The sequence below is a fragment of the Paramormyrops kingsleyae genome, chromosome 13, assembly GCF_048594095.1.
Source record: "Paramormyrops kingsleyae isolate MSU_618 chromosome 13, PKINGS_0.4, whole genome shotgun sequence".
NCBI lineage: Eukaryota > Metazoa > Chordata > Actinopteri > Osteoglossiformes > Mormyridae > Paramormyrops > Paramormyrops kingsleyae.
Window position 1 is genome coordinate 3,507,948 of NC_132809.1, and position 72,089 is coordinate 3,580,036.

Below are 72,089 nucleotides of genomic sequence, written 5' to 3' on the forward strand. Positions count from 1 at the left end.
ATTGGTTAACATATTGATTGGTGTATTAATATAGCCGGAAAGTAATAAAACCCATTGCAATCAAGTATACAGTGCCTTATAAAAGTATTCAGTTATCATAATTTTACTCAATTACAAAGGATAGTTAAACGTTTTCCAAATGAGCATTTTATTGCATTTCCAAAGGCACTGTAACTTATTTCTGTGCCAACATTAAAATTAAATAAACTTATGATTTAATGTCGATATGAGATGACAAATTATTCACAAATGATACAGAGGTGCCACTCATTTCCACATACAGTAACTCATCACAATTGGGTGCCACTGTGCTTTTTAATGAAAAGCTGATAAAACTTAAAATGTGGTTCGGTCATGTGTGTAGTCTGTGTGTAGACAAGGAAACAGAGGCATAGTAGCTGTTATTTTTTTATTCCAAAGTCATCCAATTTGCTATTTTCCTTACATACCCACCCATTCACTCACTCACTCACTGACCCACCCACCCATTCACACACCCAAGTCTTCCGTAAGGTGTTTGCAGAACTCGCTGCAGAACCCAGGCTGTGTGAAGTTCCCCTCGTCTTCCACGCCCAATGTAGCCTATGGGACAATAAATAATAAGCAAGCATACTTAGTATCAAAACAGAGCAACAATGTTTTTCATTGCATACTTTCAAGAAAATATTCAGGACCTGACACACAATAAATTGTTCTGGTGACTTTCTTTTTGCAACCACTGACTTCAGCAACAATTGTCAACATTCTTACACAGTATGCATACCTGGTAAGCTGTTCTTATAAGTCTCTAGACAGTGCTGGCAGCATTCCAGGCGATACAATCGTCGGAATTGTGCTTGATAGGCCGCACTGTACAGTTTCCATGGGACTACACCTGTAGGTTTCAAATTTAAGAATGATTCATTAGAGTAAAATCCCTTGTTAATGGGAATACAAACATCCTAACTCAAAGGGTATTCAAATATCATAATATGTTTTATACCTACTGTCAAGCCACTGAAAATGCGCTCGGGCACGGAATGTTTCCCTTCCGACTAAGTCCCAAAAAAAGGTGACAAACAAGTGACAGCTTTAAAAAAGCTTTGTCACCCTCGAACAGGACTACTTCTAAAAGGATATCCTCCAGGACGTCGAGGGGGATCTGTGAAAGAAATCATACAAGCACGCAAATATTATTTTACAATAGTTCTGTAATATAACAAAAACAGACAAAAATAGCATGACTTCTACATTCCAACTCCAACTGCTTAAAATGAAGCTCATTGTTTTCACATTTTTGTAGGGTACAGCACAGTAAGCACAGAGAAAAAAAGAGAAAAACAGCAGGTTCAGCTGTAAGATCAGCTACATAAATACCTGTTCAATGGAGATGGAACCCATTCCTCCTCCTCTACCATCTGTGCTTTCAACACATTGAATTTTCCTAAAAGAAATTATATTGTCACAACTATTGTAAAACTATGACATATTGTAATGGTATCACATAGAGTTGACTCCACCTGAGGGCACAGGTGTAAAACAATTTGATCACGTTGGGCACCAGACCTGGAAAAAGGCAGTCATGATACTACCAGCTTGTCAGACTGAAAGGCTTATATGCATATGGGTCAGAACAATGCATCAGAGTGATAAATATTACAGCATCAACTTTGTAAGGTGTATCAATCCCCACTAGGGTTGTAACGGTATACCGGTATGGCGGTTTATTGTGATATTGACATGTACGATTATCATATCATGCACATTTGCCTATCCGCGGTTTGGAAAAAAAAAAAAGAAACCAGATCTCACCTGCGCTGCTGTGTATATGCAACTTCTTTCCGCTTTACTGCTTAGACTCCACCCATAAATGCACAGCGGCGAAAATGTCCGATAGTGGCTGCAAATTCTAATCTCTATTTCCCGCCGAAAAAAAAATTAAAATCTGCAGTATGGGAATATTTTGGGTATCCGAAAAATGATCGTGGGGTGGATATCCAGTTTGCAAGAAATGTGGACGAACAGTGGCCGCAAAAGGAGGAAATACGTCGAACATGTTCTCCCATATTCGCGAACACCATCCCTCCGTGAAGATAAAGGTAAGTTCCATTTATAACTTAAAGCCGTATTATTTCTGTGATGCAGAGGGAATCCCGGAATCCAGTCATGTAATTGGAGTCAATTACAGTATAATTCAGATGCCACGTAAAATGTCCGATTTGATAGATAGATGGATGAATAAATCAAAATATAGCTGTGCAGCAAATTAAATCGCGATGTGCGTCTGTGAATATACAGCGCAAAAAGGCTGCCGCTTGCTCATTAACCAACTACCCCCCCCCCCCCCCACACACACACACACACACACACACACACACACACACACACACAGCGGCACAGATGATTATTTTGTCCTCCAGGTTCGTGTGCCGCCCCCCATAGAATCCCTCCCGGCGCCCTCCCAACTTCATCCCTTATCGTCTCCGCTCGCCCATCCTCTAGAAAAACGCTTTATTTAGATTATTTTTGTTTTCCTCCAAGTTCGTGTGCCGCCCCCCACGTGACATGAAAAAGTGCCGCCCCGGGCGGCTGCCCCGTTCGCCCATGCCTAAAACCGCCACTGCATGATGGTCATGGTTTTTAAAGCGTCTGCTGTCTCATTCACTATGTGAAGACGTGAACACATGAACATATCCAGAGCTACTCTCAAGAGAACACTTAATGATCATTTTATAATTTTATTTAAAAGAATAATCATCAAATACACTAACTGAAAACTCATAGGTGTTTAGTACAAGTGGACACATTCTCTCACCTCAGCGGTCAAGATTGAGCCCTGAAAATCTCAACATGCTTACATTTCTTCATCATAATCTGACCTGAAAAAAAGCAAAGAAATGCATGCTGCTATGATAATCTCAGGAAAATATTAACAAACATGACCCTGCACATATTGCTCTCCCATATATGCTGTTAAAGAGGAAGGACAGTTTGATTTATTCTTGTCTAATATAAAGAGAAATAACTTATTCCTTATTTTGTTCAAATGGGAGATGCGCAGCTTTATTTTATTTATTTTTCCCCCAAAAGTTAGACTCATACTTCCATAAGTTTTTTTTATTTTCATTAAAAAAAAGTTTGTTACAATAAACCATGTTCATCCAAAAACCATATCTCTTTTTATTCATTTAAGGGTCATTGTAGCTGATGATTATACTAATAATAATGATAGTTTAATACCGTATACCACGAAACCGTGATATTTTCTGAGACGATTATCATACCGTGAAAATCTCATACCGTTACAACCCTAATCCCCACCTTCAGATCAGATCACTAAGACCAATTAATCTGACTCCATTAAATTATGCTGCTGTTTGTAATAGGGTCAGTGGTGGCCTAATGGATAGGGAAGTGCACTTGTAATCGAAAGGTGCCACTGAAGTACCCTGAGCAAGGTACCACCCCCAAGCACTGCTCTCCTCTGCAATGTCATGGTGTCATATAGGTTAAATGCAGAGTACACATTTTGTTGTTGTGCACTGTGTGCTGTGGTGTGTCAATGACAACTAATCACTTCACTTATATGCCATGCACTACGAGGCATCACAGAAAATATTTAAAAAGTATGACACAAAAGGAATTGTATTACTGATTAATGAATAGTTTGTTTCCAAGTTATAAATAATATAATAACCGATACATTAGATGTTAAAAGTTATAACACCCATAAACAATGACAACTGTATTACATGAAATGGTTGCCAATTGTTAAATGGTTTCCAAATTTGCGACTAAGAGAGCCCATGCGGCAATCAATCAAATGAGTCAATCAATATATAAACAAACAAACAAATACGGAGGAACAAAACATAAAACATGCACCTCTGAGTCTCTGATTTCCGATCGGGCACTTGTGTGCTCCAGATGTGGTAGTCCCCAGCAGTCATCACTGCACACTGGTAGATCTCCTGTCATACATATCAGACCATGCATGAAAATATTAACCAAATAAGTGTTTCACCACATTTCTGTGATACTGAGCCATCTTATGAAGCATATAACACTTTCTTAGGGTGGCTGAAGGTTGGTATACATTTAGCTGCAGATCAAGTACCCACTGCAAACATACATAAGTATACATATTCTAAAAAACATGGATGTGTTAAGGTTTTTATTAAGTTGTACAACCAGGCCCTCAAAAAATATATATTGTCTTCATACCAGGGGATGCTGCAGTTGTCATACCATGAGCTGGTGCTGCTGTTGTTGTTTGTGCTTGTTCGGCTGGTGCTTCAGCTGGTGCTGCAAAAAAGCACATTTTAAACCAAATGATTTAGAATGAGTTAAATCGGTTGTACTGCATGCATTTCTCATCAACGCTATGCTGTCTAGCATTTCTGACAGATTTGTAAGTTATAGCTTTATGATCTTTCAAATTGCAAAATAAACATGAGGAATCACCTACAATTAAAAGACAAATATAACTTCACGGCACCGGACAGCAAAATTACATAAACATGACATAAACATGACATTACCACTAATAATTTAGAATGAGGGTGGAATACATACCCAAAACTGTCTGACCATTGGACTTTAACTGTATGTCCACTCCTTTGCCCAATCTCTTCTTCATGCTTTCTATGGTTCTTGAATTTCTAGCATTGTTGTAGTGACACAAAATATTTCGCATCAAAAAGACATGCGATGAGGGAGTCATCATGTTGAGAAAATGATTGTTTTTCCTCATTCCAGCAAAGAGCTGTTCAGCACACGGGCTGTTGATCCAACCACGTAACTCTGGGACCAGTTCCACCTTTCGCAAGACATCCCTGGCATCTTTTGAGTTTGCCTCATGAAATCTATCATAAAGAGCATAATGCTCAGACGATCCAGTTATAGGGTGGCCATTTTCATCAGGAACTGGCTTCTTGGTGACTAGCCATGGCAAGCTCACTTTTATCTGTCCAGTAGTGGCACATCTGATGTTATCTTCAGTAGGCTCAAGTAACCTACCCCCATGAGGTTTGAAGGGTAATGATTCTGGATCTCTTAGGTTGGTATGTGTTGCCAACCCTCTCGCAAAATCATATAATACAATGTTTGGAAAATGTTTCATCGACAATAAAAGGTCAGCAAAGTCCCGGGGGCTCTCAGCCCTTATGTTGAACTTAACACCATACACCACAGCACAAGGACAGGTGACCACAGCCCATCCACCTGTTTAAGGAAACTGTAAATCAGAGTGCAACCATTCCAAGTAATGAAACTAAGAACTGTCTGTAAAAACGGTCTCTCAGTAATAGAACACAACTTACCAGAAGCTCCCCAGATCTGTGAAAACACCTTATCATAACTCGCTCTGTTCTTCATTTCTTGTTGAAGTCTCGTTACCAGGTCCATCCGTGAGCCTTTGGGGTCTATGCCACACTGTCGGCACAGAGCACGCACAGCTTCCATCTATAATGAACATTAGTATAGTTGGTCTGGCGTGGTTCAAAAACACGCATCTTTGACAAAACTGACAAAAATTGACTTAAGTTCAGTACCTTGAGCTTAAGAAGTTCATCAGTCAGTCGGTCCTCTGTGAGGTTAAACTCAGATTCCTCCTTTGCACTACAAGCAGAATACACTTCTTTGTATTCAGTGTTGAGTACAACATCCCTATCTCTTGTGTGAGGACCAATCCACGGAGCCCAACTATGGTAACTGGGATGGACGACAAATGGGTTTGACTTGTTGCCTTTAAATGATGTTAGAAAATATTATTAACATAACAGTACATTATTCCACGATAAACAAAGTAAATGCTAGAATACTGTCATCCCACCTAGAACATTGTGCGGACTGTACTTACTTGGGACCAACCCACGGCTGATCATTTCAAGGGAAACCATCTCCCAGAAATTTTCAACACTTACCTTTCCATCAAAAGTCTGAGATGGTTCCTCAATGCTGCTCACTAAGGAAAGCAAGACTTAAGTAAGCATGTTCCAAACAGTCATAGCTGGATATGTGGTGCTTGAAACAATGTAAGACTAAGAAAATGAATAAATGTGTTCACTTACCAGGCATGCTAAAAACGCCCTTCTCATGAAGGTCCATCACAACAGATACTGGATGATAACCACACGATACACAAGCATATGTGTAACCGAGGTCTGACAGTGCTTCAAAGCTTAAATAAGCCTGCAGGACCCTTTCCCTGGATGGATAGGTTTTACCAGAGGTCTTCTCCAACACATCCATGGCACTCCCTACTGCCTGATGAGTCTGTGAAATTGATGTATGACATTTAAAGGCTTTACAATATATTATTTTGATAAAGTATTCGTAATTGTTTTAAATGATTAAAACAACAGAACATGGTTCCTACCTGAAGTGTATTGCGTAGAAAATGGCACATGTATATGGACAGAAGTGTGTGGTCATCGAAATTGTGGACACCATCAGTCCACTCCTGGTATCGATATGCCATACCACACCTGTAGCACCATTTTCTGTACACTGAAATTCCTAATGGACACAAGCACCAGTAAATGTTACACATTTATCTTTCACCATTTTACACTGTGACATGTCTCTATACTTTGCACAGTACTAAAAGCCAGTGTATGAAATTATCTCAGTAAGCATACAAGTGTGAATTGCTGGGAAGGAGGCTAAGCTGCTGATAGTGGAAGTCATGGCTACACTGACATTTACAGTACATGTAGTGAGTAATGAAATGTTAAAATATCGATAATAAATATTTAAATAAAGAGAGAACATACCTTCTATGACATCAGTGATTGTTAGGATTTTAGCCTTAGATGTAATCAGCACAGGTTCGCTTAGAGGAGTGGGCTCTAAACATTCTGAGCAAAAGGTTTCTGATGGTATGAAGTGCACAGGGAAATGAATGGTCTTGACCACGTCTGAGGGGAAAATCGCAGGCAGTTTCTTCTTATGAAAAATGTATTGAACCATCCGCGACAGATTTTTGCCTTCAGGTGAGTATGGAGCTCCTTCTTCTAGGTCAAAACTTTCCATGTCAATTGGAAAATGTTCTGTGATGTTCTCCTCCACACTTCTGGTTTTTCTGAAGAGTGCCTGGTCTGTTTCAAATAAATGCCACTTGGCAACATATTTAGGTATGCATGACTGCCTTGGGTTCGCGCAAGGACAATGCCATGAAATGATTTTAGAATTGTACCTTACCACCACTCTGCCAAGCCGGCTGTAATAGGAGATAGTTGACTCGTATACAGAAATGTGCTTTTTGTAGGGGGGTCCACACACAGTCACCAGACAGGACAACGGGACTCCTGCATCATTTGCTTCTCTCTGACGTACCAAACACCTTTCCTTTTTGTCTTCCCCAAACCACTTGTCATGTACCATCACCTGCAAAACATCCTCTGTAAGTGATGGAGTGTCCATTCTGGCTGGAGGGCAGTACACGAGGGACTGAATGTGGTGGCACTCAAATGGACGAAGGTTTGACCTCTCTGCAAACTCTGCATTAATTCTGCAGATATCCAGCTCACACATTGTTTTTTGTTCAGGACCCCATGTCCTTTTAATGACACGTACTGGTGTGCTGGGTGCTATAAAAGACTTTGCTACTGCAAACACTCCATTTGTGTAATCAACACACTGAGCACTGAGGTGGTTCTGTGCCGTAATGTCCATTTTGATGGGAGTGTGACGTCTTCGAAGATGTATCCGTAGGTTCCGTCTATTAAGGATTAGGCCACAGCTAGTACACTTCACTGTTTTCTGCTTTCTTTGGGTGAGAGGGTGGTAGTGCTGGTGCTGCTGAGGAGCCAGGATCAGAGGAACATGAAGAAAGTGAGGGGTGGAGGATGGGGACTGGGGGAGGGGGACATGCAGCTTCAGAAGCAGTAAAGGAGGGAGCAGGAGAGGCGGGAGGTGACTGATGCGCTTCCGTTGTGGTTGGCTTGGTTTCACTGATGCATTGGGATACATGATGTTTAAACTGGTCTTTGCGTATTATTGTTTGGCTGCAATAAAGACAATGAAAGTGTCCTGTGGGTCTGCAATAATTGTTGCATTTGCTGATGAAGAAACCTGCAAGACGGCAACATGAAGACCAAAGCTATCAACAGAAAAGAAAGGTATACACAGAACGGGACTGGGGGAGTGAGGTCAGGAGTAGCTGATCAGAAAGTTACAGTGTCAAACAAAACACAAACATAGGTAAATTAGCTTACCAATATTCACATGACTTCAGGGACTCCCACTAAGGAACTCCACATCATTTTGTCTATCTTGATTGTAAGAAGTGCATTCTACATTTAAGCATGTGTATGTTTTAAAACCACCAAAATCAATAGACCAATAAACATCATTAGGAATTACCTCTATGCTGTACTGCATGTCTCACGTGGCTCTGAATGTGTGTTGTAAATTTGAATTGTTGGTCAGTTGCATAAGTGCAGCATGGGCATCTGAACACACCGTCTAGGCAAAACCTTGTTGCATCAGGACTGGCCTGTAAATGCGTTGGATGCTTTAAAACATAAACAATAAAACATTGTGTAAACTTACTGTTACTCTGAGGTGCACGCTCATTCTAACAACATAACATGCATGCAGAAGTAATGCAGCTTGTAAGGTTATCAGGCTGTGATATCGATAAAATATCTTATAGAGCATTCATATCATCAGCATTAACTTGAGTATCCTGAGCATCATAATATAGCCTAAACATCTGCATAATTAACAATCATAATATACTATTTTTACATAAATACCATTGAGGTTGTTGGTGTAATTTAATAATATATCGGTCACATACTCCATAACTCTTAATAAAACAATTCGGTCATCATAATCAGAAAAACTCAAAAGCACCTGTCGTAGTCTGTTTTCTACATATGCATTTGTGATAAATATTTTGCAATATTGTCATATAATTTTTAGGACATAAGGCCCAGACCTGCGGTCCCTGAAACAAAAGAGAAACAACCTAGCAGCAAAACGTACCGTCTGCGTTTTCTAGTGTTACGCCCTAAAACAAAACATATATACATGATTTATTTATTCAAATTTCATTTTAGTCTATTCAATGTGTTACCCTTCTCATGTTCTGAATCTAAGGGCATTTCAAGTCCGGAAATTTTAACTAGAGACACAATATTTAAGTAGAGGCATACCCAAGCGAAACAAGAGAAAGTGTGAAACAAGCACAACTACTTTAGCCCAAGTTTTTAAAAATGAGAAAAAGCCGTAATCAGTTTAACAGTTTTATTTCAATGTCAAAGAGAAAAAAAAACACTTCACCAAAGGCGAAGATCCATCCATAGCGGCTCTGGGTCCCGTCAGTGTAGCACAAAGCTAGCGTGATCTAGGCTGCCATTATCCAAGGAGCAGGGCCAGGCGCGTGCCACCCGTTTGAACAATGCGGGCGAAATAACTGCCTTATGGGATGCGAAGCTTGCGCATGCGCAGTGACGCAGACGCGCCTTTCAAAATGGCGGCGGCAGCAACACACGCGAAAGATCGATCTCCTGTATTTTCTTAGTTTTATTCTAAACAAGATGCCCCGATTTCATTTAAATACATTTAATAGCTGTAGGAACTAGTGAGCGGTATTTAGCAACATGCTATGTTAGAATAATGCCATCAAACGTGTCTGTTAAGCATATCACAGCGGACATACACGGAGGAAACATGGGGTAGAATCAAACAGGCCACAGGCTTTGAGATAGGCTGGCTCCCCAAGCTATTGCCCCCATTTAGCCCGAATGTCATAGACCTGCCCCGCCCCACATCCTGACAAAGATGTATTTAGTTGTATTTTGTTATCAGGGTGATCGTCCGTTCGCAGGCCACTTTGGCCATGTGGTGTAGTCATAAACCGTCGCGGATGTTTACCCGAAACCGGGGCATCAAACAAAGAATAAGGATTCCTTAGACAACCCATTTCAAAATATGGCAGCAACAAACGGAGTGCCCAGTTATTTCAAATAAACCATGACCTTTTTTTAAAGTATTGAAGCACTTTTCTACCAATGTGAATAATAAACATTTTAGACAAAAAAAATCAACGAATAACGCTGGCAATTCGTTGTCAAAATGAGCGTACGGCATTAGCCCAGAAGAGGGGTGGCAATTTGCATATGTGAAAGCCTATGTGAATGAGACACAGGTCCCAAACTTTTAACTAGAGACACAATATTTAAGTAGAGGCATACCCAAGCGAAACAAGAGAAAGTGTGAAACAAGCACAACTATTTTAGCGGTGAGGGTAAAATGCGGACCGTTTACAAACAGCGGATTCCGTGTTTAATAGTGTTGAGGCAATGTTTTCTAGCCATTTAAGAAAGGCAGCAAAGGTTTTTTTTTATACCTTTAAACATTAACAAAAACCGCTAATGTCTTTTCTTTAAAATTTTCAAGTCTATTTCTGTCTGGTTTTTCGCGATAAGTTGCGTGAACGCCTGAGTTAGTGTGTTTTTGGGGCTTGGATACACATCGAGGTCCTGACAGAAATAATTATGTCTGCTTTCACAAACCTAAAGTTAAACTTTAAAGCCCATCGGCGTGTGTGTGTGTGTGTGTGTGTGTGTGCTTGTGCACATGAGCACAAGCACATGGTTCAATGTAACTGTAGCAGCTTATTCCATTCATTCATTGTGCACATACACACATACACTCACCTAAAGGATTATTAGGAACACCATACTAATATGGTGTTTGACCCCCTTTCGCCTTCAGAACTGCCTTAATTCTACGTGGCATTGATTCAACAAGGTGCTGAAAGCATTCTTTAGAAATGTTGGCCCATATTGATAGGATAGCATCTTGCAGTTGATGGAGATTTGTGGGATGCACATCCAGGGCACGAAGCTCCCGTTCCAACACATCCCGAAGATGCTCTATTGGGTTGAGATCTGGTGACTGTTGGGGCCATTGTAGTACAGTGAACTCACTGTCATGTTCAAGAAATCAATTTGAAATGATTCGAGCTTTGTGACATGGTGCATTATCCTGCTGGAAGTAGCCATCAGAGGATGGGTACATGGTGGTCATAAAGGGATGGACATGGTCAGAAACAATGCTCAGGTAGGCCGTGGCATTTAAACGATGCCCAATTGGCACTAAGGGGCCTAAAGTGTGCCAAGAAAACATCCCCCACACCATTACACCACCACCAGCAGCCTGCACAGTGGTAACAAGGCATGATGGATCCATGTTCTCATTCTGTTTACGCCAAATTCTGACTCTACCATTTGAATGTCTCAACAGAAATCGAGACTCATCAGACCAGGCAACATTTTTCCAGTCTTCAACTGTCCAATTTTGGTGAGCTCGTGCAAATTGTAGCCTCTTTTTCCTATTTGTAGTGGAGATGAGTGGTACCCGGTGGGGTCTTCTGCTGTTGTAGCCCATCCGCCTCAAGGTTGTGCGTGTTGTGGCTTCACAAATGCTTTGCTGCATACCTCGGTTGTAACGAGTGGTTATTTCAGCCAAAGTTGCTCTTCTATCAGCTTGAATCAGTCGGACCATTCTCCTCTGACCTCTAGCATCAACAAGGCATTTTCGCCCAACGGGACTGCCGCATACTGGATGTTTTTCCCTTTGCACACCATTCTTTGTAAACCCTAGAAATGGTTGTGCGTGAAAATCCCAGTAACTGAGCAGATTGTGAAATACTCAGACCGGCCCGTCTGGCACCAACAACTATGCCACGCTCAAAATTGCTTAAATCACCTTTCTTTCCCATTCTGACATTCAGTTTGGAGTTCAGGAGATTGTCTTGACCAGGACCACACCCCTAAATGCATTGAAGCAACTGCCATGTGATTGGTTGATTAGATAATTGCATTAATGAGAAATTGAACAGGTGTTCCTAATAATCCTTTAGGTGAGCATATATGCTATGTCTAGATCTCCTGGGGAAATCAAGAGTGTTGCCCACAAACATTGTTCAGCTTTTGGCCTAACATGGTCCTTGCGTGTTTTAAAGTTGCGTGAAGTGGAGTGAGGAGCATTCTGAACATCAAACTATTTTAAGATAAATTGTCTGTAACAGGAAATTTAGTTTCTCAATTTATTTCTTATATATTATTTTGTTAATTATTGAGTTCAAAGTTTTGTAGTAAATGGTGATATTGTCATCAATTTGGTGATAATGCGAGCCAAACATTTCTCGAAAATGACATTTGCATACAGTAAGTAAAACATTCTGAAATCATATTTCTATTTTATTCTGCTGCTGCTTACATGTTTACATCTCTGTCTCTCTCGCTCTCTCTCTCCAGGACAGTGAAAGTAGGACTATTTACCCTTGTTTATGTAGCTGTAGGATGGCCATAATATAGTTTCAATCCGATATCGATGTAATGCTTGTCTGTGATGATTGGTTAACATATTGATTGGTGTATTAATATAGCCGGAAAGTAATAAAACCCATTGCAATCAAGTATACAGTGCCTTATAAAAGTATTCAGTTATCATAATTTTACTCAATTACAAAGGATAGTTAAACGTTTTCCAAATGAGCATTTTATTGCATTTCCAAAGGCACTGTAACTTATTTCTGTGCCAACATTAAAATTAAATAAACTTATGATTTAATGTCGATATGAGATGACAAATTATTCACAAATGATACAGAGGTGCCACTCATTTCCACATACAGTAACTCATCACAATTGGGTGCCACTGTGCTTTTTAATGAAAAGCTGATAAAACTTAAAATGTGGTTCGGTCATGTGTGTAGTCTGTGTGTAGACAAGGAAACAGAGGCATAGTAGCTGTTATTTTTTTATTCCAAAGTCATCCAATTTGCTATTTTCCTTACATACCCACCCATTCACTCACTCACTCACTGACCCACCCACCCATTCACACACCCAAGTCTTCCGTAAGGTGTTTGCAGAACTCGCTGCAGAACCCAGGCTGTGTGAAGTTCCCCTCGTCTTCCACGCCCAATGTAGCCTATGGGACAATAAATAATAAGCAAGCATACTTAGTATCAAAACAGAGCAACAATGTTTTTCATTGCATACTTTCAAGAAAATATTCAGGACCTGACACACAATAAATTGTTCTGGTGACTTTCTTTTTGCAACCACTGACTTCAGCAACAATTGTCAACATTCTTACACAGTATGCATACCTGGTAAGCTGTTCTTATAAGTCTCTAGACAGTGCTGGCAGCATTCCAGGCGATACAATCGTCGGAATTGTGCTTGATAGGCCGCACTGTACAGTTTCCATGGGACTACACCTGTAGGTTTCAAATTTAAGAATGATTCATTAGAGTAAAATCCCTTGTTAATGGGAATACAAACATCCTAACTCAAAGGGTATTCAAATATCATAATATGTTTTATACCTACTGTCAAGCCACTGAAAATGCGCTCGGGCACGGAATGTTTCCCTTCCGACTAAGTCCCAAAAAAAGGTGACAAACAAGTGACAGCTTTAAAAAAGCTTTGTCACCCTCGAACAGGACTACTTCTAAAAGGATATCCTCCAGGACGTCGAGGGGGATCTGTGAAAGAAATCATACAAGCACGCAAATATTATTTTACAATAGTTCTGTAATATAACAAAAACAGACAAAAATAGCATGACTTCTACATTCCAACTCCAACTGCTTAAAATGAAGCTCATTGTTTTCACATTTTTGTAGGGTACAGCACAGTAAGCACAGAGAAAAAAAGAGAAAAACAGCAGGTTCAGCTGTAAGATCAGCTACATAAATACCTGTTCAATGGAGATGGAACCCATTCCTCCTCCTCTACCATCTGTGCTTTCAACACATTGAATTTTCCTAAAAGAAATTATATTGTCACAACTATTGTAAAACTATGACATATTGTAATGGTATCACATAGAGTTGACTCCACCTGAGGGCACAGGTGTAAAACAATTTGATCACGTTGGGCACCAGACCTGGAAAAAGGCAGTCATGATACTACCAGCTTGTCAGACTGAAAGGCTTATATGCATATGGGTCAGAACAATGCATCAGAGTGATAAATATTACAGCATCAACTTTGTAAGGTGTATCAATCCCCACTAGGGTTGTAACGGTATACCGGTATGGCGGTTTATTGTGATATTGACATGTACGATTATCATATCATGCACATTTGCCTATCCGCGGTTTGGAAAAAAAAAAAAGAAACCAGATCTCACCTGCGCTGCTGTGTATATGCAACTTCTTTCCGCTTTACTGCTTAGACTCCACCCATAAATGCACAGCGGCGAAAATGTCCGATAGTGGCTGCAAATTCTAATCTCTATTTCCCGCCGAAAAAAAAATTAAAATCTGCAGTATGGGAATATTTTGGGTATCCGAAAAATGATCGTGGGGTGGATATCCAGTTTGCAAGAAATGTGGACGAACAGTGGCCGCAAAAGGAGGAAATACGTCGAACATGTTCTCCCATATTCGCGAACACCATCCCTCCGTGAAGATAAAGGTAAGTTCCATTTATAACTTAAAGCCGTATTATTTCTGTGATGCAGAGGGAATCCCGGAATCCAGTCATGTAATTGGAGTCAATTACAGTATAATTCAGATGCCACGTAAAATGTCCGATTTGATAGATAGATGGATGAATAAATCAAAATATAGCTGTGCAGCAAATTAAATCGCGATGTGCGTCTGTGAATATACAGCGCAAAAAGGCTGCCGCTTGCTCATTAACCAACTACCCCCCCCCCCCCCCCCACACACACACACACAGCGGCACAGATGATTATTTTGTCCTCCAGGTTCGTGTGCCGCCCCCCATAGAATCCCTCCCGGCGCCCTCCCAACTTCATCCCTTATCGTCTCCGCTCGCCCATCCTCTAGAAAAACGCTTTATTTAGATTATTTTTGTTTTCCTCCAAGTTCGTGTGCCGCCCCCCACGTGACATGAAAAAGTGCCGCCCCGGGCGGCTGCCCCGTTCGCCCATGCCTAAAACCGCCACTGCATGATGGTCATGGTTTTTAAAGCGTCTGCTGTCTCATTCACTATGTGAAGACGTGAACACATGAACATATCCAGAGCTACTCTCAAGAGAACACTTAATGATCATTTTATAATTTTATTTAAAAGAATAATCATCAAATACACTAACTGAAAACTCATAGGTGTTTAGTACAAGTGGACACATTCTCTCACCTCAGCGGTCAAGATTGAGCCCTGAAAATCTCAACATGCTTACATTTCTTCATCATAATCTGACCTGAAAAAAAGCAAAGAAATGCATGCTGCTATGATAATCTCAGGAAAATATTAACAAACATGACCCTGCACATATTGCTCTCCCATATATGCTGTTAAAGAGGAAGGACAGTTTGATTTATTCTTGTCTAATATAAAGAGAAATAACTTATTCCTTATTTTGTTCAAATGGGAGATGCGCAGCTTTATTTTATTTATTTTTCCCCCAAAAGTTAGACTCATACTTCCATAAGTTTTTTTTATTTTCATTAAAAAAAAGTTTGTTACAATAAACCATGTTCATCCAAAAACCATATCTCTTTTTATTCATTTAAGGGTCATTGTAGCTGATGATTATACTAATAATAATGATAGTTTAATACCGTATACCACGAAACCGTGATATTTTCTGAGACGATTATCATACCGTGAAAATCTCATACCGTTACAACCCTAATCCCCACCTTCAGATCAGATCACTAAGACCAATTAATCTGACTCCATTAAATTATGCTGCTGTTTGTAATAGGGTCAGTGGTGGCCTAATGGATAGGGAAGTGCACTTGTAATCGAAAGGTGCCACTGAAGTACCCTGAGCAAGGTACCACCCCCAAGCACTGCTCTCCTCTGCAATGTCATGGTGTCATATAGGTTAAATGCAGAGTACACATTTTGTTGTTGTGCACTGTGTGCTGTGGTGTGTCAATGACAACTAATCACTTCACTTATATGCCATGCACTACGAGGCATCACAGAAAATATTTAAAAAGTATGACACAAAAGGAATTGTATTACTGATTAATGAATAGTTTGTTTCCAAGTTATAAATAATATAATAACCGATACATTAGATGTTAAAAGTTATAACACCCATAAACAATGACAACTGTATTACATGAAATGGTTGCCAATTGTTAAATGGTTTCCAAATTTGCGACTAAGAGAGCCCATGCGGCAATCAATCAAATGAGTCAATCAATATATAAACAAACAAACAAATACGGAGGAACAAAACATAAAACATGCACCTCTGAGTCTCTGATTTCCGATCGGGCACTTGTGTGCTCCAGATGTGGTAGTCCCCAGCAGTCATCACTGCACACTGGTAGATCTCCTGTCATACATATCAGACCATGCATGAAAATATTAACCAAATAAGTGTTTCACCACATTTCTGTGATACTGAGCCATCTTATGAAGCATATAACACTTTCTTAGGGTGGCTGAAGGTTGGTATACATTTAGCTGCAGATCAAGTACCCACTGCAAACATACATAAGTATACATATTCTAAAAAACATGGATGTGTTAAGGTTTTTATTAAGTTGTACAACCAGGCCCTCAAAAAATATATATTGTCTTCATACCAGGGGATGCTGCAGTTGTCATACCATGAGCTGGTGCTGCTGTTGTTGTTTGTGCTTGTTCGGCTGGTGCTTCAGCTGGTGCTGCAAAAAAGCACATTTTAAACCAAATGATTTAGAATGAGTTAAATCGGTTGTACTGCATGCATTTCTCATCAACGCTATGCTGTCTAGCATTTCTGACAGATTTGTAAGTTATAGCTTTATGATCTTTCAAATTGCAAAATAAACATGAGGAATCACCTACAATTAAAAGACAAATATAACTTCACGGCACCGGACAGCAAAATTACATAAACATGACATAAACATGACATTACCACTAATAATTTAGAATGAGGGTGGAATACATACCCAAAACTGTCTGACCATTGGAATTTAACTGTATGTCCACTCCTTTGCCCAATCTCTTCTTCATGCTTTCTATGGTTCTTGAATTTCTAGCATTGTTGTAGTGACACAAAATATTTCGCATCAAAAAGACATGCGATGAGGGAGTCATCATGTTGAGAAAATGATTGTTTTTCCTCATTCCAGCAAAGAGCTGTTCAGCACACGGGCTGTTGATCCAACCACGTAACTCTGGGACCAGTTCCACCTTTCGCAAGACATCCCTGGCATCTTTTGAGTTTGCCTCATGAAATCTATCATAAAGAGCATAATGCTCAGACGATCCAGTTATAGGGTGGCCATTTTCATCAGGAACTGGCTTCTTGGTGACTAGCCATGGCAAGCTCACTTTTATCTGTCCAGTAGTGGCACATCTGATGTTATCTTCAGTAGGCTCAAGTAACCTACCCCCATGAGGTTTGAAGGGTAATGATTCTGGATCTCTTAGGTTGGTATGTGTTGCCAACCCTCTCGCAAAATCATATAATACAATGTTTGGAAAATGTTTCATCGACAATAAAAGGTCAGCAAAGTCCCGGGGGCTCTCAGCCCTTATGTTGAACTTAACACCATACACCACAGCACAAGGACAGGTGACCACAGCCCATCCACCTGTTTAAGGAAACTGTAAATCAGAGTGCAACCATTCCAAGTAATGAAACTAAGAACTGTCTGTAAAAACGGTCTCTCAGTAATAGAACACAACTTACCAGAAGCTCCCCAGATCTGTGAAAACACCTTATCATAACTCGCTCTGTTCTTCATTTCTTGTTGAAGTCTCGTTACCAGGTCCATCCGTGAGCCTTTGGGGTCTATGCCACACTGTCGGCACAGAGCACGCACAGCTTCCATCTATAATGAACATTAGTATAGTTGGTCTGGCGTGGTTCAAAAACACACATCTTTGACAAAACTGACAAAAATTGACTTAAGTTCAGTACCTTGAGCTTAAGAAGTTCATCAGTCAGTCGGTCCTCTGTGAGGTTAAACTCAGATTCCTCCTTTGCACTACAAGCAGAATACACTTCTTTGTATTCAGTGTTGAGTACAACATCCCTATCTCTTGTGTGAGGACCAATCCACGGAGCCCAACTATGGTAACTGGGATGGACGACAAATGGGTTTGACTTGTTGCCTTTAAATGATGTTAGAAAATATTATTAACATAACAGTACATTATTCCACGATAAACAAAGTAAATGCTAGAATACTGTCATCCCACCTAGAACATTGTGCGGACTGTACTTACTTGGGACCAACCCACGGCTGATCATTTCAAGGGAAACCATCTCCCAGAAATTTTCAACACTTACCTTTCCATCAAAAGTCTGAGATGGTTCCTCAATGCTGCTCACTAAGGAAAGCAAGACTTAAGTAAGCATGTTCCAAACAGTCATAGCTGGATATGTGGTGCTTGAAACAATGTAAGACTAAGAAAATGAATAAATGTGTTCACTTACCAGGCATGCTAAAAACGCCCTTCTCATGAAGGTCCATCACAACAGATACTGGATGATAACCACACGATACACAAGCATATGTGTAACCGAGGTCTGACAGTGCTTCAAAGCTTAAATAAGCCTGCAGGACCCTTTCCCTGGATGGATAGGTTTTACCAGAGGTCTTCTCCAACACATCCATGGCACTCCCTACTGCCTGATGAGTCTGTGAAATTGATGTATGACATTTAAAGGCTTTACAATATATTATTTTGATAAAGTATTCGTAATTGTTTTAAATGATTAAAACAACAGAACATGGTTCCTACCTGAAGTGTATTGCGTAGAAAATGGCACATGTATATGGACAGAAGTGTGTGGTCATCGAAATTGTGGACACCATCAGTCCACTCCTGGTATCGATATGCCATACCACACCTGTAGCACCATTTTCTGTACACTGAAATTCCTAATGGACACAAGCACCAGTAAATGTTACACATTTATCTTTCACCATTTTACACTGTGACATGTCTCTATACTTTGCACAGTACTAAAAGCCAGTGTATGAAATTATCTCAGTAAGCATACAAGTGTGAATTGCTGGGAAGGAGGCTAAGCTGCTGATAGTGGAAGTCATGGCTACACTGACATTTACAGTACATGTAGTGAGTAATGAAATGTTAAAATATCGATAATAAATATTTAAATAAAGAGAGAACATACCTTCTATGACATCAGTGATTGTTAGGATTTTAGCCTTAGATGTAATCAGCACAGGTTCGCTTAGAGGAGTGGGCTCTAAACATTCTGAGCAAAAGGTTTCTGATGGTATGAAGTGCACAGGGAAATGAATGGTCTTGACCACGTCTGAGGGGAAAATCGCAGGCAGTTTCTTCTTATGAAAAATGTATTGAACCATCGCGACAGATTTTTGCCTTCAGGTGAGTATGGAGCTCCTTCTTCTAGGTCAAAACTTTCCATGTCAATTGGAAAATGTTCTGTGATGTTCTCCTCCACACTTCTGGTTTTTCTGAAGAGTGCCTGGTCTGTTTCAAATAAATGCCACTTGGCAACATATTTAGGTATGCATGACTGCCTTGGGTTCGCGCAAGGACAATGCCATGAAATGATTTTAGAATTGTACCTTACCACCACTCTGCCAAGCCGGCTGTAATAGGAGATAGTTGACTCGTATACAGAAATGTGCTTTTTGTAGGGGGGTCCACACACAGTCACCAGACAGGACAACGGGACTCCTGCATCATTTGCTTCTCTCTGACGTACCAAACACCTTTCCTTTTTGTCTTCCCCAAACCACTTGTCATGTACCATCACCTGCAAAACATCCTCTGTAAGTGATGGAGTGTCCATTCTGGCTGGAGGGCAGTACACGAGGGACTGAATGTGGTGGCACTCAAATGGACGAAGGTTTGACCTCTCTGCAAACTCTGCATTAATTCTGCAGATATCCAGCTCACACATTGTTTTTTGTTCAGGACCCCATGTCCTTTTAATGACACGTACTGGTGTGCTGGGTGCTATAAAAGACTTTGCTACTGCAAACACTCCATTTGTGTAATCAACACACTGAGCACTGAGGTGGTTCTGTGCCGTAATGTCCATTTTGATGGGAGTGTGACGTCTTCGAAGATGTATCCGTAGGTTCCGTCTATTAAGGATTAGGCCACAGCTAGTACACTTCACTGTTTTCTGCTTTCTTTGGGTGAGAGGGTGGTAGTGCTGGTGCTGCTGAGGAGCCAGGATCAGAGGAACATGAAGAAAGTGAGGGGTGGAGGATGGGGACTGGGGGAGGGGGACATGCAGCTTCAGAAGCAGTAAAGGAGGGAGCAGGAGAGGCGGGAGGTGACTGATGCGCTTCCGTTGTGGTTGGCTTGGTTTCACTGATGCATTGGGATACATGATGTTTAAACTGGTCTTTGCGTATTATTGTTTGGCTGCAATAAAGACAATGAAAGTGTCCTGTGGGTCTGCAATAATTGTTGCATTTGCTGATGAAGAAACCTGCAAGACGGCAACATGAAGACCAAAGCTATCAACAGAAAAGAAAGGTATACACAGAACGGGACTGGGGGAGTGAGGTCAGGAGTAGCTGATCAGAAAGTTACAGTGTCAAACAAAACACAAACATAGGTAAATTAGCTTACCAATATTCACATGACTTCAGGGACTCCCACTAAGGAACTCCACATCATTTTGTCTATCTTGATTGTAAGAAGTGCATTCTACATTTAAGCATGTGTATGTTTTAAAACCACCAAAATCAATAGACCAATAAACATCATTAGGAATTACCTCTATGCTGTACTGCATGTCTCACGTGGCTCTGAATGTGTGTTGTAAATTTGAATTGTTGGTCAGTTGCATAAGTGCAGCATGGGCATCTGAACACACCGTCTAGGCAAAACCTTGTTGCATCAGGACTGGCCTGTAAATGCGTTGGATGCTTTAAAACATAAACAATAAAACATTGTGTAAACTTACTGTTACTCTGAGGTGCACGCTCATTCTAACAACATAACATGCATGCAGAAGTAATGCAGCTTGTAAGGTTATCAGGCTGTGATATCGATAAAATATCTTATAGAGCATTCATATCATCAGCATTAACTTGAGTATCCTGAGCATCATAATATAGCCTAAACATCTGCATAATTAACAATCATAATATACTATTTTTACATAAATACCATTGAGGTTGTTGGTGTAATTTAATAATATATCGGTCACATACTCCATAACTCTTAATAAAACAATTCGGTCATCATAATCAGAAAAACTCAAAAGCACCTGTCGTAGTCTGTTTTCTACATATGCATTTGTGATAAATATTTTGCAATATTGTCATATAATTTTTAGGACATAAGGCCCAGACCTGCGGTCCCTGAAACAAAAGAGAAACAACCTAGCAGCAAAACGTACCGTCTGCGTTTTCTAGTGTTACGCCCTAAAACAAAACATATATACATGATTTATTTATTCAAATTTCATTTTAGTCTATTCAATGTGTTACCCTTCTCATGTTCTGAATCTAAGGGCATTTCAAGTCCGGAAATTTTAACTAGAGACACAATATTTAAGTAGAGGCATACCCAATTTCATTTTAGTCTATTCAATGTGTTACCCTTCTCATGTTCTGAATCTAAGGGCATTTCAAGTCCGGAAATTTTAACTAGAGACACAATATTTAAGTAGAGGCATACCCAAGCGAAACAAGAGAAAGTGTGAAACAAGCACAACTACTTTAGCCCAAGTTTTTAAAAATGAGAAAAAGCCGTAATCAGTTTAACAGTTTTATTTCAATGTCAAAGAGAAAAAAAAACACTTCACCAAAGGCGAAGATCCATCCATAGCGGCTCTGGGTCCCGTCAGCGTAGCACAAAGCTAGCGTGATCTAGGCTGCCATTATCCAAGGAGCAGGGCCAGGCGCGTGCCACCCGTTTGAACAATGCGGGCGAAATAACTGCCTTATGGGATGCGAAGCTTGCGCATGCGCAGTGACGCAGACGCGCCTTTCAAAATGGCGGCGGCAGCAACACACGCGAAAGATCGATCTCCTGTATTTTCTTAGTTTTATTCTAAACAAGATGCCCCGATTTCATTTAAATACATTTAATAGCTGTAGGAACTAGTGAGCGGTATTTAGCAACATGCTATGTTAGAATAATGCCATCAAACGTGTCTGTTAAGCATATCACAGCGGACATACACGGAGGAAACATGGGGTAGAATCAAACAGGCCACAGGCTTTGAGATAGGCTGGCTCCCCAAGCTATTGCCCCCATTTAGCCCGAATGTCATAGACCTCTCCCCCCCCCCACATCCTGACAAAGATGTATTTAGTTGTATTTTGTTATCAGGGTGATCGTCCGTTCGCAGGCCACTTTGGCCATGTGGTGTAGTCATAAACCGTCGCGGATGTTTACCCGAAACCGGGGCATCAAACAAAGAATAAGGATTCCTTAGACAACCCATTTCAAAATATGGCAGCAACAAACGGAGTGCCCAGTTATTTCAAATAAACCATGACCTTTTTTTTAAAGTATTGAAGCACTTTTCTACCAATGTGAATAATAAACATTTTAGACAAAAAAAAATCAACGAATAACGCTGGTAATTCGTTGTCAAAATGAGCGTACGGCATTAGCCCAGAAGAGGGGTGGCAATTTGCATATGTGAAAGCCTATGTGAATGAGACACAGGTCCAAAACTTTTAACTAGAGACACAATATTTAAGTAGAGGCATACCCAAGCGAAACAAGAGAAAGTGTGAAACAAGCACAACTACTTTAGCCCAAGTTTTTAAAAATGAGAAAAAGCCGTAATCAGTTTAACAGTTTTATTTCAATGTCAAAGAGAAAAAAAAACACTTCACCAAAGGCGAAGATCCATCCATAGCGGCTCTGGGTCCCGTCAGCGTAGCACAAAGCTAGCGTGATCTAGGCTGCCATTATCCAAGGAGCAGGGCCAGGCGCGTGCCACCCGTTTGAACAATGCGGGCGAAATAACTGCCTTATGGGATGCGAAGCTTGCGCATGCGCAGTGACGCAGACGCGCCTTTCAAAATGGCGGCGGCAGCAACACACGCGAAAGATCGATCTCCTGTATTTTCTTAGTTTTATTCTAAACAAGATGCCCCGATTTCATTTAAATACATTTAATAGCTGTAGGAACTAGTGAGCGGTATTTAGCAACATGCTATGTTAGAATAATGCCATCAAACGTGTCTGTTAAGCATATCACAGCGGACATACACGGAGGAAACATGGGGTAGAATCAAACAGGCCACAGGCTTTGAGATAGGCTGGCTCCCCAAGCTATTGCCCCCATTTAGCCCGAATGTCATAGACCTCCCCCCCCCCCCACATCCTGACAAAGATGTATTTAGTTGTATTTTGTTATCAGGGTGATCGTCCGTTCGCAGGCCACTTTGGCCATGTGGTGTAGTCATAAACCGTCGCGGATGTTTACCCGAAACCGGGGCATCAAACAAAGAATAAGGATTCGTTAGACAACCCATTTCAAAATATGGCAGCAACAAACGGAGTGCCCAGTTATTTCAAATAAACCATGACCTTTTTTTAAAGTATTGAAGCACTTTTCTACCAATGTGAATAATAAACATTTTAGACAAAAAAAATCAACGAATAACGCTGGTAATTCGTTGTCAAAATGAGCGTACGGCATTAGCCCAGAAGAGGGGTGGCAATTTGCATATGTGAAAGCCTATGTGAATGAGACACAGGTCCAAAACTTTTAACTAGAGACACAATATTTAAGTAGAGGCATACCCAAGCGAAACAAGAGAAAGTGTGAAACAAGCACAACTACTTTAGCCCAAGTTTTTAAAAATGAGAAAAAGCCGTAATCAGTTTAACAGTTTTATTTCAATGTCAAAGAGAAAAAAAAACACTTCACCAAAGGCGAAGATCCATCCAAAGCGGCTCTGGGTCCCGTCAGCGTAGCACAAAGCTAGCGTGATCTAGGCTGCCATTATCCAAGGAGCAGGCCCAGGCGCGTGCCACCCGTTTGAACAATGCGGGCGAAATAACTGCCTTATGGGATGCGAAGCTTGCGCATGCGCAGTGACGCAGACGCGCCTTTCAAAATGGCGGCGGCAGCAACACACGCGAAAGATCGATCTCCTGTATTTTCTTAGTTTTATTCTAAACAAGATGCCCCGATTTCATTTAAATACATTTAATAGCTGTAGGAACTAGTGAGCGGTATTTAGCAACATGCTATGTTAGAATAATGCCATCAAACGTGTCTGTTAAGCATATCACAGCGGACATACACGGAGGAAACATGGGGTAGAATCAAACAGGCCACAGGCTTTGAGATAGGCTGGCTCCCCAAGCTATTGCCCCCATTTAGCCCGAATGTCATAGACCTCCCCCCCCCCCCACATCCTGACAAAGATGTATTTAGTTGTATTTTGTTATCAGGGTGATCGTCCGTTCGCAGGCCACTTTGGCCATGTGGTGTAGTCATAAACCGTCGCGGATGTTTACCCGAAACCGGGGCATCAAACAAAGAATAAGGATTCCTTAGACAACCCATTTCAAAATATGGCAGCAACAAACGGAGTGCCCAGTTATTTCAAATAAACCATGACCTTTTTTTAAAGTATTGAAGCACTTTTCTACCAATGTGAATAATAAACATTTTAGACAAAAAAAATCAACGAATAACGCTGGTAATTCGTTGTCAAAATGAGCGTACGGCATTAGCCCAGAAGAGGGGTGGCAATTTGCATATGTGAAAGCCTATGTGAATGAGACACAGGTCCAAAACTTTTAACTAGAGACACAATATTTAAGTAGAGGCATACCCAAGCGAAACAAGAGAAAGTGTGAAACAAGCACAACTACTTTAGCCCAAGTTTTTAAAAATGAGAAAAAGCCGTAATCAGTTTAACAGTTTTATTTCAATGTCAAAGAGAAAAAAAAACACTTCACCAAAGGCGAAGATCCATCCATAGCGGCTCTGGGTCCCGTCAGTGTAGCACAAAGCTAGCGTGATCTAGGCTGCCATTATCCAAGGAGCAGGGCCAGGCGCGTGCCACCCGTTTGAACAATGCGGGCGAAATAACTGCCTTATGGGATGCGAAGCTTGCGCATGCGCAGTGACGCAGACGCGCCTTTCAAAATGGCGGCGGCAGCAACACACGCGAAAGATCGATCTCCTGTATTTTCTTAGTTTTATTCTAAACAAGATGCCCCGATTTCATTTAAATACATTTAATAGCTGTAGGAACTAGTGAGCGGTATTTAGCAACATGCTATGTTAGAATAATGCCATCAAACGTGTCTGTTAAGCATATCACAGCGGACATACACGGAGGAAACATGGGGTAGAATCAAACAGGCCACAGGCTTTGAGATAGGCTGGCTCCCCAAGCTATTGCCCCCATTTAGCCCGAATGTCATAGACCTGCCCCGCCCCACATCCTGACAAAGATGTATTTAGTTGTATTTTGTTATCAGGGTGATCGTCCGTTCGCAGGCCACTTTGGCCATGTGGTGTAGTCATAAACCGTCGCGGATGTTTACCCGAAACCGGGGCATCAAACAAAGAATAAGGATTCCTTAGACAACCCATTTCAAAATATGGCAGCAACAAACGGAGTGCCCAGTTATTTCAAATAAACCATGACCTTTTTTTAAAGTATTGAAGCACTTTTCTACCAATGTGAATAATAAACATTTTAGACAAAAAAAATCAACGAATAACGCTGGCAATTCGTTGTCAAAATGAGCGTACGGCATTAGCCCAGAAGAGGGGTGGCAATTTGCATATGTGAAAGCCTATGTGAATGAGACACAGGTCCCAAACTTTTAACTAGAGACACAATATTTAAGTAGAGGCATACCCAAGCGAAACAAGAGAAAGTGTGAAACAAGCACAACTATTTTAGCGGTGAGGGTAAAATGCGGACCGTTTACAAACAGCGGATTCCGTGTTTAATAGTGTTGAGGCAATGTTTTCTAGCCATTTAAGAAAGGCAGCAAAGGTTTTTTTTTATACCTTTAAACATTAACAAAAACCGCTAATGTCTTTTCTTTAAAATTTTCAAGTCTATTTCTGTCTGGTTTTTCGCGATAAGTTGCGTGAACGCCTGAGTTAGTGTGTTTTTGGGGCTTGGATACACATCGAGGTCCTGACAGAAATAATTATGTCTGCTTTCACAAACCTAAAGTTAAACTTTAAAGCCCATCGGCGTGTGTGTGTGTGTGTGTGTGTGTGTGCTTGTGCACATGAGCACAAGCACATGGTTCAATGTAACTGTAGCAGCTTATTCCATTCATTCATTGTGCACATACACACATACACTCACCTAAAGGATTATTAGGAACACCATACTAATATGGTGTTTGACCCCCTTTCGCCTTCAGAACTGCCTTAATTCTACGTGGCATTGATTCAACAAGGTGCTGAAAGCATTCTTTAGAAATGTTGGCCCATATTGATAGGATAGCATCTTGCAGTTGATGGAGATTTGTGGGATGCACATCCAGGGCACGAAGCTCCCGTTCCAACACATCCCGAAGATGCTCTATTGGGTTGAGATCTGGTGACTGTTGGGGCCATTGTAGTACAGTGAACTCACTGTCATGTTCAAGAAATCAATTTGAAATGATTCGAGCTTTGTGACATGGTGCATTATCCTGCTGGAAGTAGCCATCAGAGGATGGGTACATGGTGGTCATAAAGGGATGGACATGGTCAGAAACAATGCTCAGGTAGGCCGTGGCATTTAAACGATGCCCAATTGGCACTAAGGGGCCTAAAGTGTGCCAAGAAAACATCCCCCACACCATTACACCACCACCAGCAGCCTGCACAGTGGTAACAAGGCATGATGGATCCATGTTCTCATTCTGTTTACGCCAAATTCTGACTCTACCATTTGAATGTCTCAACAGAAATCGAGACTCATCAGACCAGGCAACATTTTTCCAGTCTTCAACTGTCCAATTTTGGTGAGCTCGTGCAAATTGTAGCCTCTTTTTCCTATTTGTAGTGGAGATGAGTGGTACCCGGTGGGGTCTTCTGCTGTTGTAGCCCATCCGCCTCAAGGTTGTGCGTGTTGTGGCTTCACAAATGCTTTGCTGCATACCTCGGTTGTAACGAGTGGTTATTTCAGCCAAAGTTGCTCTTCTATCAGCTTGAATCAGTCGGACCATTCTCCTCTGACCTCTAGCATCAACAAGGCATTTTCGCCCAACGGGACTGCCGCATACTGGATGTTTTTCCCTTTGCACACCATTCTTTGTAAACCCTAGAAATGGTTGTGCGTGAAAATCCCAGTAACTGAGCAGATTGTGAAATACTCAGACCGGCCCGTCTGGCACCAACAACTATGCCACGCTCAAAATTGCTTAAATCACCTTTCTTTCCCATTCTGACATTCAGTTTGGAGTTCAGGAGATTGTCTTGACCAGGACCACACCCCTAAATGCATTGAAGCAACTGCCATGTGATTGGTTGATTAGATAATTGCATTAATGAGAAATTGAACAGGTGTTCCTAATAATCCTTTAGGTGAGCATATATGCTATGTCTAGATCTCCTGGGGAAATCAAGAGTGTTGCCCACAAACATTGTTCAGCTTTTGGCCTAACATGGTCCTTGCTTGTTTTAAAGTTGCGTGAAGTGGAGTGAGGAGCATTCTGAACATCAAACTATTTTAAGATAAATTGTCTGTAACAGGAAATTTAGTTTCTCAATTTATTTCTTATATATTATTTTGTTAATTATTGAGTTCAAAGTTTTGTAGTAAATGGTGATATTGTCATCAATTTGGTGATAATGCGAGCCAAACATTTCTCGAAAATGACATTTGCATACAGTAAGTAAAACATTCTGAAATCATATTTCTATTTTATTCTGCTGCTGCTTACATGTTTACATCTCTGTCTCTCTCGCTCTCTCTCTCCAGGACAGTGAAAGTAGGACTATTTACCCTTGTTTATGTAGCTGTAGGATGGCCATAATATAGTTTCAATCCGATATCGATGTAATGCTTGTCTGTGATGATTGGTTAACATATTGATTGGTGTATTAATATAGCCGGAAAGTAATAAAACCCATTGCAATCAAGTATACAGTGCCTTATAAAAGTATTCAGTTATCATAATTTTACTCAATTACAAAGGATAGTTAAACGTTTTCCAAATGAGCATTTTATTGCATTTCCAAAGGCACTGTAACTTATTTCTGTGCCAACATTAAAATTAAATAAACTTATGATTTAATGTCGATATGAGATGACAAATTATTCACAAATGATACAGAGGTGCCACTCATTTCCACATACAGTAACTCATCACAATTGGGTGCCACTGTGCTTTTTAATGAAAAGCTGATAAAACTTAAAATGTGGTTCGGTCATGTGTGTAGTCTGTGTGTAGACAAGGAAACAGAGGCATAGTAGCTGTTATTTTTTTATTCCAAAGTCATCCAATTTGCTATTTTCCTTACATACCCACCCATTCACTCACTCACTCACTGACCCACCCACCCATTCACACACCCAAGTCTTCCGTAAGGTGTTTGCAGAACTCGCTGCAGAACCCAGGCTGTGTGAAGTTCCCCTCGTCTTCCACGCCCAATGTAGCCTATGGGACAATAAATAATAAGCAAGCATACTTAGTATCAAAACAGAGCAACAATGTTTTTCATTGCATACTTTCAAGAAAATATTCAGGACCTGACACACAATAAATTGTTCTGGTGACTTTCTTTTTGCAACCACTGACTTCAGCAACAATTGTCAACATTCTTACACAGTATGCATACCTGGTAAGCTGTTCTTATAAGTCTCTAGACAGTGCTGGCAGCATTCCAGGCGATACAATCGTCGGAATTGTGCTTGATAGGCCGCACTGTACAGTTTCCATGGAACTACACCTGTAGGTTTCAAATTTAAGAATGATTCATTAGAGTAAAATCCCTTGTTAATGGGAATACAAACATCCTAACTCAAAGGGTATTCAAATATCATAATATGTTTTATACCTACTGTCAAGCCACTGAAAATGCGCTCGGGCACGGAATGTTTCCCTTCCGACTAAGTCCCAAAAAAAGGTGACAAACAAGTGACAGCTTTAAAAAAGCTTTGTCACCCTCGAACAGGACTACTTCTAAAAGGATATCCTCCAGGACGTCGAGGGGGATCTGTGAAAGAAATCATACAAGCACGCAAATATTATTTTACAATAGTTCTGTAATATAACAAAAACAGACAAAAATAGCATGACTTCTACATTCCAACTCCAACTGCTTAAAATGAAGCTCATTGTTTTCACATTTTTGTAGGGTACAGCACAGTAAGCACAGAGAAAAAAAGAGAAAAACAGCAGGTTCAGCTGTAAGATCAGCTACATAAATACCTGTTCAATGGAGATGGAACCCATTCCTCCTCCTCTACCATCTGTGCTTTCAACACATTGAATTTTCCTAAAAGAAATTATATTGTCACAACTATTGTAAAACTATGACATATTGTAATGGTATCACATAGAGTTGACTCCACCTGAGGGCACAGGTGTAAAACAATTTGATCACGTTGGGCACCAGACCTGGAAAAAGGCAGTCATGATACTACCAGCTTGTCAGACTGAAAGGCTTATATGCATATGGGTCAGAACAATGCATCAGAGTGATAAATATTACAGCATCAACTTTGTAAGGTGTATCAATCCCCACTAGGGTTGTAACGGTATACCGGTATGGCGGTTTATTGTGATATTGACATGTACGATTATCATATCATGCACATTTGCCTATCCGCGGTTTGGAAAAAAAAAAAAGAAACCAGATCTCACCTGCGCTGCTGTGTATATGCAACTTCTTTCCGCTTTACTGCTTAGACTCCACCCATAAATGCACAGCGGCGAAAATGTCCGATAGTGGCTGCAAATTCTAATCTCTATTTCCCGCCGAAAAAAAAATTAAAATCTGCAGTATGGGAATATTTTGGGTATCCGAAAAATGATCGTGGGGTGGATATCCAGTTTGCAAGAAATGTGGACGAACAGTGGCCGCAAAAGGAGGAAATACGTCGAACATGTTCTCCCATATTCGCGAACACCATCCCTCCGTGAAGATAAAGGTAAGTTCCATTTATAACTTAAAGCCGTATTATTTCTGTGATGCAGAGGGAATCCCGGAATCCAGTCATGTAATTGGAGTCAATTACAGTATAATTCAGATGCCACGTAAAATGTCCGATTTCATAGATAGATGGATGAATAAATCAAAATATAGCTGTGCAGCAAATTAAATCGCGATGTGCGTCTGTGAATATACAGCGCAAAAAGGCTGCCGCTTGCTCATTAACCAACTACCCCCCCCCCCCACACACACACACACACACACACACACACAGCGGCACAGATGATTATTTTGTCCTCCAGGTTCGTGTGCCGCCCCCCATAGAATCCCTCCCGGCGCCCTCCCAACTTCATCCCTTATCGTCTCCGCTCGCCCATCCTCTAGAAAAACGCTTTATTTAGATTATTTTTGTTTTCCTCCAAGTTCGTGTGCCGCCCCCCACGTGACATGAAAAAGTGCCGCCCCGGGCGGCTGCCCCGTTCGCCCTTGCTTAAAACCGCCACTGCATGATGGTCATGGTTTTTAAAGCGTCTGCTGTCTCATTCACTATGTGAAGACGTGAACACATGAACATATCCAGAGCTACTCTCAAGAGAACACTTAATGATTATTTTATAATTTTATTTAAAAGAATAATCATCAAATACACTAACTGAAAACTCATAGGTGTTTAGTACAAGTGGACACATTCTCTCACCTCAGCGGTCAAGATTGAGCCCTGAAAATCTCAACATGCTTACATTTCTTCATCATAATCTGACCTGAAAAAAAGCAAAGAAATGCATGCTGCTATGATAATCTCAGGAAAATATTAACAAACATGACCCTGCACATATTGCTCTCCCATATATGCTGTTAAAGAGGAAGGACAGTTTGATTTATTCTTGTCTAATATAAAGAGAAATAACTTATTCCTTATTTTGTTCAAATGGGAGATGCGCAGCTTTATTTTATTTATTTTTCCCCCAAAAGTTAGACTCATACTTCCATAAGTTTTTTTTATTTTCATTAAAAAAAAGTTTGTTACAATAAACCATGTTCATCCAAAAACCATATCTCTTTTTATTCATTTAAGGGTCATTGTAGCTGATGATTATACTAATAATAATGATAGTTTAATACCGTATACCACGAAACCGTGATATTTTCTGAGACGATTATCATACCGTGAAAATCTCATACCGTTACAACCCTAATCCCCACCTTCAGGTCAGATCACTAAGACCACTTAATCTGACTCCATTAAATTATGCTGCTGTTTGTAATAGGGTCAGTGGTGGCCTAATGGATAGGGAAGTGCACTTGTAATCGAAAGGTGCCACTGAAGTACCCTGAGCAAGGTACCACCCCCAAGCACTGCTCTCCTCTGCAATGTCATGGTGTCATATAGGTTAAATGCAGAGTACACATTTTGTTGTTGTGCACTGTGTGCTGTGGTGTGTCAATGACAACTAATCACTTCACTTATATGCCATGCACTACGAGGCATCACAGAAAATATTTAAAAAGTATGACACAAAAGGAATTGTATTACTGATTAATGAATAGTTTGTTTCCAAGTTATAAATAATATAATAACCGATACATTAGATGTTAAAAGTTATAACACCCATAAACAATGACAACTGTATTACATGAAATGGTTGCCAATTGTTAAATGGTTTCCAAATTTGCGACTAAGAGAGCCCATGCGGCAATCAATCAAATGAGTCAATCAATATATAAACAAACAAACAAATACGGAGGAACAAAACATAAAACATGCACCTCTGAGTCTCTGATTTCCGATCGGGCACTTGTGTGCTCCAGATGTGGTAGTCCCCAGCAGTCATCACTGCACACTGGTAGATCTCCTGTCATACATATCAGACCATGCATGAAAATATTAACCAAATAAGTGTTTCACCACATTTCTGTGATACTGAGCCATCTTATGAAGCATATAACACTTTCTTAGGGTGGCTGAAGGTTGGTATACATTTAGCTGCAGATCAAGTACCCACTGCAAACATACATAAGTATACATATTCTAAAAAACATGGATGTGTTAAGGTTTTTATTAAGTTGTACAACCAGGCCCTCAAAAAATATATATTGTCTTCATACCAGGGGATGCTGCAGTTGTCATACCATGAGCTGGTGCTGCTGTTGTTGTTTGTGCTTGTTCGGCTGGTGCTTCAGCTGGTGCTGCAAAAAAGCACATTTTAAACCAAATGATTTAGAATGAGTTAAATCGGTTGTACTGCATGCATTTCTCATCAACGCTATGCTGTCTAGCATTTCTGACAGATTTGTAAGTTATAGCTTTATGATCTTTCAAATTGCAAAATAAACATGAGGAATCACCTACAATTAAAAGACAAATATAACTTCACGGCACCGGACAGCAAAATTACATAAACATGACATAAACATGACATTACCACTAATAATTTAGAATGAGGGTGGAATACATACCCAAAACTGTCTGACCATTGGACTTTAACTGTATGTCCACTCCTTTGCCCAATCTCTTCTTCATGCTTTCTATGGTTCTTGAATTTCTAGCATTGTTGTAGTGACACAAAATATTTCGCATCAAAAAGACATGCGATGAGGGAGTCATCATGTTGAGAAAATGATTGTTTTTCCTCATTCCAGCAAAGAGCTGTTCAGCACACGGGCTGTTGATCCAACCACGTAACTCTGGGACCAGTTCCACCTTTCGCAAGACATCCCTGGCATCTTTTGAGTTTGCCTCATGAAATCTATCATAAAGAGCATAATGCTCAGACGATCCAGTTATAGGGTGGCCATTTTCATCAGGAACTGGCTTCTTGGTGACTAGCCATGGCAAGCTCACTTTTATCTGTCCAGTAGTGGCACATCTGATGTTATCTTCAGTAGGCTCAAGTAACCTACCCCCATGAGGTTTGAAGGGTAATGATTCTGGATCTCTTAGGTTGGTATGTGTTGCCAACCCTCTCGCAAAATCATATAATACAATGTTTGGAAAATGTTTCATCGACAATAAAAGGTCAGCAAAGTCCCGGGGGCTCTCAGCCCTTATGTTGAACTTAACACCATACACCACAGCACAAGGACAGGTGACCACAGCCCATCCACCTGTTTAAGGAAACTGTAAATCAGAGTGCAACCATTCCAAGTAATGAAACTAAGAACTGTCTGTAAAAACGGTCTCTCAGTAATAGAACACAACTTACCAGAAGCTCCCCAGATCTGTGAAAACACCTTATCATAACTCGCTCTGTTCTTCATTTCTTGTTGAAGTCTCGTTACCAGGTCCATCCGTGAGCCTTTGGGGTCTATGCCACACTGTCGGCACAGAGCACGCACAGCTTCCATCTATAATGAACATTAGTATAGTTGGTCTGGCGTGGTTCAAAAACACACATCTTTGACAAAACTGACAAAAATTGACTTAAGTTCAGTACCTTGAGCTTAAGAAGTTCATCAGTCAGTCGGTCCTCTGTGAGGTTAAACTCAGATTCCTCCTTTGCACTACAAGCAGAATACACTTCTTTGTATTCAGTGTTGAGTACAACATCCCTATCTCTTGTGTGAGGACCAATCCACGGAGCCCAACTATGGTAACTGGGATGGACGACAAATGGGTTTGACTTGTTGCCTTTAAATGATGTTAGAAAATATTATTAACATAACAGTACATTATTCCACGATAAACAAAGTAAATGCTAGAATACTGTCATCCCACCTAGAACATTGTGCGGACTGTACTTACTTGGGACCAACCCACGGCTGATCATTTCAAGGGAAACCATCTCCCAGAAATTTTCAACACTTACCTTTCCATCAAAAGTCTGAGATGGTTCCTCAATGCTGCTCACTAAGGAAAGCAAGACTTAAGTAAGCATGTTCCAAACAGTCATAGCTGGATATGTGGTGCTTGAAACAATGTAAGACTAAGAAAATGAATAAATGTGTTCACTTACCAGGCATGCTAAAAACGCCCTTCTCATGAAGGTCCATCACAACAGATACTGGATGATAACCACACGATACACAAGCATATGTGTAACCGAGGTCTGACAGTGCTTCAAAGCTTAAATAAGCCTGCAGGACCCTTTCCCTGGATGGATAGGTTTTACCAGAGGTCTTCTCCAACACATCCATGGCACTCCCTACTGCCTGATGAGTCTGTGAAATTGATGTATGACATTTAAAGGCTTTACAATATATTATTACAATATATAAAGTATTCGTAATTGTTTTAAATGATTAAAACAACAGAACATGGTTCCTACCTGAAGTGTATTGCGTAGAAAATGGCACATGTATATGGACAGAAGTGTGTGGTCATCGAAATTGTGGACACCATCAGTCCACTCCTGGTATCGATATGCCATACCACACCTGTAGCACCATTTTCTGTACACTGAAATTCCTAATGGACACAAGCACCAGTAAATGTTACACATTTATCTTTCACCATTTTACACTGTGACATGTCTCTATACTTTGCACAGTACTAAAAGCCAGTGTATGAAATTATCTCAGTAAGCATACAAGTGTGAATTGCTGGGAAGGAGGCTAAGCTGCTGATAGTGGAAGTCATGGCTACACTGACATTTACAGTACATGTAGTGAGTAATGAAATAAGAACATAAGAACATAAGAACATAAGAACTATACAAACGAGAGGAGGCCATTCGGCCCATCGAGCTCGCTTGGGGAGAACTTAACTAATAGCTCAGAGTTGTTAAAATCTTATCTAGCTCTGATTTAAAGGAACCCAAGGATTCAGCTTGCACTACGTTATCAGGAAGACTATTCCATACTCTGACTACACGCTGTGTAAAGAAGTGCTTCCTTAAATCCAGTTTGAAATGTTCTCCCGCTAATTTCCACCTATGGCCACGAGTTCTTGTATTTGAACTAATGCTGAAGTAACTATTCGGTTGAACAGCATCCAAACCTGTTAGAATCTTATAGACCTGGATCATGTCCCCCCTCAGTCTCCTTTGCTTGAGGCTGAACAGATTTAGCTCAAATAACCTTTCCTCGTATGACATTCCTCTAAGACCAGGAATCATTCTTGTGGCCCTACGCTGCACCTTTTCTAAGGCCGCTATGTCCTTTTTAAGATATGGTGACCAAACCTGTACACAATATTCTAGGTGAGGTCTCACCAAGGAATTGTATAATCTTAGCATTACCTCCCTTGACTTAAACTCCACACACCTGGAGATGTACCCCAACATCCTATTGGCCTTTTTTATTGCTTCCCCACACTGGCGAGAATGAGACATGGAAGCATCAACATACACACCAAGGTCTTTCTCATAATCAGCTACCTTTATTTCAGTAGGTCCCATAAAATACCTGTACTTTATATTTCTGCTCCCTACATGGAGTACCTTACATTTGTCTATGTTAAATTTCATCTGCCAGGTGTCAGCCCAGTCACTAATTAAATTAAGATCCCGCTGTAGCTGCTGAGCCGCTAGTTCAGTATCTGCTACACCACCCACCTTGGTGTCATCTGCAAATTTCACCAGTTTACTGTATATATTGGTGTCTATATCATTTATGTAAATTAGGAACAAAAGTGGTCCTAAAATTGAACCCTGCGGTACCCCACTATGAACGCAGGCCCACTGTGACATCGAGCCTCTTATAACTACTCGCTGCTTCCTATCCGTTAACCAGTTATCAATCCAAGTCGCTACAGTTCCTAAAATACCTGTCGCTTTGAGTTTAAGTGAGAGCCTCTTGTGGGGAACAACATCAAAAGCCTTTTGGAAATCTAAATAGATGACATCATAGGCCTTCTTATCATCAACTTCCTGAGTAGCTTCCTCAAAAAACTCCAACAGATTTGTTAAACAGGATCTACCTCTCCTAAATCCATGCTGGCTATCCCTCAAAATGTTATTTGAGTCCAGGTAATCTACCATTTTCTCTTTGATTATAGCCTCCATAACTTTACCAGTTATACAAGTTAGACTGATTGGCCTATAGTTTGACAAATTACTTCTATCCCCTTTTTTGAAAATGGGCGTTATGTTGGCATGCTTCCAATCAGAAGGTACCACACCTTCAGATAAGGATTTTTGAAACAGTAATGTTAAGGGTCGGCAAATAATATCCCTCATCTCTTTTAACACTATAGGTAAGATGCCATCAGGGCCCTGTGATTTATTTATTTTGAGCTTAGCTAGGCTTTGCAAAACATCAGCTTCAGTTATATATATATTAGTTATAGACGATGTTGAATTAGTAATAAGAACTGGTAAGTTACTAGTGTCCTCGACAGTGAATACCCGTGCAAAACTATCATTGAACTCATTTACTATGTCAATGTCGTTTTCAATTATAAGACCCTTACTATCCTGCAGATTAGTAATTTCAGCTTTTAGAGCTCTTTTAGAGTTAAAATACTGGAAGAAACTTTTAACGTCATCCTTAGCCTCCAATGCGATCTTCCTTTCGACATTCCTTTTAGCTCGTCTAATGTCATTTTTTAATTCAGCCTGTAGATTTAGATACTCTTGCTTTATTATGTCATCATCAGTTATTTTCCATCTCTGGAACAAAGCCCTTTTCCTCCTTACTTTATACTTTATGTCCCTATTAAACCACCTAGGTTGGAATTTCCTAGATTTATTCTTGCTAGAAACAGGTATGAAGTCCTCTTGTACTTGCAATAATGTGCTTTTAAAAAATTCCCATGCCTCTTCAACAGTTTTGTTATTTAACTCCATCCAATTCACGGTTTCTAGTTTTAATCTCATACAATTGAAGTTAGCCTTCCTAACATTATATATTTTTGATTTGGACTTTGCTCTTCGGGCACTAAACTTAACCTCAAATTTAACCATGTTATGATCGCTACTGTCAAGTGGTTCTAAAACATCTAATTTACCAATCCTGTCCTGGTTATTAGACAAAACAAGATCAAGAATGGCATCTCCCCTGGTAGGGGTGTTAACAAACTGAGTAAAAAAACAATCCTGTACTAATTCCACCATCTCAAGTTCATTTTCAGAAGAGCCAGCAACAATGTCCCACTGTATCCCCGGTAGATTAAAATCACCCATAACTACCACATCATTTTTATTGCTCATAATCCTAATATCACTGTATAACAATCTGCTTTCCTCAGCAGCTACATTGGGTGCTCTGTAACAAACACCGACAATTAGGCTATTTGAGTTTGTAGCATCTAATTTTACCCATATAGCTTCCGTACTTTTACTTATATCAGTAAGCTCCCTTGCCTGCAAGATTTCCTTTACATATACTGCAACACCACCTCCCTTCTTACCTATACGGTCTTTACGGAACAATGTGTAACCATCCATATTATATTCTTGTCCATCCTTATCACTCAACCACGTTTCAGTTATTGCTATAATATCATAAGAGTCCGATGAGATAAGAGCCTCTAAATCATGAATTTTATTCCTAATACTCCTGGCGTTTAAATACAGACAACAAAGGGTAGGCTTATTACAGTGCCTACTTATAATATGATTTTTTTGGGCTTTCCGTTTCCCCCCAGTTACATACTTAACTAACCTCCCTGCCCCCCCAGTCCCTAGTTTAAACATTCCTCAACTACTCTACAAATACGCCTTCCCAGTACACTGGTTCCCCTCCGGTTCAGATGCAACCCATCCGGCTTGAACAGGTCCCACCTGTTCCAGAAGGTCCTCCAGTGCCCCATAAACCTAAACCCCACTTTCCTACACCATCCTTTTAGCCACGCATTTAATCTCCTTATCTCAGCTAACTTAGCCTCACTTGCGCGTGGCACGGGGAGTATTTCGGAAAATACCACCATGGACGTTCTGCTTCTAAGCTTATTGGCGACTTCTATAAATTTATCCTGCAGAACAGCCCTTCTACCCTTGCCTATGTCGTTGGTGCCAACATGCACCACGACAACTGGATCCACCCCAGCTGGGGCCAAAAGCTTGTCCACACGATCTGGAAGGTCTCCTACCTGGGCACCAGGCAGGCAAGACACCGTACGGGACCCTCTATCACGCGTGCACACATAACTGTCTACTCCCCTAATAATTGAATCCCCCACTACCACAACCTCCCTCTTTCTGGGGGGAGGGGGCTCCTCAGTGCCCAAGGGCCCACCTGCTTCCCCAGTCCCTTCCGGCTCTAAAGCTGGAAGCACCTGAAACCTGTTAGACACAGACACCTCAGGTGATGCCGCCTCTGTAACGTGTGTACGCCTTTTCCTGCGTCTACGACCTACGGTCACCCAGCTCTCTCGACCTCTCTGCTCTTCATTCTCCCTCCCCCCCGTTAGTGGCGTACACACCGTCTCCCTAAACGGCGTATCAACTAGCTCATCTAACTCACTGTTGCATTGGATGCGAGCCAGTTGCTCCTCAAGGTCGCGAACCTTGACCATGAGTGAGTCCACTAGCTTACATCGCTCGCAGATGAAGTCCGACTGGACACTAACGTCCAGAAGGGCAAACATCTTGCAAACGCAACACTGAGCTGGCCCCATAATTAACTAACTCACTATGACCCCGTACTCCCAGCCCAGTAAATTTATATAGTGTATTTAACTATAAAGATTAATTTGCGTAACAATAAATGCAGTAACGTGCGGAGTACACTAAAATAAGTTATTACTTGTGTTAAAACGGAACTTAATTATTATTTTATTAAAAATTTTAAACCTGATAAACTTACTACTACTTACCAGAAGAACTTCTGCCTGAACCAAGTATGAACTAAAAACAAGGCGAAATCGAAGTTGCTCTTGGGAGGTCGAAAAACCACAAAAACCCCCTCACAGCAGGCTACTGCCGGAGCGGGAAAAAAGTGGAAAATGTCCTCCCGGCCCCGACTGGCGACCGAGCAAAGCTCAGGAGCAACTGTCCTTTTCCGACGCTTGGTAGCGATACCGACGTTAGATGTTATTAGTTATAATCGCCCCGCGGGTGTTTGTTACGGAGTTTAAACGCGGACAGAAAAACGCCGCGCACGCGACACCCGCAGCTCTCTGTCGGTAATAATCGCGCTGTTGATTAACAGACAGGACAGACAAGCACTCACGCTGACCGAAATAAGAACAATAAATAGAAATAAACAGCCACCCACGTAAACAGGTAAAGCACACAAACACTCAAAACACTCCAAAAAAAACAATCCCAAACAATCGCTGCAGCTCAACACCACTCTCTCGCAGCAATGTTAAAATATCGATAATAAATATTTAAATAAAGAGAGAACATACCTTCTATGACATCAGTGATTGTTAGGATTTTAGCCTTAGATGTAATCAGCACAGGTTCGCTTAGAGGAGTGGGCTCTAAACATTCTGAGCAAAAGGTTTCTGATGGTATGAAGTGCACAGGGAAATGAATGGTCTTGACCACGTCTGAGGGGAAAATCGCAGGCAGTTTCTTCTTATGAAAAATGTATTGAACCATCCGCGACAGATTTTTGCCTTCAGGTGAGTATGGAGCTCCTTCTTCTAGGTCAAAACTTTCCATGTCAATTGGAAAATGTTCTGTGATGTTCTCCTCCACACTTCTGGTTTTTCTGAAGAGTGCCTGGTCTGTTTCAAATAAATGCCACTTGGCAACATATTTAGGTATGCATGACTGCCTTGGGTTCGCGCAAGGACAATGCCATGAAATGATTTTAGAATTGTACCTTACCACCACTCTGCCAAGCCGGCTGTAATAGGAGATAGTTGACTCGTATACAGAAATGTGCTTTTTGTAGGGGGGTCCACACACAGTCACCAGACAGGACAACGGGACTCCTGCATCATTTGCTTCTCTCTGACGTACCAAACACCTTTCCTTTTTGTCTTCCCCAAACCACTTGTCATGTACCATCACCTGCAAAACATCCTCTGTAAGTGATGGAGTGTCCATTCTGGCTGGAGGGCAGTACACGAGGGACTGAATGTGGTGGCACTCAAATGGACGAAGGTTTGACCTCTCTGCAAACTCTGCATTAATTCTGCAGATATCCAGCTCACACATTGTTTTTTGTTCAGGACCCCATGTCCTTTTAATGACACGTACTGGTGTGCTGGGTGCTATAAAAGACTTTGCTACTGCAAACACTCCATTTGTGTAATCAACACACTGAGCACTGAGGTGGTTCTGTGCCGTAATGTCCATTTTGATGGGAGTGTGACGTCTTCGAAGATGTATCCGTAGGTTCCGTCTATTAAGGATTAGGCCACAGCTAGTACACTTCACTGTTTTCTGCTTTCTTTGGGTGAGAGGGTGGTAGTGCTGGTGCTGCTGAGGAGCCAGGATCAGAGGAACATGAAGAAAGTGAGGGGTGGAGGATGGGGACTGGGGGAGGGGGACATGCAGCTTCAGAAGCAGTAAAGGAGGGAGCAGGAGAGGCGGGAGGTGACTGATGCGCTTCCGTTGTGGTTGGCTTGGTTTCACTGATGCATTGGGATACATGATGTTTAAACTGGTCTTTGCGTATTATTGTTTGGCTGCAATAAAGACAATGAAAGTGTCCTGTGGGTCTGCAATAATTGTTGCATTTGCTGATGAAGAAACCTGCAAGACGGCAACATGAAGACCAAAGCTATCAACAGAAAAGAAAGGTATACACAGAACGGGACTGGGGGAGTGAGGTCAGGAGTAGCTGATCAGAAAGTTACAGTGTCAAACAAAACACAAACATAGGTAAATTAGCTTACCAATATTCACATGACTTCAGGGACTCCCACTAAGGAACTCCACATCATTTTGTCTATCTTGATTGTAAGAAGTGCATTCTACATTTAAGCATGTGTATGTTTTAAAACCACCAAAATCAATAGACCAATAAACATCATTAGGAATTACCTCTATGCTGTACTGCATGTCTCACGTGGCTCTGAATGTGTGTTGTAAATTTGAATTGTTGGTCAGTTGCATAAGTGCAGCATGGGCATCTGAACACACCGTCTAGGCAAAACCTTGTTGCATCAGGACTGGCCTGTAAATGCGTTGGATGCTTTAAAACATAAACAATAAAACATTGTGTAAACTTACTGTTACTCTGAGGTGCACGCTCATTCTAACAACATAACATGCATGCAGAAGTAATGCAGCTTGTAAGGTTATCAGGCTGTGATATCGATAAAATATCTTATAGAGCATTCATATCATCAGCATTAACTTGAGTATCATGAGCATCATAATATAGCCTAAACATCTGCATAATTAACAATCATAATATACTATTTTTACATAAATACCATTGAGGTTGTTGGTGTAATTTAATAATATATCGGTCACATACTCCATAACTCTTAATAAAACAATTCGGTCATCATAATCAGAAAAACTCAAAAGCACCTGTCGTAGTCTGTTTTCTACATATGCATTTGTGATAAATATTTTGCAATATTGTCATATAATTTTTAGGACATAAGGCCCAGACCTGCGGTCCCTGAAACAAAAGAGAAACAACCTAGCAGCAAAACGTACCGTCTGCGTTTTCTAGTGTTACGCCCTAAAACAAAACATATATACATGATTTATTTATTCAAATTTCATTTTAGTCTATTCAATGTGTTACCCTTCTCATGTTCTGAATCTAAGGGCATTTCAAGTCCGGAAATTTTAACTAGAGACACAATATTTAAGTAGAGGCATACCCAATTTCATTTTAGTCTATTCAATGTGTTACCCTTCTCATGTTCTGAATCTAAGGGCATTTCAAGTCCGGAAATTTTAACTAGAGAGACAATATTTAAGTAGAGGCATACCCAAGCGAAACAAGAGAAAGTGTGAAACAAGCACAACTACTTTAGCCCAAGTTTTTAAAAATGAGAAAAAGCCGTAATCAGTTTAACAGTTTTATTTCAATGTCAAAGAGAAAAAAAAACACTTCACCAAAGGCGAAGATCCATCCATAGCGGCTCTGGGTCCCGTCAGCGTAGCACAAAGCTAGCGTGATCTAGGCTGCCATTATCCAAGGAGCAGGGCCAGGCGCGTGCCACCCGTTTGAACAATGCGGGCGAAATAACTGCCTTATGGGATGCGAAGCTTGCGCATGCGCAGTGACGCAGACGCGCCTTTCAAAATGGCGGCGGCAGCAACACACGCGAAAGATCGATCTCCTGTATTTTCTTAGTTTTATTCTAAACAAGATGCCCCGATTTCATTTAAATACATTTAATAGCTGTAAGGACTAGTGAGCGGTATTTAGCAACATGCTATGTTAGAATAATGCCATCAAACGTGTCTGTTAAGCATATCACAGCGGACATACACGGAGGAAACATGGGGTAGAATCAAACAGGCCACAGGCTTTGAGATAGGCTGGCTCCCCAAGCTATTGCCCCCATTTAGCCCGAATGTCATAGACCTCTCCCCCCCCCCACATCCTGACAAAGATGTATTTAGTTGTATTTTGTTATCAGGGTGATCGTCCGTTCGCAGGCCACTTTGGCCATGTGGTGTAGTCATAAACCGTCGCGGATGTTTACCCGAAACCGGGGCATCAAACAAAGAATAAGGATTCCTTAGACAACCCATTTCAAAATATGGCAGCAACAAACGGAGTGCCCAGTTATTTCAAATAAACCATGACCTTTTTTTTTAAAGTATTGAAGCACTTTTCTACCAATGTGAATAATAAACATTTTAGACAAAAAAAATCAACGAATAACGCTGGTAATTCGTTGTCAAAATGAGCGTACGGCATTAGCCCAGAAGAGGGGTGGCAATTTGCATATGTGAAAGCCTATGTGAATGAGACACAGGTCCAAAACTTTTAACTAGAGACACAATATTTAAGTAGAGGCATACCCAAGCGAAACAAGAGAAAGTGTGAAACAAGCACAACTACTTTAGCCCAAGTTTTTAAAAATGAGAAAAAGCCGTAATCAGTTTAACAGTTTTATTTCAATGTCAAAGAGAAAAAAAAACACTTCACCAAAGGCGAAGATCCATCCATAGCGGCTCTGGGTCCCGTCAGCGTAGCACAAAGCTAGCGTGATCTAGGCTGCCATTATCCAAGGAGCAGGGCCAGGCGCGTGCCACCCGTTTGAACAATGCGGGCGAAATAACTGCCTTATGGGATGCGAAGCTTGCGCATGCGCAGTGACGCAGACGCGCCTTTCAAAATGGCGGCGGCAGCAACACACGCGAAAGATCGATCTCCTGTATTTTCTTAGTTTTATTCTAAACAAGATGCCCCGATTTCATTTAAATACATTTAATAGCTGTAGGAACTAGTGAGCGGTATTTAGCAACATGCTATGTTAGAATAATGCCATCAAACGTGTCTGTTAAGCATATCACAGCGGACATACACGGAGGAAACATGGGGTAGAATCAAACAGGCCACAGGCTTTGAGATAGGCTGGCTCCCCAAGCTATTGCCCCCATTTAGCCCGAATGTCATAGACCTCTCCCCCCCCCCACATCCTGACAAAGATGTATTTAGTTGTATTTTGTTATCAGGGTGATCGTCCGTTCGCAGGCCACTTTGGCCATGTGGTGTAGTCATAAACCGTCGCGGATGTTTACCCGAAACCGGGGCATCAAACAAAGAATAAGGATTCCTTAGACAACCCATTTCAAAATATGGCAGCAACAAACGGAGTGCCCAGTTATTTCAAATAAACCATGACCTTTTTTTTAAAAGTATTGAAGCACTTTTCTACCAATGTGAATAATAAACATTTTAGACAAAAAAAATCAACGAATAACGCTGGTAATTCGTTGTCAAAATGAGCGTACGGCATTAGCCCAGAAGAGGGGTGGCAATTTGCATATGTGAAAGCCTATGTGAATGAGACACAGGTCCAAAACTTTTAACTAGAGACACAATATTTAAGTAGAGGCATACCCAAGCGAAACAAGAGAAAGTGTGAAACAAGCACAACTACTTTAGCCCAAGTTTTTAAAAATGAGAAAAAGCCGTAATCAGTTTAACAGTTTTATTTCAATGTCAAAGAGAAAAAAAAACACTTCACCAAAGGCGAAGATCCATCCATAGCGGCTCTGGGTCCCGTCAGCGTAGCACAAAGCTAGCGTGATCTAGGCTGCCATTATCCAAGGAGCAGGGCCAGGCGCGTGCCACCCGTTTGAACAATGCGGGCGAAATAACTGCCTTATGGGATGCGAAGCTTGCGCATGCGCAGTGACGCAGACGCGCCTTTCAAAATGGCGGCGGCAGCAACACACGCGAAAGATCGATCTCCTGTATTTTCTTAGTTTTATTCTAAACAAGATGCCCCGATTTCATTTAAATACATTTAATAGCTGTAGGGACTAGTGAGCGGTATTTAGCAACATGCTATGTTAGAATAATGCCATCAAACGTGTCTGTTAAGCATATCACAGCGGACATACACGGAGGAAACATGGGGTAGAATCAAACAGGCCACAGGCTTTGAGATAGGCTGGCTCCCCAAGCTATTGCCCCCATTTAGCCCGAATGTCATAGACCTCCCCCCCCCCCCCACATCCTGACAAAGATGTATTTAGTTGTATTTTGTTATCAGGGTGATCGTCCGTTCGCAGGCCACTTTGGCCATGTGGTGTAGTCATAAACCGTCGCGGATGTTTACCCGAAACCGGGGCATCAAACAAAGAATAAGGATTCCTTAGACAACCCATTTCAAAATATGGCAGCAACAAACGGAGTGCCCAGTTATTTCAAATAAACCATGACCTTTTTTTTAAAGTATTGAAGCACTTTTCTACCAATGTGAATAATAAACATTTTAGACAAAAAAAATCAACGAATAACGCTGGTAATTCGTTGTCAAAATGAGCGTACGGCATTAGCCCAGAAGAGGGGTGGCAATTTGCATATGTGAAAGCCTATGTGAATGAGACACAGGTCCAAAACTTTTAACTAGAGACACAATATTTAAGTAGAGGCATACCCAAGCGAAACAAGAGAAAGTGTGAAACAAGCACAACTACTTTAGCCCAAGTTTTTAAAAATGAGAAAAAGCCGTAATCAGTTTAACAGTTTTATTTCAATGTCAAAGAGAAAAAAAAACACTTCACCAAAGGCGAAGATCCATCCATAGCGGCTCTGGGTCCCGTCAGTGTAGCACAAAGCTAGCGTGATCTAGGCTGCCATTATCCAAGGAGCAGGGCCAGGCGCGTGCCACCCGTTTGAACAATGCGGGCGAAATAACTGCCTTATGGGATGCGAAGCTTGCGCATGCGCAGTGACGCAGACGCGCCTTTCAAAATGGCGGCGGCAGCAACACACGCGAAAGATCGATCTCCTGTATTTTCTTAGTTTTATTCTAAACAAGATGCCCCGATTTCATTTAAATACATTTAATAGCTGTAGGAACTAGTGAGCGGTATTTAGCAACATGCTATGTTAGAATAATGCCATCAAACGTGTCTGTTAAGCATATCACAGCGGACATACACGGAGGAAACATGGGGTAGAATCAAACAGGCCACAGGCTTTGAGATAGGCTGGCTCCCCAAGCTATTGCCCCCATTTAGCCCGAATGTCATAGACCTGCCCCGCCCCACATCCTGACAAAGATGTATTTAGTTGTATTTTGTTATCAGGGTGATCGTCCGTTCGCAGGCCACTTTGGCCATGTGGTGTAGTCATAAACCGTCGCGGATGTTTACCCGAAACCGGGGCATCAAACAAAGAATAAGGATTCCTTAGACAACCCATTTCAAAATATGGCAGCAACAAACGGAGTGCCCAGTTATTTCAAATAAACCATGACCTTTTTTAAAGTATTGAAGCACTTTTCTACCAATGTGAATAATAAACATTTTAGACAAAAAAAATCAACGAATAACGCTGGCAATTCGTTGTCAAAATGAGCGTACGGCATTAGCCCAGAAGAGGGGTGGCAATTTGCATATGTGAAAGCCTATGTGAATGAGACACAGGTCCCAAACTTTTAACTAGAGACACAATATTTAAGTAGAGGCATACCCAAGCGAAACAAGAGAAAGTGTGAAACAAGCACAACTATTTTAGCGGTGAGGGTAAAATGCGGACCGTTTACAAACAGCGGATTCCGTGTTTAATAGTGTTGAGGCAATGTTTTCTAGCCATTTAAGAAAGGCAGCAAAGGTTTTTTTTTTATACCTTTAAACATTAACAAAAACCGCTAATGTCTTTTCTTTAAAATTTTCAAGTCTATTTCTGTCTGGTTTTTCGCGATAAGTTGCGTGAACGCCTGAGTTAGTGTGTTTTTGGGGCTTGGATACACATCGAGGTCCTGACAGAAATAATTATGTCTGCTTTCACAGACCTAAAGTTAAACTTTAAAGCCCATCGGCGTGTGTGTGTGTGTGTGTGTGTGTGCTTGTGCACATGAGCACAAGCACATGGTTCAATGTAACTGTAGCAGCTTATTCCATTCATTCATTGTGCACATACACACATACACTCACCTAAAGGATTATTAGGAACACCATACTAATATGGTGTTTGACCCCCTTTCGCCTTCAGAACTGCCTTAATTCTACGTGGCATTGATTCAACAAGGTGCTGAAAGCATTCTTTAGAAATGTTGGCCCATATTGATAGGATAGCATCTTGCAGTTGATGGAGATTTGTGGGATGCACATCCAGGGCACGAAGCTCCCGTTCCAACACATCCCGAAGATGCTCTATTGGGTTGAGATCTGGTGACTGTTGGGGCCATTGTAGTACAGTGAACTCACTGTCATGTTCAAGAAATCAATTTGAAATGATTCGAGCTTTGTGACATGGTGCATTATCCTGCTGGAAGTAGCCATCAGAGGATGGGTACATGGTGGTCATAAAGGGATGGACATGGTCAGAAACAATGCTCAGGTAGGCCGTGGCATTTAAACGATGCCCAATTGGCACTAAGGGGCCTAAAGTGTGCCAAGAAAACATCCCCCACACCATTACACCACCACCAGCAGCCTGCACAGTGGTAACAAGGCATGATGGATCCATGTTCTCATTCTGTTTACGCCAAATTCTGACTCTACCATTTGAATGTCTCAACAGAAATCGAGACTCATCAGACCAGGCAACATTTTTCCAGTCTTCAACTGTCCAATTTTGGTGAGCTCGTGCAAATTGTAGCCTCTTTTTCCTATTTGTAGTGGAGATGAGTGGTACCCGGTGGGGTCTTCTGCTGTTGTAGCCCATCCGCCTCAAGGTTGTGCGTGTTGTGGCTTCACAAATGCTTTGCTGCATACCTCGGTTGTAACGAGTGGTTATTTCAGCCAAAGTTGCTCTTCTATCAGCTTGAATCAGTCGGACCATTCTCCTCTGACCTCTAGCATCAACAAGGCATTTTCGCCCAACGGGACTGCCGCATACTGGATGTTTTTCCCTTTGCACACCATTCTTTGTAAACCCTAGAAATGGTTGTGCGTGAAAATCCCAGTAACTGAGCAGATTGTGAAATACTCAGACCGGCCCGTCTGGCACCAACAACTATGCCACGCTCAAAATTGCTTAAATCACCTTTCTTTCCCATTCTGACATTCAGTTTGGAGTTCAGGAGATTGTCTTGACCAGGACCACACCCCTAAATGCATTGAAGCAACTGCCATGTGATTGGTTGATTAGATAATTGCATTAATGAGAAATTGAACAGGTGTTCCTAATAATCCTTTAGGTGAGCATATATGCTATGTCTAGATCTCCTGGGGAAATCAAGAGTGTTGCCCACAAACATTGTTCAGCTTTTGGCCTAACATGGTCCTTGCGTGTTTTAAAGTTGCGTGAAGTGGAGTGAGGAGCATTCTGAACATCAAACTATTTTAAGATAAATTGTCTGTAACAGGAAATTTAGTTTCTCAATTTATTTCTTATATATTATTTTGTTAATTATTGAGTTCAAAGTTTTGTAGTAAATGGTGATATTGTCATCAATTTGGTGATAATGCGAGCCAAACATTTCTCGAAAATGACATTTGCATACAGTAAGTAAAACATTCTGAAATCATATTTCTATTTTATTCTGCTGCTGCTTACATGTTTACATCTCTGTCTCTCTCGCTCTCTCTCTCCAGGACAGTGAAAGTAGGACTATTTACCCTTGTTTATGTAGCTGTAGGATGGCCATAATATAGTTTCAATCCGATATCGATGTAATGCTTGTCTGTGATGATTGGTTAACATATTGATTGGTGTATTAATATAGCCGGAAAGTAATAAAACCCATTGCAATCAAGTATACAGTGCCTTATAAAAGTATTCAGTTATCATAATTTTACTCAATTACAAAGGATAGTTAAACGTTTTCCAAATGAGCATTTTATTGCATTTCCAAAGGCACTGTAACTTATTTCTGTGCCAACATTAAAATTAAATAAACTTATGATTTAATGTCGATATGAGATGACAAATTATTCACAAATGATACAGAGGTGCCACTCATTTCCACATACAGTAACTCATCACAATTGGGTGCCACTGTGCTTTTTAATGAAAAGCTGATAAAACTTAAAATGTGGTTCGGTCATGTGTGTAGTCTGTGTGTAGACAAGGAAACAGAGGCATAGTAGCTGTTATTTTTTTATTCCAAAGTCATCCAATTTGCTATTTTCCTTACATACCCACCCATTCACTCACTCACTCACTGACCCACCCACCCATTCACACACCCAAGTCTTCCGTAAGGTGTTTGCAGAACTCGCTGCAGAACCCAGGCTGTGTGAAGTTCCCCTCGTCTTCCACGCCCAATGTAGCCTATGGGACAATAAATAATAAGCAAGCATACTTAGTATCAAAACAGAGCAACAATGTTTTTCATTGCATACTTTCAAGAAAATATTCAGGACCTGACACACAATAAATTGTTCTGGTGACTTTCTTTTTGCAACCACTGACTTCAGCAACAATTGTCAACATTCTTACACAGTATGCATACCTGGTAAGCTGTTCTTATAAGTCTCTAGACAGTGCTGGCAGCATTCCAGGCGATACAATCGTCGGAATTGTGCTTGATAGGCCGCACTGTACAGTTTCCATGGGACTACACCTGTAGGTTTCAAATTTAAGAATGATTCATTAGAGTAAAATCCCTTGTTAATGGGAATACAAACATCCTAACTCAAAGGGTATTCAAATATCATAATATGTTTTATACCTACTGTCAAGCCACTGAAAATGCGCTCGGGCACGGAATGTTTCCCTTCCGACTAAGTCCCAAAAAAAGGTGACAAACAAGTGACAGCTTTAAAAAAGCTTTGTCACCCTCGAACAGGACTACTTCTAAAAGGATATCCTCCAGGACGTCGAGGGGGATCTGTGAAAGAAATCATACAAGCACGCAAATATTATTTTACAATAGTTCTGTAATATAACAAAAACAGACAAAAATAGCATGACTTCTACATTCCAACTCCAACTGCTTAAAATGAAGCTCATTGTTTTCACATTTTTGTAGGGTACAGCACAGTAAGCACAGAGAAAAAAAGAGAAAAACAGCAGGTTCAGCTGTAAGATCAGCTACATAAATACCTGTTCAATGGAGATGGAACCCATTCCTCCTCCTCTACCATCTGTGCTTTCAACACATTGAATTTTCCTAAAAGAAATTATATTGTCACAACTATTGTAAAACTATGACATATTGTAATGGTATCACATAGAGTTGACTCCACCTGAGGGCACAGGTGTAAAACAATTTGATCACGTTGGGCACCAGACCTGGAAAAAGGCAGTCATGATACTACCAGCTTGTCAGACTGAAAGGCTTATATGCATATGGGTCAGAACAATGCATCAGAGTGATAAATATTACAGCATCAACTTTGTAAGGTGTATCAATCCCCACTAGGGTTGTAACGGTATACCGGTATGGCGGTTTATTGTGATATTGACATGTACGATTATCATATCATGCACATTTGCCTATCCGCGGTTTGGAAAAAAAAAAAAGAAACCAGATCTCACCTGCGCTGCTGTGTATATGCAACTTCTTTCCGCTTTACTGCTTAGACTCCACCCATAAATGCACAGCGGCGAAAATGTCCGATAGTGGCTGCAAATTCTAATCTCTATTTCCCGCCGAAAAAAAAATTAAAATCTGCAGTATGGGAATATTTTGGGTATCCGAAAAATGATCGTGGGGTGGATATCCAGTTTGCAAGAAATGTGGACGAACAGTGGCCGCAAAAGGAGGAAATACGTCGAATATGTTCTCCCATATTCGCGAACACCATCCCTCCGTGAAGATAAAGGTAAGTTCCATTTATAACTTAAAGCCGTATTATTTCTGTGATGCAGAGGGAATCCCGGAATCCAGTCATGTAATTGGAGTCAATTACAGTATAATTCAGATGCCACGTAAAATGTCCGATTTGATAGATAGATGGATGAATAAATCAAAATATAGCTGTGCAGCAAATTAAATCGCGATGTGCGTCTGTGAATATACAGCGCAAAAAGGCTGCCGCTTGCTCATTAACCAACTACCCCCCCCCCCCCCCACACACACACACACACACACACACACACACAGCGGCACAGATGATTATTTTGTCCTCCAGGTTCGTGTGCCGCCCCCCATAGAATCCCTCCCGGCGCCCTCCCAACTTCATCCCTTATCGTCTCCGCTCGCCCATCCTCTAGAAAAACGCTTTATTTAGATTATTTTTGTTTTCCTCCAAGTTCGTGTGCCGCCCCCCACGTGACATGAAAAAGTGCCGCCCCGGGCGGCTGCCCCGTTCGCCCATGCCTAAAACCGCCACTGCATGATGGTCATGGTTTTTAAAGCGTCTGCTGTCTCATTCACTATGTGAAGACGTGAACACATGAACATATCCAGAGCTACTCTCAAGAGAACACTTAATGATCATTTTATAATTTTATTTAAAAGAATAATCATCAAATACACTAACTGAAAACTCATAGGTGTTTAGTACAAGTGGACACATTCTCTCACCTCAGCGGTCAAGATTGAGCCCTGAAAATCTCAACATGCTTACATTTCTTCATCATAATCTGACCTGAAAAAAAGCAAAGAAATGCATGCTGCTATGATAATCTCAGGAAAATATTAACAAACATGACCCTGCACATATTGCTCTCCCATATATGCTGTTAAAGAGGAAGGACAGTTTGATTTATTCTTGTCTAATATAAAGAGAAATAACTTATTCCTTATTTTGTTCAAATGGGAGATGCGCAGCTTTATTTTATTTATTTTTCCCCCAAAAGTTAGACTCATACTTCCATAAGTTTTTTTTATTTTCATTAAAAAAAAGTTTGTTACAATAAACCATGTTCATCCAAAAACCATATCTCTTTTTATTCATTTAAGGGTCATTGTAGCTGATGATTATACTAATAATAATGATAGTTTAATACCGTATACCACGAAACCGTGATATTTTCTGAGACGATTATCATACCGTGAAAATCTCATACCGTTACAACCCTAATCCCCACCTTCAGATCAGATCACTAAGACCAATTAATCTGACTCCATTAAATTATGCTGCTGTTTGTAATAGGGTCAGTGGTGGCCTAATGGATAGGGAAGTGCACTTGTAATCGAAAGGTGCCACTGAAGTACCCTGAGCAAGGTACCACCCCCAAGCACTGCTCTCCTCTGCAATGTCATGGTGTCATATAGGTTAAATGCAGAGTACACATTTTGTTGTTGTGCACTGTGTGCTGTGGTGTGTCAATGACAACTAATCACTTCACTTATATGCCATGCACTACGAGGCATCACAGAAAATATTTAAAAAGTATGACACAAAAGGAATTGTATTACTGATTAATGAATAGTTTGTTTCCAAGTTATAAATAATATAATAACCGATACATTAGATGTTAAAAGTTATAACACCCATAAACAATGACAACTGTATTACATGAAATGGTTGCCAATTGTTAAATGGTTTCCAAATTTGCGACTAAGAGAGCCCATGCGGCAATCAATCAAATGAGTCAATCAATATATAAACAAACAAACAAATACGGAGGAACAAAACATAAAACATGCACCTCTGAGTCTCTGATTTCCGATCGGGCACTTGTGTGCTCCAGATGTGGTAGTCCCCAGCAGTCATCACTGCACACTGGTAGATCTCCTGTCATACATATCAGACCATGCATGAAAATATTAACCAAATAAGTGTTTCACCACATTTCTGTGATACTGAGCCATCTTATGAAGCATATAACACTTTCTTAGGGTGGCTGAAGGTTGGTATACATTTAGCTGCAGATCAAGTACCCACTGCAAACATACATAAGTATACATATTCTAAAAAACATGGATGTGTTAAGGTTTTTATTAAGTTGTACAACCAGGCCCTCAAAAAATATATATTGTCTTCATACCAGGGGATGCTGCAGTTGTCATACCATGAGCTGGTGCTGCTGTTGTTGTTTGTGCTTGTTCGGCTGGTGCTTCAGCTGGTGCTGCAAAAAAGCACATTTTAAACCAAATGATTTAGAATGAGTTAAATCGGTTGTACTGCATGCATTTCTCATCAACGCTATGCTGTCTAGCATTTCTGACAGATTTGTAAGTTATAGCTTTATGATCTTTCAAATTGCAAAATAAACATGAGGAATCACCTACAATTAAAAGACAAATATAACTTCACGGCACCGGACAGCAAAATTACATAAACATGACATAAACATGACATTACCACTAATAATTTAGAATGAGGGTGGAATACATACCCAAAACTGTCTGACCATTGGAATTTAACTGTATGTCCACTCCTTTGCCCAATCTCTTCTTCATGCTTTCTATGGTTCTTGAATTTCTAGCATTGTTGTAGTGACACAAAATATTTCGCATCAAAAAGACATGCGATGAGGGAGTCATCATGTTGAGAAAATGATTGTTTTTCCTCATTCCAGCAAAGAGCTGTTCAGCACACGGGCTGTTGATCCAACCACGTAACTCTGGGACCAGTTCCACCTTTCGCAAGACATCCCTGGCATCTTTTGAGTTTGCCTCATGAAATCTATCATAAAGAGCATAATGCTCAGACGATCCAGTTATAGGGTGGCCATTTTCATCAGGAACTGGCTTCTTGGTGACTAGCCATGGCAAGCTCACTTTTATCTGTCCAGTAGTGGCACATCTGATGTTATCTTCAGTAGGCTCAAGTAACCTACCCCCATGAGGTTTGAAGGGTAATGATTCTGGATCTCTTAGGTTGGTATGTGTTGCCAACCCTCTCGCAAAATCATATAATACAATGTTTGGAAAATGTTTCATCGACAATAAAAGGTCAGCAAAGTCCCGGGGGCTCTCAGCCCTTATGTTGAACTTAACACCATACACCACAGCACAAGGACAGGTGACCACAGCCCATCCACCTGTTTAAGGAAACTGTAAATCAGAGTGCAACCATTCCAAGTAATGAAACTAAGAACTGTCTGTAAAAACGGTCTCTCAGTAATAGAACACAACTTACCAGAAGCTCCCCAGATCTGTGAAAACACCTTATCATAACTCGCTCTGTTCTTCATTTCTTGTTGAAGTCTCGTTACCAGGTCCATCCGTGAGCCTTTGGGGTCTATGCCACACTGTCGGCACAGAGCACGCACAGCTTCCATCTATAATGAACATTAGTATAGTTGGTCTGGCGTGGTTCAAAAACACACATCTTTGACAAAACTGACAAAAATTGACTTAAGTTCAGTACCTTGAGCTTAAGAAGTTCATCAGTCAGTCGGTCCTCTGTGAGGTTAAACTCAGATTCCTCCTTTGCACTACAAGCAGAATACACTTCTTTGTATTCAGTGTTGAGTACAACATCCCTATCTCTTGTGTGAGGACCAATCCACGGAGCCCAACTATGGTAACTGGGATGGACGACAAATGGGTTTGACTTGTTGCCTTTAAATGATGTTAGAAAATATTATTAACATAACAGTACATTATTCCACGATAAACAAAGTAAATGCTAGAATACTGTCATCCCACCTAGAACATTGTGCGGACTGTACTTACTTGGGACCAACCCACGGCTGATCATTTCAAGGGAAACCATCTCCCAGAAATGTTCAACACTTACCTTTCCATCAAAAGTCTGAGATGGTTCCTCAATGCTGCTCACTAAGGAAAGCAAGACTTAAGTAAGCATGTTCCAAACAGTCATAGCTGGATATGTGGTGCTTGAAACAATGTAAGACTAAGAAAATGAATAAATGTGTTCACTTACCAGGCATGCTAAAAACGCCCTTCTCATGAAGGTCCATCACAACAGATACTGGATGATAACCACACGATACACAAGCATATGTGTAACCGAGGTCTGACAGTGCTTCAAAGCTTAAATAAGCCTGCAGGACCCTTTCCCTGGATGGATAGGTTTTACCAGAGGTCTTCTCCAACACATCCATGGCACTCCCTACTGCCTGATGAGTCTGTGAAATTGATGTATGACATTTAAAGGCTTTACAATATATTATTACAATATATAAAGTATTCGTAATTGTTTTAAATGATTAAAACAACAGAACATGGTTCCTACCTGAAGTGTATTGCGTAGAAAATGGCACATGTATATGGACAGAAGTGTGTGGTCATCGAAATTGTGGACACCATCAGTCCACTCCTGGTATCGATATGCCATACCACACCTGTAGCACCATTTTCTGTACACTGAAATTCCTAATGGACACAAGCACCAGTAAATGTTACACATTTATCTTTCACCATTTTACACTGTGACATGTCTCTATACTTTGCACAGTACTAAAAGCCAGTGTATGAAATTATCTCAGTAAGCATACAAGTGTGAATTGCTGGGAAGGAGGCTAAGCTGCTGATAGTGGAAGTCATGGCTACACTGACATTTACAGTACATGTAGTGAGTAATGAAATGTTAAAATATCGATAATAAATATTTAAATAAAGAGAGAACATACCTTCTATGACATCAGTGATTGTTAGGATTTTAGCCTTAGATGTAATCAGCACAGGTTCGCTTAGAGGAGTGGGCTCTAAACATTCTGAGCAAAAGGTTTCTGATGGTATGAAGTGCACAGGGAAATGAATGGTCTTGACCACGTCTGAGGGGAAAATCGCAGGCAGTTTCTTCTTATGAAAAATGTATTGAACCATCCGCGACAGATTTTTGCCTTCAGGTGAGTATGGAGCTCCTTCTTCTAGGTCAAAACTTTCCATGTCAATTGGAAAATGTTCTGTGATGTTCTCCTCCACACTTCTGGTTTTTCTGAAGAGTGCCTGGTCTGTTTCAAATAAATGCCACTTGGCAACATATTTAGGTATGCATGACTGCCTTGGGTTCGCGCAAGGACAATGCCATGAAATGATTTTAGAATTGTACCTTACCACCACTCTGCCAAGCCGGCTGTAATAGGAGATAGTTGACTCGTATACAGAAATGTGCTTTTTGTAGGGGGGTCCACACACAGTCACCAGACAGGACAACGGGACTCCTGCATCATTTGCTTCTCTCTGACGTACCAAACACCTTTCCTTTTTGTCTTCCCCAAACCACTTGTCATGTACCATCACCTGCAAAACATCCTCTGTAAGTGATGGAGTGTCCATTCTGGCTGGAGGGCAGTACACGAGGGACTGAATGTGGTGGCACTCAAATGGACGAAGGTTTGACCTCTCTGCAAACTCTGCATTAATTCTGCAGATATCCAGCTCACACATTGTTTTTTGTTCAGGACCCCATGTCCTTTTAATGACACGTACTGGTGTGCTGGGTGCTATAAAAGACTTTGCTACTGCAAACACTCCATTTGTGTAATCAACACACTGAGCACTGAGGTGGTTCTGTGCCGTAATGTCCATTTTGATGGGAGTGTGACGTCTTCGAAGATGTATCCGTAGGTTCCGTCTATTAAGGATTAGGCCACAGCTAGTACACTTCACTGTTTTCTGCTTTCTTTGGGTGAGAGGGTGGTAGTGCTGGTGCTGCTGAGGAGCCAGGATCAGAGGAACATGAAGAAAGTGAGGGGTGGAGGATGGGGACTGGGGGAGGGGGACATGCAGCTTCAGAAGCAGTAAAGGAGGGAGCAGGAGAGGCGGGAGGTGACTGATGCGCTTCCGTTGTGGTTGGCTTGGTTTCACTGATGCATTGGGATACATGATGTTTAAACTGGTCTTTGCGTATTATTGTTTGGCTGCAATAAAGACAATGAAAGTGTCCTGTGGGTCTGCAATAATTGTTGCATTTGCTGATGAAGAAACCTGCAAGACGGCAACATGAAGACCAAAGCTATCAACAGAAAAGAAAGGTATACACAGAACGGGACTGGGGGAGTGAGGTCAGGAGTAGCTGATCAGAAAGTTACAGTGTCAAACAAAACACAAACATAGGTAAATTAGCTTACCAATATTCACATGACTTCAGGGACTCCCACTAAGGAACTCCACATCATTTTGTCTATCTTGATTGTAAGAAGTGCATTCTACATTTAAGCATGTGTATGTTTTAAAACCACCAAAATCAATAGACCAATAAACATCATTAGGAATTACCTCTATGCTGTACTGCATGTCTCACGTGGCTCTGAATGTGTGTTGTAAATTTGAATTGTTGGTCAGTTGCATAAGTGCAGCATGGGCATCTGAACACACCGTCTAGGCAAAACCTTGTTGCATCAGGACTGGCCTGTAAATGCGTTGGATGCTTTAAAACATAAACAATAAAACATTGTGTAAACTTACTGTTACTCTGAGGTGCACGCTCATTCTAACAACATAACATGCATGCAGAAGTAATGCAGCTTGTAAGGTTATCAGGCTGTGATATCGATAAAATATCTTATAGAGCATTCATATCATCAGCATTAACTTGAGTATCCTGAGCATCATAATATAGCCTAAACATCTGCATAATTAACAATCATAATATACTATTTTTACATAAATACCATTGAGGTTGTTGGTGTAATTTAATAATATATCGGTCACATACTCCATAACTCTTAATAAAACAATTCGGTCATCATAATCAGAAAAACTCAAAAGCACCTGTCGTAGTCTGTTTTCTACATATGCATTTGTGATAAATATTTTGCAATATTGTCATATAATTTTTAGGACATAAGGCCCAGACCTGCGGTCCCTGAAACAAAAGAGAAACAACCTAGCAGCAAAACGTACCGTCTGCGTTTTCTAGTGTTACGCCCTAAAACAAAACATATATACATGATTTATTTATTCAAATTTCATTTTAGTCTATTCAATGTGTTACCCTTCTCATGTTCTGAATCTAAGGGCATTTCAAGTCCGGAAATTTTAACTAGAGACACAATATTTAAGTAGAGGCATACCCAATTTCATTTTAGTCTATTCAATGTGTTACCCTTCTCATGTTCTGAATCTAAGGGCATTTCAAGTCCGGAAATTTTAACTAGAGACACAATATTTAAGTAGAGGCATACCCAAGCGAAACAAGAGAAAGTGTGAAACAAGCACAACTACTTTAGCCCAAGTTTTTAAAAATGAGAAAAAGCCGTAATCAGTTTAACAGTTTTATTTCAATGTCAAAGAGAAAAAAAAACACTTCACCAAAGGCGAAGATCCATCCATAGCGGCTCTGGGTCCCGTCAGCGTAGCACAAAGCTAGCGTGATCTAGGCTGCCATTATCCAAGGAGCAGGGCCAGGCGCGTGCCACCCGTTTGAACAATGCGGGCGAAATAACTGCCTTATGGGATGCGAAGCTTGCGCATGCGCAGTGACGCAGACGCGCCTTTCAAAATGGCGGCGGCAGCAACACACGCGAAAGATCGATCTCCTGTATTTTCTTAGTTTTATTCTAAACAAGATGCCCCGATTTCATTTAAATACATTTAATAGCTGTAGGAACTAGTGAGCGGTATTTAGCAACATGCTATGTTAGAATAATGCCATCAAACGTGTCTGTTAAGCATATCACAGCGGACATACACGGAGGAAACATGGGGTAGAATCAAACAGGCCACAGGCTTTGAGATAGGCTGGCTCCCCAAGCTATTGCCCCCATTTAGCCCGAATGTCATAGACCTCTCCCCCCCCCCCCACATCCTGACAAAGATGTATTTAGTTGTATTTTGTTATCAGGGTGATCGTCCGTTCGCAGGCCACTTTGGCCATGTGGTGTAGTCATAAACCGTCGCGGATGTTTACCCGAAACCGGGGCATCAAACAAAGAATAAGGATTCCTTAGACAACCCATTTCAAAATATGGCAGCAACAAACGGAGTGCCCAGTTATTTCAAATAAACCATGACCTTTTTTTTAAAGTATTGAAGCACTTTTCTACCAATGTGAATAATAAACATTTTAGACAAAAAAAATCAACGAATAACGCTGGTAATTCGTTGTCAAAATGAGCGTACGGCATTAGCCCAGAAGAGGGGTGGCAATTTGCATATGTGAAAGCCTATGTGAATGAGACACAGGTCCAAAACTTTTAACTAGAGACACAATATTTAAGTAGAGGCATACCCAAGCGAAACAAGAGAAAGTGTGAAACAAGCACAACTACTTTAGCCCAAGTTTTTAAAAATGAGAAAAAGCCGTAATCAGTTTAACAGTTTTATTTCAATGTCAAAGAGAAAAAAAAACACTTCACCAAAGGCGAAGATCCATCCATAGCGGCTCTGGGTCCCGTCAGCGTAGCACAAAGCTAGCGTGATCTAGGCTGCCATTATCCAAGGAGCAGGGCCAGGCGCGTGCCACCCGTTTGAACAATGCGGGCGAAATAACTGCCTTATGGGATGCGAAGCTTGCGCATGCGCAGTGACGCAGACGCGCCTTTCAAAATGGCGGCGGCAGCAACACACGCGAAAGATCGATCTCCTGTATTTTCTTAGTTTTATTCTAAACAAGATGCCCCGATTTCATTTAAATACATTTAATAGCTGTAGGAACTAGTGAGCGGTATTTAGCAACATGCTATGTTAGAATAATGCCATCAAACGTGTCTGTTAAGCATATCACAGCGGACATACACGGAGGAAACATGGGGTAGAATCAAACAGGCCACAGGCTTTGAGATAGGCTGGCTCCCCAAGCTATTGCCCCCATTTAGCCCGAATGTCATAGACCTCTCCCCCCCCCCCACATCCTGACAAAGATGTATTTAGTTGTATTTTGTTATCAGGGTGATCGTCCGTTCGCAGGCCACTTTGGCCATGTGGTGTAGTCATAAACCGTCGCGGATGTTTACCCGAAACCGGGGCATCAAACAAAGAATAAGGATTCCTTAGACAACCCATTTCAAAATATGGCAGCAACAAACGGAGTGCCCAGTTATTTCAAATAAACCATGACCTTTTTTTTAAAGTATTGAAGCACTTTTCTACCAATGTGAATAATAAACATTTTAGACAAAAAAAATCAACGAATAACGCTGGTAATTCGTTGTCAAAATGAGCGTACGGCATTAGCCCAGAAGAGGGGTGGCAATTTGCATATGTGAAAGCCTATGTGAATGAGACACAGGTCCAAAACTTTTAACTAGAGACACAATATTTAAGTAGAGGCATACCCAAGCGAAACAAGAGAAAGTGTGAAACAAGCACAACTACTTTAGCCCAAGTTTTTAAAAATGAGAAAAAGCCGTAATCAGTTTAACAGTTTTATTTCAATGTCAAAGAGAAAAAAAAACACTTCACCAAAGGCGAAGATCCATCCATAGCGGCTCTGGGTCCCGTCAGCGTAGCACAAAGCTAGCGTGATCTAGGCTGCCATTATCCAAGGAGCAGGGCCAGGCGCGTGCCACCCGTTTGAACAATGCGGGCGAAATAACTGCCTTATGGGATGCGAAGCTTGCGCATGCGCAGTGACGCAGACGCGCCTTTCAAAATGGCGGCGGCAGCAACACACGCGAAAGATCGATCTCCTGTATTTTCTTAGTTTTATTCTAAACAAGATGCCCCGATTTCATTTAAATACATTTAATAGCTGTAGGAACTAGTGAGCGGTATTTAGCAACATGCTATGTTAGAATAATGCCATCAAACGTGTCTGTTAAGCATATCACAGCGGACATACACGGAGGAAACATGGGGTAGAATCAAACAGGCCACAGGCTTTGAGATAGGCTGGCTCCCCAAGCTATTGCCCCCATTTAGCCCGAATGTCATAGACCTCTCCCCCCCCCCCACATCCTGACAAAGATGTATTTAGTTGTATTTTGTTATCAGGGTGATCGTCCGTTCGCAGGCCACTTTGGCCATGTGGTGTAGTCATAAACCGTCGCGGATGTTTACCCGAAACCGGGGCATCAAACAAAGAATAAGGATTCCTTAGACAACCCATTTCAAAATATGGCAGCAACAAACGGAGTGCCCAGTTATTTCAAATAAACCATGACCTTTTTTTTAAAGTATTGAAGCACTTTTCTACCAATGTGAATAATAAACATTTTAGACAAAAAAAATCAACGAATAACGCTGGTAATTCCTTGTCAAAATGAGCGTACGGCATTAGCCCAGAAGAGGGGTGGCAATTTGCATATGTGAAAGCCTATGTGAATGAGACACAGGTCCAAAACTTTTAACTAGAGACACAATATTTAAGTAGAGGCATACCCAAGCGAAACAAGAGAAAGTGTGAAACAAGCACAACTACTTTAGCCCAAGTTTTTAAAAATGAGAAAAAGCCGTAATCAGTTTAACAGTTTTATTTCAATGTCAAAGAGAAAAAAAAACACTTCACCAAAGGCGAAGATCCATCCATAGCGGCTCTGGGTCCCGTCAGCGTAGCACAAAGCTAGCGTGATCTAGGCTGCCATTATCCAAGGAGCAGGGCCAGGCGCGTGCCACCCGTTTGAACAATGCGGGCGAAATAACTGCCTTATGGGATGCGAAGCTTGCGCATGCGCAGTGACGCAGACGCGCCTTTCAAAATGGCGGCGGCAGCAACACACGCGAAAGATCGATCTCCTGTATTTTCTTAGTTTTATTCTAAACAAGATGCCCCGATTTCATTTAAATACATTTAATAGCTGTAGGAACTAGTGAGCGGTATTTAGCAACATGCTATGTTAGAATAATGCCATCAAACGTGTCTGTTAAGCATATCACAGCGGACATACACGGAGGAAACATGGGGTAGAATCAAACAGGCCACAGGCTTTGAGATAGGCTGGCTCCCCAAGCTATTGCCCCCATTTAGCCCGAATGTCATAGACCTCTCCCCCCCCCCCACATCCTGACAAAGATGTATTTAGTTGTATTTTGTTATCAGGGTGATCGTCCGTTCGCAGGCCACTTTGGCCATGTGGTGTAGTCATAAACCGTCGCGGATGTTTACCCGAAACCGGGGCATCAAACAAAGAATAAGGATTCCTTAGACAACCCATTTCAAAATATGGCAGCAACAAACGGAGTGCCCAGTTATTTCAAATAAACCATGACCTTTTTTTAAAGTATTGAAGCACTTTTCTACCAATGTGAATAATAAACATTTTAGACAAAAAAAATCAACGAATAACGCTGGCAATTCGTTGTCAAAATGAGCGTACGGCATTAGCCCAGAAGAGGGGTGGCAATTTGCATATGTGAAAGCCTATGTGAATGAGACACAGGTCCAAAACTTTTAACTAGAGACACAATATTTAAGTAGAGGCATACCCAAGCGAAACAAGAGAAAGTGTGAAACAAGCACAACTACTTTAGCCCAAGTTTTTAAAAATGAGAAAAAGCCGTAATCAGTTTAACAGTTTTATTTCAATGTCAAAGAGAAAAAAAAACACTTCACCAAAGGCGAAGATCCATCCATAGCGGCTCTGGGTCCCGTCAGTGTAGCACAAAGCTAGCGTGATCTAGGCTGCCATTATCCAAGGAGCAGGGCCAGGCGCGTGCCACCCGTTTGAACAATGCGGGCGAAATAACTGCCTTATGGGATGCGAAGCTTGCGCATGCGCAGTGACGCAGACGCGCCTTTCAAAATGGCGGCGGCAGCAACACACGCGAAAGATCGATCTCCTGTATTTTCTTAGTTTTATTCTAAACAAGATGCCCCGATTTCATTTAAATACATTTAATAGCTGTAGGAACTAGTGAGCGGTATTTAGCAACATGCTATGTTAGAATAATGCCATCAAACGTGTCTGTTAAGCATATCACAGCGGACATACACGGAGGAAACATGGGGTAGAATCAAACAGGCCACAGGCTTTGAGATAGGCTGGCTCCCCAAGCTATTGCCCCCATTTAGCCCGAATGTCATAGACCTGCCCCGCCCCACATCCTGACAAAGATGTATTTAGTTGTATTTTGTTATCAGGGTGATCGTCCGTTCGCAGGCCACTTTGGCCATGTGGTGTAGTCATAAACCGTCGCGGATGTTTACCCGAAACCGGGGCATCAAACAAAGAATAAGGATTCCTTAGACAACCCATTTCAAAATATGGCAGCAACAAACGGAGTGCCCAGTTATTTCAAATAAACCATGACCTTTTTTTAAAGTATTGAAGCACTTTTCTACCAATGTGAATAATAAACATTTTAGACAAAAAAAATCAACGAATAACGCTGGCAATTCGTTGTCAAAATGAGCGTACGGCATTAGCCCAGAAGAGGGGTGGCAATTTGCATATGTGAAAGCCTATGTGAATGAGACACAGGTCCCAAACTTTTAACTAGAGACACAATATTTAAGTAGAGGCATACCCAAGCGAAACAAGAGAAAGTGTGAAACAAGCACAACTATTTTAGCGGTGAGGGTAAAATGCGGACCGTTTACAAACAGCGGATTCCGTGTTTAATAGTGTTGAGGCAATGTTTTCTAGCCATTTAAGAAAGGCAGCAAAGGTTTTTTTTTATACCTTTAAACATTAACAAAAACCGCTAATGTCTTTTCTTTAAAATTTTCAAGTCTATTTCTGTCTGGTTTTTCGCGATAAGTTGCGTGAACGCCTGAGTTAGTGTGTTTTTGGGGCTTGGATACACATCGAGGTCCTGACAGAAATAATTATGTCTGCTTTCACAAACCTAAAGTTAAACTTTAAAGCCCATCGGCGTGTGTGTGTGTGTGTGTGTGTGTGTGCTTGTGCACATGAGCACAAGCACATGGTTCAATGTAACTGTAGCAGCTTATTCCATTCATTCATTGTGCACATACACACATACACTCACCTAAAGGATTATTAGGAACACCATACTAATATGGTGTTTGACCCCCTTTCGCCTTCAGAACTGCCTTAATTCTACGTGGCATTGATTCAACAAGGTGCTGAAAGCATTCTTTAGAAATGTTGGCCCATATTGATAGGATAGCATCTTGCAGTTGATGGAGATTTGTGGGATGCACATCCAGGGCACGAAGCTCCCGTTCCAACACATCCCGAAGATGCTCTATTGGGTTGAGATCTGGTGACTGTTGGGGCCATTGTAGTACAGTGAACTCACTGTCATGTTCAAGAAATCAATTTGAAATGATTCGAGCTTTGTGACATGGTGCATTATCCTGCTGGAAGTAGCCATCAGAGGATGGGTACATGGTGGTCATAAAGGGATGGACATGGTCAGAAACAATGCTCAGGTAGGCCGTGGCATTTAAACGATGCCCAATTGGCACTAAGGGGCCTAAAGTGTGCCAAGAAAACATCCCCCACACCATTACACCACCACCAGCAGCCTGCACAGTGGTAACAAGGCATGATGGATCCATGTTCTCATTCTGTTTACGCCAAATTCTGACTCTACCATTTGAATGTCTCAACAGAAATCGAGACTCATCAGACCAGGCAACATTTTTCCAGTCTTCAACTGTCCAATTTTGGTGAGCTCGTGCAAATTGTAGCCTCTTTTTCCTATTTGTAGTGGAGATGAGTGGTACCCGGTGGGGTCTTCTGCTGTTGTAGCCCATCCGCCTCAAGGTTGTGCGTGTTGTGGCTTCACAAATGCTTTGCTGCATACCTCGGTTGTAACGAGTGGTTATTTCAGCCAAAGTTGCTCTTCTATCAGCTTGAATCAGTCGGACCATTCTCCTCTGACCTCTAGCATCAACAAGGCATTTTCGCCCAACGGGACTGCCGCATACTGGATGTTTTTCCCTTTGCACACCATTCTTTGTAAACCCTAGAAATGGTTGTGCGTGAAAATCCCAGTAACTGAGCAGATTGTGAAATACTCAGACCGGCCCGTCTGGCACCAACAACTATGCCACGCTCAAAATTGCTTAAATCACCTTTCTTTCCCATTCTGACATTCAGTTTGGAGTTCAGGAGATTGTCTTGACCAGGACCACACCCCTAAATGCATTGAAGCAACTGCCATGTGATTGGTTGATTAGATAATTGCATTAATGAGAAATTGAACAGGTGTTCCTAATAATCCTTTAGGTGAGCATATATGCTATGTCTAGATCTCCTGGGGAAATCAAGAGTGTTGCCCACAAACATTGTTCAGCTTTTGGCCTAACATGGTCCTTGCGTGTTTTAAAGTTGCGTGAAGTGGAGTGAGGAGCATTCTGAACATCAAACTATTTTAAGATAAATTGTCTGTAACAGGAAATTTAGTTTCTCAATTTATTTCTTATATATTATTTTGTTAATTATTGAGTTCAAAGTTTTGTAGTAAATGGTGATATTGTCATCAATTTGGTGATAATGCGAGCCAAACATTTCTCGAAAATGACATTTGCATACAGTAAGTAAAACATTCTGAAATCATATTTCTATTTTATTCTGCTGCTGCTTACATGTTTACATCTCTGTCTCTCTCGCTCTCTCTCTCCAGGACAGTGAAAGTAGGACTATTTACCCTTGTTTATGTAGCTGTAGGATGGCCATAATATAGTTTCAATCCGATATCGATGTAATGCTTGTCTGTGATGATTGGTTAACATATTGATTGGTGTATTAATATAGCCGGAAAGTAATAAAACCCATTGCAATCAAGTATACAGTGCCTTATAAAAGTATTCAGTTATCATAATTTTACTCAATTACAAAGGATAGTTAAACGTTTTCCAAATGAGCATTTTATTGCATTTCCAAAGGCACTGTAACTTATTTCTGTGCCAACATTAAAATTAAATAAACTTATGATTTAATGTCGATATGAGATGACAAATTATTCACAAATGATACAGAGGTGCCACTCATTTCCACATACAGTAACTCATCACAATTGGGTGCCACTGTGCTTTTTAATGAAAAGCTGATAAAACTTAAAATGTGGTTCGGTCATGTGTGTAGTCTGTGTGTAGACAAGGAAACAGAGGCATAGTAGCTGTTATTTTTTTATTCCAAAGTCATCCAATTTGCTATTTTCCTTACATACCCACCCATTCACTCACTCACTCACTGACCCACCCACCCATTCACACACCCAAGTCTTCCGTAAGGTGTTTGCAGAACTCGCTGCAGAACCCAGGCTGTGTGAAGTTCCCCTCGTCTTCCACGCCCAATGTAGCCTATGGGACAATAAATAATAAGCAAGCATACTTAGTATCAAAACAGAGCAACAATGTTTTTCATTGCATACTTTCAAGAAAATATTCAGGACCTGACACACAATAAATTGTTCTGGTGACTTTCTTTTTGCAACCACTGACTTCAGCAACAATTGTCAACATTCTTACACAGTATGCATACCTGGTAAGCTGTTCTTATAAGTCTCTAGACAGTGCTGGCAGCATTCCAGGCGATACAATCGTCGGAATTGTGCTTGATAGGCCGCACTGTACAGTTTCCATGGGACTACACCTGTAGGTTTCAAATTTAAGAATGATTCATTAGAGTAAAATCCCTTGTTAATGGGAATACAAACATCCTAACTCAAAGGGTATTCAAATATCATAATATGTTTTATACCTACTGTCAAGCCACTGAAAATGCGCTCGGGCACGGAATGTTTCCCTTCCGACTAAGTCCCAAAAAAAGGTGACAAACAAGTGACAGCTTTAAAAAAGCTTTGTCACCCTCGAACAGGACTACTTCTAAAAGGATATCCTCCAGGACGTCGAGGGGGATCTGTGAAAGAAATCATACAAGCACGCAAATATTATTTTACAATAGTTCTGTAATATAACAAAAACAGACAAAAATAGCATGACTTCTACATTCCAACTCCAACTGCTTAAAATGAAGCTCATTGTTTTCACATTTTTGTAGGGTACAGCACAGTAAGCACAGAGAAAAAAAGAGAAAAACAGCAGGTTCAGCTGTAAGATCAGCTACATAAATACCTGTTCAATGGAGATGGAACCCATTCCTCCTCCTCTACCATCTGTGCTTTCAACACATTGAATTTTCCTAAAAGAAATTATATTGTCACAACTATTGTAAAACTATGACATATTGTAATGGTATCACATAGAGTTGACTCCACCTGAGGGCACAGGTGTAAAACAATTTGATCACGTTGGGCACCAGACCTGGAAAAAGGCAGTCATGATACTACCAGCTTGTCAGACTGAAAGGCTTATATGCATATGGGTCAGAACAATGCATCAGAGTGATAAATATTACAGCATCAACTTTGTAAGGTGTATCAATCCCCACTAGGGTTGTAACGGTATACCGGTATGGCGGTTTATTGTGATATTGACATGTACGATTATCATATCATGCACATTTGCCTATCCGCGGTTTGGAAAAAAAAAAAAGAAACCAGATCTCACCTGCGCTGCTGTGTATATGCAACTTCTTTCCGCTTTACTGCTTAGACTCCACCCATAAATGCACAGCGGCGAAAATGTCCGATAGTGGCTGCAAATTCTAATCTCTATTTCCTGCCGAAAAAAAAATTAAAATCTGCAGTATGGGAATATTTTGGGTATCCGAAAAATGATCGTGGGGTGGATATCCAGTTTGCAAGAAATGTGGACGAACAGTGGCCGCAAAAGGAGGAAATACGTCGAACATGTTCTCCCATATTCGCGAACACCATCCCTCCGTGAAGATAAAGGTAAGTTCCATTTATAACTTAAAGCCGTATTATTTCTGTGATGCAGAGGGAATCCCGGAATCCAGTCATGTAATTGGAGTCAATTACAGTATAATTCAGATGCCACGTAAAATGTCCGATTTGATAGATAGATGGATGAATAAATCAAAATATAGCTGTGCAGCAAATTAAATCGCGATGTGCGTCTGTGAATATACAGCGCAAAAAGGCTGCCGCTTGCTCATTAACCAACTACCCCCCCCCCCCCCCCCCCCCCCACACACACACACACACACACACACAGCGGCACAGATGATTATTTTGTCCTCCAGGTTCGTGTGCCGCCCCCCATAGAATCCCTCCCGGCGCCCTCCCAACTTCATCCCTTATCGTCTCCGCTCGCCCATCCTCTAGAAAAACGCTTTATTTAGATTATTTTTGTTTTCCTCCAAGTTCGTGTGCCGCCCCCCACGTGACATGAAAAAGTGCCGCCCCGGGCGGCTGCCCCGTTCGCCCATGCCTAAAACCGCCACTGCATGATGGTCATGGTTTTTAAAGCGTCTGCTGTCTCATTCACTATGTGAAGACGTGAACACATGAACATATCCAGAGCTACTCTCAAGAGAACACTTAATGATCATTTTATAATTTTATTTAAAAGAATAATCATCAAATACACTAACTGAAAACTCATAGGTGTTTAGTACAAGTGGACACATTCTCTCACCTCAGCGGTCAAGATTGAGCCCTGAAAATCTCAACATGCTTACATTTCTTCATCATAATCTGACCTGAAAAAAAGCAAAGAAATGCATGCTGCTATGATAATCTCAGGAAAATATTAACAAACATGACCCTGCACATATTGCTCTCCCATATATGCTGTTAAAGAGGAAGGACAGTTTGATTTATTCTTGTCTAATATAAAGAGAAATAACTTATTCCTTATTTTGTTCAAATGGGAGATGCGCAGCTTTATTTTATTTATTTTTCCCCCAAAAGTTAGACTCATACTTCCATAAGTTTTTTTTATTTTCATTAAAAAAAAGTTTGTTACAATAAACCATGTTCATCCAAAAACCATATCTCTTTTTATTCATTTAAGGGTCATTGTAGCTGATGATTATACTAATAATAATGATAGTTTAATACCGTATACCACGAAACCGTGATATTTTCTGAGACGATTATCATACCGTGAAAATCTCATACCGTTACAACCCTAATCCCCACCTTCAGATCAGATCACTAAGACCAATTAATCTGACTCCATTAAATTATGCTGCTGTTTGTAATAGGGTCAGTGGTGGCCTAATGGATAGGGAAGTGCACTTGTAATCGAAAGGTGCCACTGAAGTACCCTGAGCAAGGTACCACCCCCAAGCACTGCTCTCCTCTGCAATGTCATGGTGTCATATAGGTTAAATGCAGAGTACACATTTTGTTGTTGTGCACTGTGTGCTGTGGTGTGTCAATGACAACTAATCACTTCACTTATATGCCATGCACTACGAGGCATCACAGAAAATATTTAAAAAGTATGACACAAAAGGAATTGTATTACTGATTAATGAATAGTTTGTTTCCAAGTTATAAATAATATAATAACCGATACATTAGATGTTAAAAGTTATAACACCCATAAACAATGACAACTGTATTACATGAAATGGTTGCCAATTGTTAAATGGTTTCCAAATTTGCGACTAAGAGAGCCCATGCGGCAATCAATCAAATGAGTCAATCAATATATAAACAAACAAACAAATACGGAGGAACAAAACATAAAACATGCACCTCTGAGTCTCTGATTTCCGATCGGGCACTTGTGTGCTCCAGATGTGGTAGTCCCCAGCAGTCATCACTGCACACTGGTAGATCTCCTGTCATACATATCAGACCATGCATGAAAATATTAACCAAATAAGTGTTTTCACCATATTTCTGTGATACTGAGCCATCTTATGAAGCATATAACACTTTCTTAGGGTGGCTGAAGGTTGGTATACATTTAGCTGCAGATCAAGTACCCACTGCAAACATACATAAGTATACATATTCTAAAAAACATGGATGTGTTAAGGTTTTTATTAAGTTGTACAACCAGGCCCTCAAAAAATATATATTGTCTTCATACCAGGGGATGCTGCAGTTGTCATACCATGAGCTGGTGCTGCTGTTGTTGTTTGTGCTTGTTCGGCTGGTGCTTCAGCTGGTGCTGCAAAAAAGCACATTTTAAACCAAATGATTTAGAATGAGTTAAATCGGTTGTACTGCATGCATTTCTCATCAACGCTATGCTGTCTAGCATTTCTGACAGATTTGTAAGTTATAGCTTTATGATCTTTCAAATTGCAAAATAAACATGAGGAATCACCTACAATTAAAAGACAAATATAACTTCACGGCACCGGACAGCAAAATTACATAAACATGACATAAACATGACATTACCACTAATAATTTAGAATGAGGGTGGAATACATACCCAAAACTGTCTGACCATTGGAATTTAACTGTATGTCCACTCCTTTGCCCAATCTCTTCTTCATGCTTTCTATGGTTCTTGAATTTCTAGCATTGTTGTAGTGACACAAAATATTTCGCATCAAAAAGACATGCGATGAGGGAGTCATCATGTTGAGAAAATGATTGTTTTTCCTCATTCCAGCAAAGAGCTGTTCAGCACACGGGCTGTTGATCCAACCACGTAACTCTGGGACCAGTTCCACCTTTCGCAAGACATCCCTGGCATCTTTTGAGTTTGCCTCATGAAATCTATCATAAAGAGCATAATGCTCAGACGATCCAGTTATAGGGTGGCCATTTTCATCAGGAACTGGCTTCTTGGTGACTAGCCATGGCAAGCTCACTTTTATCTGTCCAGTAGTGGCACATCTGATGTTATCTTCAGTAGGCTCAAGTAACCTACCCCCATGAGGTTTGAAGGGTAATGATTCTGGATCTCTTAGGTTGGTATGTGTTGCCAACCCTCTCGCAAAATCATATAATACAATGTTTGGAAAATGTTTCATCGACAATAAAAGGTCAGCAAAGTCCCGGGGGCTCTCAGCCCTTATGTTGAACTTAACACCATACACCACAGCACAAGGACAGGTGACCACAGCCCATCCACCTGTTTAAGGAAACTGTAAATCAGAGTGCAACCATTCCAAGTAATGAAACTAAGAACTGTCTGTAAAAACGGTCTCTCAGTAATAGAACACAACTTACCAGAAGCTCCCCAGATCTGTGAAAACACCTTATCATAACTCGCTCTGTTCTTCATTTCTTGTTGAAGTCTCGTTACCAGGTCCATCCGTGAGCCTTTGGGGTCTATGCCACACTGTCGGCACAGAGCACGCACAGCTTCCATCTATAATGAACATTAGTATAGTTGGTCTGGCGTGGTTCAAAAACACACATCTTTGACAAAACTGACAAAAATTGACTTAAGTTCAGTACCTTGAGCTTAAGAAGTTCATCAGTCAGTCGGTCCTCTGTGAGGTTAAACTCAGATTCCTCCTTTGCACTACAAGCAGAATACACTTCTTTGTATTCAGTGTTGAGTACAACATCCCTATCTCTTGTGTGAGGACCAATCCACGGAGCCCAACTATGGTAACTGGGATGGACGACAAATGGGTTTGACTTGTTGCCTTTAAATGATGTTAGAAAATATTATTAACATAACAGTACATTATTCCACGATAAACAAAGTAAATGCTAGAATACTGTCATCCCACCTAGAACATTGTGCGGACTGTACTTACTTGGGACCAACCCACGGCTGATCATTTCAAGGGAAACCATCTCCCAGAAATGTTCAACACTTACCTTTCCATCAAAAGTCTGAGATGGTTCCTCAATGCTGCTCACTAAGGAAAGCAAGACTTAAGTAAGCATGTTCCAAACAGTCATAGCTGGATATGTGGTGCTTGAAACAATGTAAGACTAAGAAAATGAATAAATGTGTTCACTTACCAGGCATGCTAAAAACGCCCTTCTCATGAAGGTCCATCACAACAGATACTGGATGATAACCACACGATACACAAGCATATGTGTAACCGAGGTCTGACAGTGCTTCAAAGCTTAAATAAGCCTGCAGGACCCTTTCCCTGGATGGATAGGTTTTACCAGAGGTCTTCTCCAACACATCCATGGCACTCCCTACTGCCTGATGAGTCTGTGAAATTGATGTATGACATTTAAAGGCTTTACAATATATTATTACAATATATAAAGTATTCGTAATTGTTTTAAATGATTAAAACAACAGAACATGGTTCCTACCTGAAGTGTATTGCGTAGAAAATGGCACATGTATATGGACAGAAGTGTGTGGTCATCGAAATTGTGGACACCATCAGTCCACTCCTGGTATCGATATGCCATACCACACCTGTAGCACCATTTTCTGTACACTGAAATTCCTAATGGACACAAGCACCAGTAAATGTTACACATTTATCTTTCACCATTTTACACTGTGACATGTCTCTATACTTTGCACAGTACTAAAAGCCAGTGTATGAAATTATCTCAGTAAGCATACAAGTGTGAATTGCTGGGAAGGAGGCTAAGCTGCTGATAGTGGAAGTCATGGCTACACTGACATTTACAGTACATGTAGTGAGTAATGAAATGTTAAAATATCGATAATAAATATTTAAATAAAGAGAGAACATACCTTCTATGACATCAGTGATTGTTAGGATTTTAGCCTTAGATGTAATCAGCACAGGTTCGCTTAGAGGAGTGGGCTCTAAACATTCTGAGCAAAAGGTTTCTGATGGTATGAAGTGCACAGGGAAATGAATGGTCTTGACCACGTCTGAGGGGAAAATCGCAGGCAGTTTCTTCTTATGAAAAATGTATTGAACCATCCGCGACAGATTTTTGCCTTCAGGTGAGTATGGAGCTCCTTCTTCTAGGTCAAAACTTTCCATGTCAATTGGAAAATGTTCTGTGATGTTCTCCTCCACACTTCTGGTTTTTCTGAAGAGTGCCTGGTCTGTTTCAAATAAATGCCACTTGGCAACATATTTAGGTATGCATGACTGCCTTGGGTTCGCGCAAGGACAATGCCATGAAATGATTTTAGAATTGTACCTTACCACCACTCTGCCAAGCCGGCTGTAATAGGAGATAGTTGACTCGTATACAGAAATGTGCTTTTTGTAGGGGGGTCCACACACAGTCACCAGACAGGACAACGGGACTCCTGCATCATTTGCTTCTCTCTGACGTACCAAACACCTTTCCTTTTTGTCTTCCCCAAACCACTTGTCATGTACCATCACCTGCAAAACATCCTCTGTAAGTG

General features: G+C 41.0%; 3 long non-coding RNA genes across 3 annotated transcripts; all 3 read right to left on the minus strand.

Annotated features, from left to right (window-relative positions):
* Nucleotides 1-2,458: 2,458 nt before the first annotated feature.
* LOC140578259 (uncharacterized) lies at nucleotides 2,459-5,188 on the minus strand. The gene is made up of 4 exons (XR_011982357.1): nucleotides 4,555-5,188; nucleotides 4,204-4,284; nucleotides 3,865-3,950; nucleotides 2,459-2,858 (listed from the first exon to the last, which is right to left on the minus strand). It is a non-coding gene; the product is annotated as an uncharacterized lncRNA (long non-coding RNA).
* A 9,603-nt stretch (nucleotides 5,189-14,791) lies between these two features.
* On the minus strand, nucleotides 14,792-16,600 carry LOC140578240 (uncharacterized). The gene is made up of 3 exons (XR_011982340.1): nucleotides 16,529-16,600; nucleotides 16,190-16,275; nucleotides 14,792-15,183 (listed from the first exon to the last, which is right to left on the minus strand). It is a non-coding gene; the product is annotated as an uncharacterized lncRNA (long non-coding RNA).
* Nucleotides 16,601-29,753: 13,153 nt separating this feature from the next.
* On the minus strand, nucleotides 29,754-33,088 carry LOC140578248 (uncharacterized). The gene is made up of 4 exons (XR_011982347.1): nucleotides 32,455-33,088; nucleotides 32,104-32,184; nucleotides 31,765-31,850; nucleotides 29,754-30,758 (listed from the first exon to the last, which is right to left on the minus strand). It is a non-coding gene; the product is annotated as an uncharacterized lncRNA (long non-coding RNA).
* Nucleotides 33,089-72,089: the final 39,001 nt, after the last annotated feature.